The following is a 72,089-nucleotide window of genomic DNA, read 5'->3' on the forward strand; positions in this document are numbered from 1 at the left end:
TTTATTTTTACTGTTTGGGGCTTGCTTTACTGCATTAATGCAGATGTGCAACTGTAAGGCCATAAGCGAAAAATACCAGCCAGCACATTCTAGCCAGATGTAACAAAACATCCTCACACAAAGGTAGATCACAGAGCAAAACTAGACCAAGGATTTCATCACCTTGTTGGGCCTCAATTGCCAAAAATATCAAGCTGTCCCAGCTCCCTTCCCGGAAGCTACAGAAGGAGCAGGTTTTAGCCCTAAATAAGTTGTCTTCCCCACTGCACTTTGCGGGCTTCAGTACCAGAAGGTTTTCTGAGCATAGTGAGCTCAGACCAGGTACATCTTGGTTTCTTTCCCCTTCACTTTTTTATTGAAGAGCTGGTTTTCCTCCCAAAAGAGAGTCATATTGTGAAGTGGAAAAAATGTCAGGTTTAATAACACATTGACCCTGTAGGCCTATTAATGTTGTCTGAACAGCCTTAATTTTTGTGGCCCTACTACTCTAAAGAAATAGCTCCCAAAACTACAGGACACATATGTTATAGCCTGAGAAACAAGAGGATGGTGGGAACCTTCACTGTGTTTCTTGCCCAGGATGTAAAGGATGGATATTAAAGTTTTGGGAGAGACCGTGAGACAGGGCTAACCTTAGGGTGATATGAACACGGCAACTGGGAGCAACTGGGAGAGAGCAGCAAAGCTCATGGCCCAGAAAAGAGCACAGACAACAGGTGTCACACCAGGGCAGCCCACAGGAGGAGGAGCAGAAACACCACTGTATCAGGTCACATTAAATCAAGCCTTTCTATGCAGCAATACTTAAAATTGTAGGCATTGACCTGGCTGACAGCTAAAAGTTTCTGCAGATGGGGGAAGACCACCAGCTGGCCTGTCCCATGGAGGAAAGAGTGTAAATGGCTGTTAAGATAACACCGTAGTACTTGCTGTCACCCTGTTTATCATTCAATCAGATTAAAGTTTCCCATCCAGTAATGAAAATGTTGGTTGTTAAGATATTTGGCCTGTATTTGCAAGTGAATACAGTTAGTTCACTCATCACCAGAGTGTCAGTGCAATCTTCCCACACTTCTGGTGAGCACTGAGATTATATTTTGTGGTGAACCTGTCCTGGTTTCAGCTGGGATAGAGTTAAATTTCTTCATAGTAGCTAGGATGGGACTATGTTTTGGACTTTTGCTGAAAACAGTGGTGATAATGTGGAGATGTTTTAGTTGTTGCTAAGTAGTGCTTACACTGGTCAAGGACTTTTTCAGCTCCCCGTGTCTGCTGGGTGCACAAGGAGCTGGGAGGGGGCACAGCCGGGACAGCTGACCCCAAATGACCCAAGGGATGTCCCACACCATATGACATGATGCTCAGTATATAAAGCTGGGGAAGAAGAAGGAAGGGGGGACATTGGGGGTGATGGCGTTTGTCTTCCCAAGTAACCATTACACGTGATGGAGCCCTGCTTTCCTGGAGGTGGCTGAGCACCTCCCTGCCCATGGGAAGCAGTGAATGAATTCCTTGTTTTGCTTTGCTTCTGCGCACAGCTTTTGCTTTACCTATTAAACTGTCTTTATCTCAATCCATGAGTTGCCTCATTTTTGCTCTTCCGATTCTCTCCCCCATCCCACCAGGGGGTGTGAGCGAGCGGCTGCGTGGTGCCTGGTTGCTGCCTGGGGCAAAACCGTGACAGAACCCCTTCAGCTTAAATTAATCCGTTGTTGCTCCCAAGCAAGCCCTGAGGAAAAGCTTGCACATGCATGCTGTCTCCTCTGTCAGGGTGTCAGGCAGGGCACTAGTAACTCCCAGCCAGAATGCAGGGTTTCCGGGCCAGCAGGCTGATAAAAATGTACATCCCTTCTGTATTGGCAGACAGATGGCTGGCAGGTCAAAGAACATATGTATGTTCTCTGGAGAGACACTAATTACAAAAAGCTAGCTCTTCTTGACCAGCAGCCAACAGTGGTCAATGAGGGAAATTTGTCACACCGTAGAGAGAACATGGAAGAGCCAGGGGCTGGAGGTGGGGAATGGGGAGGACCACAGGGCAGGCTGGCATATTATAGGATGAATGAGAAATGACAGGGGAAACTACAGCAATTGTACCAGAAGATGTTACAAGAAGCATTGGATCAACTGTGAGGAGAACCCTCATTGACAGATCTAGATGTGTGATGGTGAAGGCTGCTTAAGACATGGCAGCATTGAAAGTGTAGGCTACATTGATGGAACAAGAAGTAAGGAGGCGGAAAAACACTGAGGGGCAAAGAGTACCCTGAGAGGGAACACAGGAACTGAGGGTATTTCCACAGGCAGATGGAGGGTAAGAGGAAAGTGCACTGCAGTACATTCCTTTGTATCCATTTTCATTTGAAACCCAAACCCCTTTTTGATTAAGTTGCAACTTAATCAGTAAAACATAAACAGTGGTCTCAATTAAAAGTAAGCCATGTTACTGGTCCTTGTGACATTCTTCACACTATAGATAAGGTTTCCAAACTAGTAAGTTCTTTCAAAAGAGAAGCTGTTTGTTTATGCCTGCAGCATTGGCTGCTTTTGCAAAGCAAGGAAAGAAATGCCTAATTAATTATGTTTGTTACCTATCCCCTGGAAAAGGAAATGGATAGAGGAGAAATTGTGCTTACCTTGAATGATCACCTTCTGCGTTTGCTCAGCAAGAAAGACTTGTTTGCGCTTAACCAGATCAATCTTCAGTTTGTAAAATGAGTGGCATGTATATTGCAGTAGCTGTTATTATGTTGCCCTGTAGCTGTGCAGGCTAAGCAAGGATCTTGTGTTAGACTACAGGTTCACTCAATTCTCCATTGTGCAGGGGGTGGGGGAAGAAGGTCTAGCCTAAAACCAACCTGCAAAGCACATCTCTCACAAGTAAGAAGGAGTTCACCAAAAGTTGCAATCCAAAGTTTACCATGTAAGGGACATACCACTGGCAATCCAGAAAAGAAGCCCTTAAAATGAAAAAAGCTTTGTTTCTGGTGCTGTTTAATACCAAATTAATATACAAATGCCACTATAAAATTAATGACAGGGGACTGAACTGAAATCCTAGTCAAATCTGACCAGAATTTGAAATTTGGTGTCAGAAATTATCCTTGCTACAGCTTCCAAAAGGCAGCAGCTAAGCAAGATAGTGACATATCTAAATGAAAAAAATAAGGCTTTTATAGTGATAGGCTGGCTAATTATCACAGCCCTTTTCTCACTTTCTCTCTGATTGTTTTTTTTTTTGTTTCAAAGGAAGCTGGTGAACTTTCTGTAATGCATTTTTTTTAATCAGTCCTAAAGTAAAAATAATATTCACATTATATTAGGCAACACAACATTTCCCCTTAATAATTTGAAGCAAAATTTTGTTGCCATTGTATTTACAAAAAAAACCCCACAATATAAATAGGTTCATTTAACAATCAGAGACAAGCTGAAATCCCTTGTGAAACAGATACATCTAAATTTGTGCTTTCCTCTGCAGTGTCCCTCCACGATAAACTATTCAGTAAACCTCAAATTGAAGAAACAAAAAAGAAGGTGTAGTTTAGCTCTGGGGTAACAGAAAGGTACTCAACAGTTGCAAGTCTACAGAATTTAGTTAAAACCTTGCAAAAAGAGGAATGTAACACTGCATCTAAATAAAAATATTTGGATGTTTATTAACAGCCCATATAGACTTCTCTGATACACATTCAGATTATAAAGCCTCAGAGAATAGGGGTTGCTGTGAAATAACTAGTCCTTCATGCTTCCAATTCAGAGTGTCATGGTAATAAGCAGTGATCTGGTTATATTTCTTCAGTGCCCTCTACTGGAAAAAAAATCAGCATCCTGCATCATGTCTTTCCCATGGGCAGCTTACTAATTCTCTACTGACATTGTATAAGGTGTGCAATTGTTTTTACTTAACAATTAAAAGAAAACTTTAAGAGTTTTGCTTTCCTATTGGTAAAATCATAATCAAGAAATAGCCTTGGCATCATATAACTTAGTCCAAATGGAAAAGTCAAAACATTCTTTTTCTTTTTCTTTTTCTTTTTCTTTTCCTTTTTCTTTTCCTTTTTGTTTTTTTCCTTTTTCTTTTTTTCCTTTTTCTTTTTTTTTTCTTTCCCATTGTAGTGCAAATAATGCAGAGTGTTTCACTTCTACAGAGAAGATTAACAGGTTGAGTCTGCAATGATTCTTCTTTTAATTATTAAAACCAAAGCAAAAAATTTACTGGTGCCAAAGAGTTAAGACTGGAGATAGTAGTAATGAAGAGAAGGGCAAGTAGTTAATAACAGACTGTTAAACACTGTCTCCTGAGAAGATAATTGAACAAACTGCTTTTCAGTTTAAAAAAACATGGGAGGGTAGGCATCTGAAGGTAACTTCAACCTCTTCCCTAGTCTCAAAGTACAAACAGAGTAGAGGCGATTTACTATGAGTTGTCGATCTTCTGTATAAAATTGTTTTTTAAAGACTAAACAATACTGCAAATGACACGGTACTTCTTTCTACTTAGCATGTTTAAGTCTTAGATGATTTAGTCATATTTGCATCCCCTAAGTACAGTGGTTTTGGAGCCAGCAAAAGGATGCAGTGAAGGGAAGCCCTGCCTCCAGCATTTGATCTCACCCTCCTGGCAGTCTGGTGTGGCAGAGCTTGGTTTTTTTCATTCAAATTTCTTAGACTTCTTAGTCATGACTGCAGATTTTAGGTGTCATTGTTCGTTCCCTGGCCAGCTTCCTGTCTACAGTACCATTATTGCTAGGTATAAAGCAAAGTGGTGCCATGGTGACAGTCAAATTGTAAATTATTAAAGAAAATAAGTGGATTGGACAAAAAAATAACTATAAATGCTATTTGGCACTAGTGGAACTAATATAATTACCTTTGTAATAATTTTGGAGACATTGAAGCTCACTTCTGCTTTGCTTGTTTGGGAAAATAATCTATTATTACTAATGAAACAGTCCAGAAACATTTTAAGAAACATTTTGTATTGAATAACAGCCTTTAACGACCATGTAGAGGAGGAAAATAATTACAGAACAATCCTGGCTGTCAAAAGCCCAGAAGTACTAATGGCCTGAGAAGGTGTGACATGCTAGTTGAGTCAGTATCAGTAGACCTGCAACATTTTCAAGGTCTCAGTGGATAAAGCTGGAAAAAACCATCCAAGACAAAGATGTAAAATACTGCTGCTGAACATCTATATTTCTTTCCCTGAAATCTTCCAGTTTTCTGACTTCCCCAAACGTTCCTGAAACAAGCCCCGCAAAAAAAGAAAAGGTACAAAAACTGAAACTCCATATAGAATTCAGTGAAACCCTTTCTGTTTTCCTGTTTCCTTTCTGTTATGGATTTAGCCATAGTCCCAGTAACCTGCATTTCTCCCTGGGTCCACTTGCGGCACTCCCAGCACGGAGTGTGCACAGATCATCTCCATCCTGCTCTCTTTCCATTTACCTGCCCTCAGTACCTGCATGCTGCTAGTTTTATTCCCCCAGCTCCTGCTCAAGGCCAGGGGACACCCCAGAACCTGTGGGCTCTGCAGCTGCTCTGAAGGGGGCACAAGCAGTGCTAAAGCGCAAGTGGGATAGCCTCTACCAACTCCTCTCTGTCCATCATTGAGCATTTGCCAGCTCCTAATAACTCAGCTACCAGCTAAAGAAAGTACTGGGCAGAACATCAGCTCCACCTTTTCTGGGGGAGAGCTAGTGTAAATGGCTAATTTTGGGAGAGGAGCTGGGGACACAAACTCCAAGCAGCGGAGCATCACCTTGCAGTCACTAGTGACAATCACAGGAACACGGGGTTAAAACAAAGCCTGTCCTATTCCTCACAGGTGTGACAACCTGGCTTTTCTAGAGCTTGCTCCATCAGAAAATCAACGAAAAAAAGGGGAAAAACTTTTAATCTTCTGTTTTGAATTTCTAAAAACAAGCTGCTGACGGTGGAATGGCGAGTACTTCATAGCAGGACTGGTGTTTCAGAGTGGCAAAGGATAAGCTTGTGTAAGTGTGACCCTGGAGGCTGTAAGCCTGGGGAAAGGGCTGCCATGTTCACAGGGTGCTGGCACAGTAGGACTTGCTGGGGATGGGCTGCTCTCTGGTGAGGCAGCGGGTGAAATATGGTGGTCATCTGCCAACAAGGCCTCACTGAAATGAGGTGAAAAAATTGAGACACACATTGGTGATCCACGCACGCAGCATCCCTGCAAGGAAATACCATTTTCTCCCCAGAAAGTACAACAAAAGAGGCACTGGAAATGCAAGACCAAAGTCTGTTGAGTGGGAAACAGCTCTGCAAGGCAAAAACCTTACCCCTGCTCACCAAGAGCAACTAAGCTCTTGTCCCTGGGCCTTTCCCACCTTTCCTTTGTGCTTTGAGCATCCATCATTTGCAGGAACTGATATGCCCTGCAAGTAACAGCTCCCTTCCTGAGATGAGGCTGGGAAGACTGTTTATAAAGATTTCCCACAAGAAGAGCCACATCCAGAGGGAGAGGTATGCTTACAGCTGTGTATGAACTGTACAGTGATGAGGAAAGGATGTTGAAAATACAGACTGAAACAGTTATTGTTTCAGTTTTCCCAGCTTAGACCGAACTCTTTAATATTTCAATGTGATTTTTTAGTGTTTGAATAAATACTGCTTTAATAAAAGGAGTAATATGTCTGTAACCATAGATTTTTTTGTGTTTGTTTATACAGCTCCTCTTATGCAATATTTATAAACCGTTCCCATTCCTTTTCTGATAATTTCACTAGCACATTGAAAGACTGCCTGGCAAGTCATAAAATGCAATTGCTGTTTCTGCAGTATATTGTGCACTTCCAAAAGAAACTTCTAGCATCAAATAAATGCTACTCATTGTTTCGTAGCAAATTACAACACGCTGGGAGCACACTGGGAAATCATATGTCAGCCTCCAAAGTATCACTCTTCCATTTAAAGGTCACATTTTGTCTTAATGGGATAACTGGAACGTCTGCTGTGATTACATATCCCTAAAACCTCTCTTCTTTGCTCCTGCAAATGTTGCCTTCTGACAGTCCCTTTCCAGTAATACGTCAAATAAACGCACATAGACACAAATGCACATGGTGGTGCTGGGCAAGTAGATGAGACAGCTTCATTGATTTGCAGAAATCAACTGCTTTTTTCTGTCATTTCATTTTAGGGGGAAAATGGTGCTATAATATAAGGAAGAGGATCTCATCTGTGATAGTTTGGGGCACAATATTGTATTATTGTATTGTACTGTATTGTATTGTATCATGGCCACAGTATAGGTATAAAATCTATATGGACATAGTCTAAACTCAGATCATCTCCCCAGATCTTTATACACATTTCAGCATTTTAAAAATATGGCAAAATCTAATTAGATGAAAATACAGCTGGGCCTTTGCAGAGTATGCAGTGAAAACTGTCATAATTTGTTTTTCTTCTGTTTTAAGACATGGAGTTTCTCCCATCCTGCCCATTTCTGTCCAATCAATATAGTCTATATACTTTTAAATATGATTTAATATTTGGCTATTTGGTTACTGTTTGGGGTTTTTTTTATTAATAATTGTGGTAGCATGCCATTTAGTCTGGCTTTTCAACTGAATTTACAGTGATATAATAAAAGTATTTGTTATTTGTATATAACATTAAAACAAGGAATTCCTAAGGTCTCACTCCTGTACCAGTAAATCACCAGCAGTTTTATTACTAACTTAATGGCAATAGAACATAGCACCAGGTAATCTGTGCATATTGCATAAGAATTTCTGTCCTACTGTCTCTGTACATGGGATCTCTAAAGGCATTGTGAAGTGGGCCATAGCACAGGTCTGCAGCAGAGCTTGGATCCAGCCTCAGGAGATTTTAATTCATGGTAGCACTGTCAATACAATCTGTAATCACAAGAGGAAGGATATATGCTGCTGCACTGGAATCTCGCTAGCTGCTACGGTGTTGTACTTTTACATGTCAAAGTCACCACTAGTTTCAGAGGTAAGTTTGGCATATGGTTACTTCAAGACTGAGGTTTAAATATGGAATATAGATAACAAAAAATTTGTTTTGATTTCAGCAATTAAGTCAGTTGTTGGGCTTTTTCAAAGGAATATTTCTTCAGTTTTCAAGAATTCTCATGGTAAATTGTGGCTTCTCTTCAGTATTTCACCTATGGCCTTGGGCAAAGGTGGGGATGTTGGCTCTGTTGTTCTCTCTGACAACTCTAAACAGGAACACTTTTCAATGGGAAATTACATATTGACAGCAGAAGTCAGGCCAAGGAATGGGAGGTATTCAAGACAGACAGCTCGACAGGTGGATCACAGAGCAACCTTTGTTTAAAACTGGGAGATATCTTCATTATATTCTGGAAACAAAAGAGGTTTGCCTCTGTGTGTGTTTGTGCATGTGCACCTCACAGGAGGTACGTGCCAATGTATGTTATCAAAGCTCTTGCTGAAGAAAGAATAACCAGTGCAGTCTGGTAGATGATCAATCCCAAAAACTCCACCAGGCCATCTTTAGACAACTAAGATGTAACTCTTACACAGAGAATCACCTAAGTGCTGAACTGCTCTTCCCCAAACCAATACTTTCTGAACCTGGAGTTAATCCTTATTTTCATATTTAATGCAATTTAATTGCTGCTTACATTTTCCGAAGTCAGCAGAACACTTGGGAAGCTTCTCCTCTCCACAGCAACCCCAGGGTCCCAATGCCTTCCTGGCTGTGCACATCCCTGTGCCCAACATCAGCAGTAAATAAATAGCCAGCTTGCATCACACCTGAGGCACGTTATAGGTGTCCTTTATCTTTTCTGCAGTTTTCCATTATTGGTGAAGACTAAGAATAAACATGGAGTCTTACAAATTTCGTGCACTTTTAGGGCAGAGGAGGAGCTCCAGTTACCTTTGATATATCTTTCTCAAGTGCCTTACCAAACGCAGGGAGTCCAGTTCTGGAGCCGCTATTACTTACAGAAAACGAAGATAACATTTCTGAAGGTGAGCAGCTAACTTTTTAGAGCCCCACTTCTCTTCTTGACTTTTTCAAACATAGCTCTAGATTAATTACCAGCAACACTAGCCCAGTCCTGCGCTGAGTGGGATGAAGAGAAAAAGCTTATCCATTAGCGCATTGCAGAAACACTTCCAAACTTTTCAGTTTGTTACTGATGCTGTGAGCTGGAAAAATCAATCTCTGAGCTAACATACAGATGAGTACAGCAAGCAATTTATTTTTCTGTAGTGCTTTTGTAATGAGAGACAGAAGATTCATAGGAACAAAATAGTTTTAAACTAGAGAAGACATTAAACAGATCGAGCAAATGATGATCATTCACCAGGTTGTACCTGGGTGACAGGAATAAGTACCCTACACCTGGCCTGGCCATAGCATGCCAACCACAACTACCTAAGGAGGGCTTAATATTTCTTAGCTTGCACCTATTACATTCAAATGTTTCTGGGTGAAGACCAGGATCAAACTGAACATCTCTGGCTTTTGTCTTTAAGCTCCTCACATGGAAAAATTGCTCTTTTTCTTGTTGTAACAGCAGCCTAAGAATCCACAGTCAGAAAATTACTTAATCATGAAAGACAGTGCAGAACAGCCCATAAGGTTTGCTTGATTTCAGCAGCTAAGCGTATTGATTTGCATTCACTCTTTGAACTGGCTGCAATATGAATGGTAATGGGGGAAGACAGAGAAACTCTGTCTCATCACCTCGAAGGACCTCCAGCTCCTCGACTTCTCTGAGCTGGTGACATGACTAACCCAGGAAAGGCAAGGCAGGAGGTGGGGAAGAAGACTGTTCAGAGGCAGCATCAGTCACACAGATGGGACTGTAACTCAGCCTGGGGAGATAAATGAAGAAGCATGAATGATAAATGCTTCTTTTTTAGGATTCTCTTAAAGATCCATTTCTTTGCGAGTGATTCATTGTTTTCCTCCTTGATTCTCAGGTTATCTTAATAAGCATTTGAAAAACTTTTATTCAGTAATAAAGGGAAATAAGGCTTGAAGTCTCATTTCATAAATCATATCTGACATTCAAAATATGCTGAAGTATCAGGGCTTGTTTTTGCAGCAGCTTTTGAAAGAAAGGGTGTCCTGTGGATCATGCAAACTCTGTTTCCATGCTCTTGGAGCTCATCTTAGCAAAACTTCTGAGGGTCTGAGGAGGGAGTGTAATGGTTCTCACAGACCTTATGGCCACTGTCCACACCTTGTCCCCTTCCTTGTCTTCTGCTGCTTAGTGCACATCCCTGCCTTGAAACAGGCAGAGAAGGTAGATTCACTCTTTGGCATTACTTATTTGGTCACAAGTCTCAGTATCACAGACCACAGAGGGATTAAGCATATCTGATCTACCCTCTATGCAAATTAAATTCTAAAGAATTTAAATTTAATTACAAAAATAATTTAAATTCTGTAAAATTTAACTCCCTTTTCATTAAACCTAGATCAGAGCTACAACATGGCTCCACACAGGCAAATGAAGAGGGAGCTACTCTGATCTATGCAAGTTCCAGCCCAGCCCAGTATATCCGCTCCTTTTACAGTACACACTTTCAAAAAAAATCGATACAGCCTGACAAAATAGCATAAGTAGGTACAGCTTCTACAAAGCTCACTCTTGTTGCCCAGCTGAGCTTCAGAAGCTCTAAGAGAAAAGTAAAGTATGTTGGTAGCTGTTGTTTTCCCAGTCAGCCCAGTCACCCCACAACACCAGCAGTAACTTCAGAGACTCACTTGCTTTGACGAAAGTTCCCGAGGCAGAAAAGAAATTTTTAAGGACTAAAAAGACAGTTCTTATTAGTAATCTACGTGAATATTACTTGTTTGCTGTGTGAAATACCTACACAGAAGCTACTATTTATGCCAAAGGTTATGAGAACATTTCCAGCTGTGAAGGATCTCACACAGCCTCCACTTGCCCAAAACATTTCATACCTCAGAAAACGAAAGTGTAATACATTTTCATTGGAAATAATGCAGGTAAGGCCTAGCAGGTGTTTCGGCTCTTCCACCCACATCCCATGTCCTTCCTTAGCCACTTTGGTATCTTGAGGCATTCCTGCTCCAACTTATCCTCATGGCACTACATAGTCACCATAATCCAAGATCAAGCCTATGAACACAAAAATGTTCAGTGGTAAGACAGGTAAGTATGGATGTTTGATAAGGGCATATTTTCTGATTAATTCAGTTACCCAGATGGAGTTGCCACAGCCATAACCAAGGTCAGGGTTTCTTGTAGGTATTTTCTGCCAGTGGCTTCTGGTGTTTGTTCGTTTGTTGGGTTTTTTTAATTAGTTAGCAGGTATTTAGAAAGGGAAGAAGTTGCTAATGAAATGAGAATTTATAAATGTTGTCTCTCTTGAAATGAAAACCCAGTTATATGGAGAAGACAGTGTTTTCCTTTTTTCCCCTCAAGAGTCAGAGTTTGAATGATAATGTGGCAATTTTTGTCCTGTCAACACCAAAATAAATGATTAGCAATATCATCTCAGTTATATGAAAAGGTCCAAACACAGTGAGCTATGCAGTCCCAAGAAATCTTAGGGATTACATTTCCACTGTGATAACCTAGCAGTGATGCTAAGCTCAGGGACCAACAGAGAGAGTAAAGCCTTGAGGTTTTAAGCACCAAACGGGCAGCTACTGAGGGTGGCAATACTAATGACAATGCAATGGCAGCAGGTCCATGATCAGTCCAGCAACCACACTTGCTCCTCTCAGTTACAATGGCAGGGTTAAAAAAAATGGCAATTCAGCTTCTGCGCAGCAAAACACTGCTTATTCATAGCATCTGCAGGCAAGGACCCATCTTCTGCACAGGGACTGGGGCACACACAGACCTGTGCACCTCCCATTTCCCCCTCTCTACTGTAGGCCAGTCCAGCCATTTTGCATAGTTTTAGGTATTATAACTCTCAGTTTTGGACCAGGTAAAATTAATCTGAACTGGAATTTGTTACCTATGTTCTTTCAAAGTGGAGCTATTCATTAAGCAATAAAAACTGCATTTTAAATCCATTTCCTTGAGAGTACAGCCATACCAATCCTATGAAAATATATATAGCAATTATAAAGCTAATTCAACAACGTCTTCATGTTCTGTCATTCCACAGATGCTTCTACCTCAATGGGTAAAATTCAGGAAATGTTTTGGTGTTGGTAATCAGAGGTGCAAAAATAACCCACAGAAAATATGATGTTTCAGATGTCTTAAACTATTTGGAGCATACAACTGTACATATTTCTTCTGAGATTCTAACTGGCTGTGTTTTCCTCAGAAAAACATGTGGATGCCTCCATCCTTTTTTAAAACTTTCTGAAAACATCCAGACCCAGAAAAACCTTTGTAAATATATGTTTTGAGATAAAGGTCCAGCTAAACACCAAGGTGGAACAAACTCTGCAAATTCTGTAGAAACTGTCCCATCACTAGAAAAATCTTTCAAAATCAGACTGATTTATCACACCAAAAACCTGAGCAGCCTTAAAAATATGCATTGATGCTTGGTTGTGCAGTGACATTTTTTTTAAATGTTAGCTGATTTCAGACTACTATGAACATAGAATATTAAACACCAAAATTCCCTGTGATGCTGCTTACTCTTTAAAAAGTAGAGGGTTGAAATTTATTTATTTTAGAAGAAGAAGAATTGCATGGGCTTTTGTTTTTTAATAAATATCTGAAATGATTACCTACCACAAGAACTATAAATAATTTTCTTTATGGATTTGTGGTAGAAATTTAAAACGCATCCTGTACTGCAGGAGCCAGAAAAACGACTATGAAGCCATAGATAGGAGTAACTCTTCACCAGCAAAGACAACATCCACAATGACTTTGAGAATCCATAGGACCTGATCTTCTTTCCATTAGGTCATACTTGCATCACATTAATGCTATTGATGAAACTCAAGGAAAATACAGTCTTTAATAGCTTGTTAATACAGTGTGGTGGTGAGTTGTATTCTCTTTCTCCTGTTCCTAATAGATCTGCTCTCAGACATCTGAAATGCAGACCACATCCTGAGAGAAATGCCAGGCTTCTCTCACCACAGACTCAGGATGAACAAGACTGAGCTCTTAATTTTGAGGTATTTTTATTTAAGATCAAAAAACATAACAAGGAATATAGTTAGATGATCTTGTTATTTCTCAAAGTTGGCCCATAGCTGCTCAGGACAAAATTAATTGGGACAGAACAAAAGAGCGGCAGAGCAGGGCCAGGTTGGAGGAGGGGGCTCAGCGCACTTTGGGGGTAAGACAGGTAGAGGACAGAGATCTCACTCCTCTCATCAGATGAAAACCTCATCTTGGGTACAGACTCCTTTTTCCTAGCAGAAGCCTTTGCGTCCTTAGCCCTCAAGTCTCCTTCATGAGCAAGATTGTTTCTACAAGGTTCCAGCCCCAGCAAAGTCAGTGGCAGGATGCTTCCTTTCCTTCACCTTCACCATTTTACTACCACTTACGGTCTGTTACCACAGATGGATGCCTCTCTGACTATGCTTAAATTGGTCCCACTATTTTTATTTACTGTGTATATTGGGAGTGTCAAACAACAGAGTGGTAATGGATGGCCAAGGAATAAAAGAGAAAATAACAATACTGTAGTGTTAGCATGAATAAGAAGGAAAAATAGTTCAGCATATTTTTATCTGTGTCTGTGAAAAGAAAATCCAGCCCCAAAGGTATGCACCTGTGTGTGAGTATAAGCCAAGTTCAGCAACTAGTAGTTTTCTAATTAGGAATTAATTTCTCTGAAGTAATCACAGTGAATGAAAATGGAGCACTTATTTGCCGGCTGCCAGGTAGTACAGTGACTACAGAGGGAGCGGCAGACTTGAACCAGCCTGGTTTCAGCAATGCGGAGCTCTGCAGGAGTCAGTTCACACTCCCAAGAAGGAGGTGACCATGGTGACACATGCCCTGCCACCATCTGCCTGCTTCACATATTTAGGTCCCTCAGGGCAAGCTATGCAGGCTAACTCCACACCAGTCTGCAGACAGCTGCAGCAGCATACATGGGGACCACTCATAGTAAAAGAGGTAGTTGCCTCCCTATCAACACCAGTAGTCTAACAGCAAAAGCACTTAAGCTGTGGGAAATTCAGCTTCCACCCTCTGATCCACCTAGTTCATAGCAAATACTGGGGTACCGCTCTGCCACTTCCCAGAGCAGTTCTGTGCAGGTTTCGGCTGGGATAGAGTTAATTTTCTTCGTGGTAGCTAATATGAGACTATGTTTTGGACTTTTGCTGAAAACAGTGGTGATAATGTGGAGATGTTTTAGTTGTTGCTAAGTAGCGCTTACACTGGTCAAGGACTCTTTCAGCTCCCCGTGTCTGCCGGGTGCACAAGGAGCTGGGAGGGGGCACAGCCGGGACAGCTGACCCCAAATGACCCAAGGGATATCCCACACCATATGACATCATGCTCAGTATATAAAGCTGGGGAAGAAGAAGGAAGGAGGGACGTTTGGAGTGATGGCGTTTGTCTTCCCAAGTAACCATTACACGTGATGGAGCCCTGCTTTCCTGGAGATGGCTGAACCCCTGCCTGCCCATGGGAAGCAGTGAATGAATTCTTTGTTTTGCTTTGCTTGTGTGCACGGCTTATGCTTTGCCTGTTAAACTGTCTTTATTTCAACCCACGAGTTTTCTCACTTTTATTCTTCTGATTCTCACCCCCATCCCACCGGTGGGAAGTGAGCAAGCAGCTGGGTGGTGCTTAGTTGCTGACTGGGGCTTAACCACAACTGGGTCTTACCCACTTCTCTTCCCCCCCCGTACTATTGTCTATAAAGTGATGTATAATATGTGTATAAGCACTAATTTGAGTAGGCATGAGGACCCCTGTGTAGTCTCAGCTTAGATCTCACAATCAAGTTAAGAGTTTTGGCCTCACCTCTGCCTAGCCATAATAAAACTGGCATTTTGTTTGTTCACCCTAGCAGGAGATACAGAAGGAAACTTGCACTGGACAAGAGCAGGTCAATAATGACATAAGCTGTTCCTCATCTCTGTGATACATGTTTTTACCTACCCCTTTTTCTCTTTATTCCATCCAAGCAGAAAGGCGTACGATGCAGGGTTGGTTTTCCCATTCTGCTTTCCATCCGGCTTCTGGATTTACCTCTCAGCAGGGGTGAATACACATCCTTTTTCAAATCTAGAGTCAACTGGACAAAACCAGCCAGGCAACATCCACCAGAGAGCTTGCAACACAGAGTGACAAGTGATGTGAACAGGTCTCTGTGCTGTGCTAAAGTAACAGCTGGCAGACCTTGCCCCCTTTTCGGTGAAATAAGAGTCATAAACATGAAATAGCTATTGCTTGAAAAGCTGTAGAAAAAGCTAAGTTCATCTGTGGGCTGTGTCCAAAATCCCAGGACACAAAATGGCAATGTCAGTGCATAAAATCTGCAGAGTAAAAGTGAGGTCTGTCTGTCTCTAGCTGAAACAAGCTCTGTCTGAAGCCAGCCAAGCCCAAGCGCTTGCTAGCCCTTTCAAATAGGTCAGACCTCTTGGGTGCTGCTTCTGGGATCAGTCTTATGGGCATCTGAACTCCAAACACCAGCTGGGTTGTCACTGCTAGCCTGGCTATTTTCTGTTAACACAGTAGTGCCAAGTAAGTTGGTTGTACGGTTTGGAGCTGAGTGAGTTCTCAGTCACACAAATACTCTCTCTGTTGCTGTGATTTACCTCAGTTTTCAGACCAAAACCCATTCACATAGGTCATATTCAGCCTCCTCCCATTCTATTATGCCATGAGACTTACTAGTGAGCTCTGTTTGCTGAACAAAGCTGACTGACATTTCTGAAAACCTTTCTTAATGGACCAGCCTCATCATCATAACCTCAGCAGCTGGATGCACAAAGCTAAGAGGGATTTGGGAGCAGTGATCAGCCACTCATTTTCTTCTGCAGAAATCCTTGCAGCTTTCTCATTCCCAGAAGGTCAACAACCCTTCTGCTACTGCATTAAGCAACACACTGGTTGGTGTTTGCTCACCCTCACTCCAGGCAGAAGGCAAAACTGTATGCCTAATACAATAATTAGCTGTGCATGTAGGGCACATAATGGACATTACATGAGGACATGGAAAAAGCTAGCAAAGGAGCTGCCCCATCCACAGACACTAATGTGCTGAAAGAACTGTGTTCCCAACCATGTTTCATCTTTTATATTGACACAGTTTTTCTGATCAGCTCAAGTCCAAACTTCTGAGGGGCATTTTAAAAATAAGGCCCAAGATTTTGTCTAAGATTCAGCGTATGGAAGAAGTCACAGTGAAGATATTGGACCTCCCCACAACGTTTGTGCTAAGCCAGTATGTTTGTTAGAAGACTACAGAAAGAGGCCTTGGGTCTGCAGTCTGCAGGAATAGGAACATTATTCTATTGTCGAGTTGTGGTTCAAATCTGGCTTCGCAAATGGGACAGATGCAAGTCCAATTCAGATTAGGATGACGCACTGAGGGTATATTTCAGGCACTATCCAGCCTTACTGTAACTCCTTCCAGTTCCACCCTAGCAGATAAATAATACATGTTTTTCTTGGTCTGATAACTCTATGGTATAGCCATTTATGTTCCTCCAAGGCCTGAATCTATAGACATGGATGCACATCAGCACCAGGCACTTGAGACTATTGTCACCACATTGACAGTTACCCCGAAGCCCTGATTACTGAAATATCTAGGAGTTTCACCATTGTATTTAATGGGGAGGTTTTAGATCCTGTCACACAGAAAATTCTTACCAGAACCAATATAAGGAGGTCATTTACAAACCTCAGCAGACAAAAATCAAGTGAGGCCAATAAATGATCGTTAGGAGAAGTACGAAATACAGATCTGTTATTAAGAGAAAATAGTTGTAAATTAATTTTTACTAGATATATTTTTAATTAATCATTCATTATATGAAAGCCCAAGAATCAAATAGCATGCTTGCTAAACTGCTTCACCATTGATTTTTAAACAGCCTCAGTTCATGGCCTTCTTCCTTTCTTGAATCATCTATTGAAATAATTGATGTGCCAACTATGTGGACTTACCAGTCCAGACACAGAATTTTGCCTCTCTTAGCATTTAAATGATTTATCTTTCTGTTTCTGAGGTGCTTGATTTTACTTTATGTTTTGCTTTGGACAGATGCTACTGAATTTACCTAGAGGGGCTCTATTCAAAGAAGTGAAAGATAGCACTGCACAGAGGTATCTCTTTACTACCATGGTTCTGAAAAATATAAAAAACTTAAGCACATGATTGAGTCAACACCAGTGGGAAATGAACTACAGAGCCCTGCTGACTTATGTTTGATTGCACTTAATACTTCAGGGGTGACTCTGCCAGAGACAACAGTCTGCATGTTGCTGTGTCAGCTTCTGTTCCTACAGAACTGAGCCAGCCTCAGATCAGGGCTGTAGAGCAGAAAAACCTCTTTTCCCAAGGTCTGTCCCCAAGGCCTTCAGTCTTCTGTTGTCCATCAGCCTCAGAGCCAACCGATGGCACTTGGGGAGCACTTAGCTATTCTGGTGCCAAATGCTCACTTCTTCCTAGCTGAGGAGCAACGTAATTAGACAAGCAGAGTGCCAGAGGTGGAGAGAAGGAAAAGAGAATTGATGTCAAGGATTAAGAGTGACTCTGCTCTTCTTCTGCAAAAAGAGCTCCCAGAAAGCCCCAGGCAATTTGGAAGTTTTAAACACTCTGCAGAGGAAAAGGGAAGCCGAGCTGAAGTTACAGGTGATTCTTTTCTTATCAGGGAGTTTTGCTGTGCATATGTCACAGGTGCGGAAAAACTTTCACATTTATTTACTGTCCAGTGCAAGGCTGCAGGACCCCATTCAGCAACTACAGTGTGAGCTTCAAGGGAAGGAAGAATAATCCAGAAAATTTTCTGCTAATTCTCTCTGATTCTCAAATCTCTTATTCTTCCATTTTTTGAACACTGTTTGTGATATCCAACCTAACGGTTCAAACTGAAGCCTGGGAGAAAGAGTTTGTACATCCCATACAGAGATAGTTCTGTCACCAGCTACCAGCTGACTCTGTAAGTGAAAGCACTTTGTTTCTAGTTTTGTCAGCTTCTGATTTTATCTAACGTTCGGAGTCAGAAGAATTAACACCAAAGAAGGTTTGCTTGCACTTATCCAGTAAGTCAGCAACTCACCTTCTGGTCTGGAATATTCACCATATTTTACTAAAGCTATGAAAAAGCACCTATTTTGTTAGGAATACACAGGTCACAATTGAGGTTCACAGATAATATTATTTATTTCAGGACAGAGGATAGCAAGGCAGGCAGCTGCCATCTGATGCTGTACCTCTGAAAGATTTATGTACCAAATAAAACTTCTGCACGTTTACTACAGCTATGTACATACAAAAGAATTTAGCTATGTTTCCAAAGAGTATCCTGTGCTCCATGTTTTAGATAATAAACATTCCTTTCCATCTATTAGCAGCCCTTTATTCCAAGAAGAAAAAATTCTAAGGCTGTTTTGAATGATTCACTGTGAATAAATCTGACACATTTAGCCACCATCCTCTTTACAAACAAACCTGTCATGTATGAAAGTGTCAGTTATTCCCGAGAATAAGAGGAGAAATTTCATAAAGAAACGTCCATTTCAGGTAATCCATAAATAGGTAGCTGAACTCTGTTTGGCATGTTAATGGCTACATTTCACATGATACTGTTTCTTCTTCCCAGACAGATCTTTTTAGAGATTCAAACATAACGAAGTGGACAAATAGCAACCATCTAAAACCAGCCAGCATTGTTGTTCCTCTGCAGCTACGGCTTTTTTGACATGAATATAAGTATTCAGACATAGAAAAGATATTGTTTTGCAAACACCCTTTCACTGAAATGCTTAGTAAAGAAATACTTTGTATGAGCAACCATTCAAAATTCTAAGAGATGTTTACAACATTTTTCCTATACTTCTAGTATTGAGCATTTTAAATTGCTATCATATTAGCCTGTGTATTTGAATCTCTGCTCCTGTGTAATAAGGTAGGGAAGGGTGTCAGATATCTTTTCAGTCTGGTCTATTACAGGTTAGTAAACTGCTAGTGCTGAGAAGTGACAAGGGTGCAGCTATGTGCAGTGTCCGAGGAAAGTGCTGCACTCCCCACAAATCCCCACACTCTCTCCCTGATGAACCATGAAGGAAGCTAATACCTATAGGAACACATACTTAAGATACACAAAACACATTTGGAGCTTTCTTTGCTAAGCCTTCTCAGTGCGTCCAGGTTTCGAAACACTACGGAGAACACACCTTGACTTCAAGAATTTAAGGCACAATTTAGCTCTTCCAGTGCATTTTTTTCTAGGCTCAAACACGGTCTTCTAAAAATTTTGGATGTTTAATTTAGGGTGCTATGAAAAACGTGCTGAACTGAATACTATCAGCCATGTAAGGGTTTGAGTAATGTTGAATGGCCTTTATTATGTCCTGTTGTCCTTTACATTCAAGCACCATCTTCTTTTATAGCCCTCTTATTACTCTATAAAGCGGGGGAAGACAACATGTTTTCAGAACTTTTTCAGAACACATGAGAGTCAGGTGCCTCTAACACACTTGTACTTTTTTTAAAACTACTGATTTTAGAAAAGGATGAGCAATTCTCCATTTTCTTTCTAGGGTGATTGACGTGTTCATTTTCACTCACATGCATATGAACTTTGATGAGCATTATGATATAAGAATACTTGCCCACATTACAGCGGCACTTTCACGTGGGAATAAAAGCAGTACCTTGCCTAAAATACCAATAATTACAATGTAGCTAAAAGGTAAGCAGCATTAGTACCTGATACAGCATTGCTGCTGCATGTTATTGAACAGCCACTTAACCACTGTTCTGTTTGACAACTGTAGACTGTAATTATATGTTACTTTAAAATGTTTCTTTTGCAAAGTGCCACTACAATTTTTTTTATTCTAAAAAGACTAAAACACCTTAAAAAAATGCCCTGCTGAGCTGAATGCTTCATTGCAATCAAAAGTAAACCTGTCACTAATCGAATGAATATACAGGGATTGAACTTGGAGAGGAGATTTGATGTCCAGTTTTCACCATTGTCCAAGTGGGTGTGGTGGGACAAAGAAAATGGGAAACGAAGAGGGAGGCAGCACACTCTGCAGGGCTAAGCTCAGGGCTGAAGGCAGAAGAGACAGGTTGTAATTCAAACCCTCCCACTGGCTCCCCACATGCCTTTGGAGAAAGTGTAACCTCACTGCTCCAGTTTCACCAGTTCTGGAACGGAAATAAAAGTTTCTTCAGAAGGGTGTTTGGAAGGAGGAAGAGCTGGCTAATCCTGTGCTTGCGCAAACACCCGCTTTTCCCAGCTGCAGCCCCAAATGGTAATTTGTGAATCTTTTGAGGCAGGACTGCCTACAGACTCCAGCCACAGCTTTGAGCACTGGCCTGTTTGCATGACCTTTTGCCCAGGGCCAGGTTTGCTCTGCCTCCCTTCCCCATAACAGTGATACAGGCCAGCTGTGCCCAAAGGCCCTGGGGTCTCCTTCCTCTTAGCCTGAGCACAGCACCCTAAAGACAGAGCTTATTGGCATTCAGCATTTGCCAATGGTGAACATGAACAAAGATAAAGGAGAATTTTTGGATGCAATGTAAACCCTCTGGTAAAGGTCAGAAAAACAAGGTCTAAATATGGCTATTGTGAAGTTCTTTGACCTCTCACTCCAGACGACTTGCTGCAGGGTTATTTGCAGTTTTTTTCTTCACCATCTGGTACCATCCGCTGTGTCCGCTGGTTTCCAGAGTCTCAGCCTCCCGCTGATGCTGAGCCCAGCCAGTGCTTGTGACAAAATGTTGGACTAAATTCCTCCTGGTCTGATCCAGAAAGAGACTTCTTGTGACCCCTCCCACAAGTAAAATTACGGCAATATCTAAAGTCTTAAGCCAAAGCACTGAATTACCACCTTGCTTACAGACACATGTAGCCTGGAGCCCATGAATTAGACTACCCATGAACAAAGACTACCAAAGTCTCATGTTTATTTGATTGGAAAGCCCTCGCCAAGATTTCAAGACAATAAACTTCAGGTCTTAGAAATCAGGTTGTTATGTGACAGCACCCCCTTTTATTGTATGTGCTAATTGAATATAACATCGCACTACAACTCTATACAGAAAGACAATGACAAATTTTATTTTGCTACAGAATACTCAGAAACATATCTGCAAGATCACTACTAGATTATCCTCTTGACAGCAGTGATAAATGATTGTCATTTTCATCCTTTAAAGAACTTTTAAATTAATAAACTATTGCTCCAGTAAATAAGTGCACATTTTGTTAGCCCTCTGTCAAAGCAAAAAAAATGGCCACACTGTGATTGCCTTTACCAGAGACACAGCCAAGCAGGAAACACATCTGCACTGGTTGCCACTTCACCTTCCTTGACAGGACACTTCTAGCCTAGGAAATTTAATTAGTTATGTTTTCTGGACACCCTGGCACTGAGGCCAACTGGTACAGAATGCCTCATTACCATGATATAAAATTCTCTTTCCCTTATAAACAAAGTGGCACCATCCAAACTGCTTATTGGGAATGGGGTAGGCTAATTCCCAAGTGATGCCTGGGGATGGTTCAGGATAATGACACTTGCCTCAGGCAGAACTCATTCAAAGGACCATTCTGACACTTTAAGAACATAGACAATCACAAAACCATAGAAATACTGTTTGAAGACCACTTAGTCCAACATCCTCCTTGAAACCAGACCATCACCATCACTAGTTCAGGTCTGCCACGTCTTCGTCCAGCCACGTCTTGAAAAGATCCAGGGTTGGAGATCTGACAGCCCCTGTGAACCACTTCACTATGCTTCTGGTGAAGGAAGTTTTCTTACAGTCCAACCTGAACCTCCGAATCACAGTCTATGGCTATTACCCCTTGTCGCACTGTCTGGAAATACTGAGAAGATTTTATTGGCAACTGAACACAATTTCATTTACCAATCTATTTATTGTAAGACCTGAGCTCTGTGTCTGGGCTCCAGAAGATGGATGGGGAAGAGATGGAGCCATGGCAGAAATAAACTGCACAAATTGGAGAGGCAGATGCCTTGAAAAGGAGCCCAAAATACCTCACCTTCAAAAACCTCCCTCTGAAAAAACCACCTAGAGTGATTGCAGCCACAAGAGATTTGAACAGAGATGCCTCTCAGCCTATGCTATGGTCTTCTCACAGCACACCTCCCAGCCCATTAACATATTCCTCACCATTCTCCCTTCTTTGGTGCAGGAGGTCTTATGTCAAGTGAGAAAAGTTTGGGAAAAGGTTTGTCAGCATCAGAGCCAGCAACTACTACAACTCCAGAACAAATTACAAGCCACTGTTTAGAATGGCAAATCTGTGCATTTGATGTTGTCCAGCAGGTTTGATTGACAGATTACGGAGCATTGACAGATTAGGGAGTATGACTGAGACTGCCACGCAAATCACTGGAGGTGGCAGTTAGGCACAAAGTCAGGAAGACACTGACCCCTGTCAAGAACAACATCAATAGCCACAGGGAGACAGAAGTCAAGATGCACAGGTTTGCCAGGTTCAAGGCGTAGATGATGGTCACAGTTACTCCGTCAGTCACAGGCTTTGTCATTAACCCTCTTAGCTCAGGGCTTTTCTCATGCACATGAACAATTGCATCAAATTGACGGGATGAAGAGAAGAGAGGTAGGACAGTGCACCCAGTGAGCAGCTGCTGGTACACACTGCTGCACAGTGTGCCAGCTTTGCTGGGAGGAAGGAATAAATCACTGTGCTGTCTGGCACAGCAGCTGCTGTGGTAGAATGGCTCCTTCCCCACTGCGCCGAGAGGTGAGTACTAAGAGCTGAGACACATGGTCAGTTCCAGATCTTCACATTCAGCGTTTTGACTTGAAGCCATTACAGACTCTGTGTCTTCAGGCCTAGGAGTCTCACATCCACCTGCATCCCTCCTCCTCCTGCTGCACAGGGAGTCCTCAAGGCCTGCTGGCACCAGGTGTGCCACCACCTCTCCTCTCTGCAGCTACATCAAGTAAACCCAATACACCTCAACCTGCACTAGTCCCTTCTGCACCTATCCACCGGCCATCACCTCAAAGATTTTGACATCTTAAAACAGAGGAGGGGGAGAAAGGGGCAGGGGGGAAACTTGTAGAAAACAAGGGGTCAGCAAATCAATTTTTTTCAAGATCACTGGTGAAATGTACTGTTGCCGGTCTTCTCTGTGGGGTGTTTACACTACAAAGTATCAGTCACTTCTGTCAGGCCTTAGGTAAACATGTTGAATTTCCCTGTAAATATATACACTCACTATATGAATGCACTTTACCTTTAGGCAAGTCCCTCTGAATTTAGCTTAACCTGGATATTTCAAAGAATATATAAAAGAAAAACTAAAGTCTAAGTTCACATCAGCCTAAACTGTGGAAAAAACACAAAACAAAACAAAAAAACCAAGCCACCCGTATTTGCAGTTTGCCATTGGTGCTTTTGCTGCAAGTTAATTCTACACGTCAGTCAGATGGGCATCAGAAATAATGCCATGTGGTTTGCAGAATTAAACACAATAGTACATTTCATTTTGACAATAGCTTATAAGCACTCTTCAAATATTTCAGACCCAGTAGAGATTCATAAATAATCCTTGACAAATACAGTGGAAAGGTTCATAGGGGCTTTTTTCACAGCCCTTTGGGAATATGAGGAAGAAGCAGACATCAGCTGTTAACCTGAAATCATTTACCCCCATTCTGCCTGGCCACATCAATGAAGTGCTTGATTTTAACCTACTACTAGAATGAATGATACGAGCCTCAAATCTTGAAATAATCATATTCACCCAAAGAAAGCTGAGCTCAGATGACAAAATACTCACAGCCATGCCTTAATCCAATATAACTAAAAAAAAAATAAAGAAGCTATTAGTTTGGTTTCCTACCCTATTTCTGAGAAATCTGTCCATCAAATTTCAGTTGCTGCTCAGTGTTGTCTTCACTATGAGACGAACAGCACAACATGGGAGCTGTCATTTGTCTTTCATTTCTAGACTGTATTACAGATGTTATGTGATTACAGGAGATCAAGTGTGTGAAATCCTGTTTCATTTCCCTGGAGGCCGCAGATCATCCTTATATAAGTTGTCACGGTTTCTAAGTGCATCTCCTGCTGCTGGCTTTCATCCTGTGCTGTGAATGGACCTTCCTTGTCCCCAGGATGAGGGTGTCCACCAGTCTCCCATGCAAGGTCTCTGTGCTGGCATGTGTCCCCAGAGCCTGAAGGTGGCAGGGGGAAAAATTCATGTTTTGTTCTCTGGGTTTGGATTTAGACATCTTGCACAGTGCTTTCAGCGCTGCACGAATTCAGTGAGATTCTGGCAGGTTGTCAGCAAGTCTTTATTAGGCCTATTCAAAAAAACACCTGTGAGCATAACAAATCTAAGCCAAACAAAAGCCAAACAGAAAAACTGTTTCTGCCTTCATAAACTCTTGTGGGGAGGACCAGTTTCAGGTGTTCATAAAGTCCTCCCACCAGGAAGACAGAGAAAACCAAGCTTTGGAAACTGCTCCAGCTCATCACCTGGAATCTAGATATGTCCAGTGCCCGTGGCTGCCTGCCCGGCTCCTGGCCCCACTCCCCAGCTCACTTTCTTCTTCCAGTTGTGTTGTGCAAGCCAACAAGCAACGTAAATTGGGGTGAATGCAGATAACAGACTGAGTCTTCCCACAACATGCTAACACATGACTGCCACCTGGTAAAATTAACCAGTCCACAGCAACCAGCAGTGATGTGGCCCTACTTTTGGGGCAGTTGTACCTGCACTGAGCCCAAACAGCCTTCGCAGCAGGTCACTGGGACACTTTGGGTCACTCCAGCTGGGTGTAAGTCACAGCCACCTAATGACATCTGCCCAGCTTAAACTAACTGAGGACAATTACAGCCATGCAAAAACAGAACCAAGGAAAGAAATAACAGCCTTTCCATAAAACAGTAAATTTGAACTTGATCAAAGAGCCATGAGTATGAAACCCATCCACTTCATTTTTCATTTCACAAATTTCACTTCCATTTCCACTGGACTTATCTGAAATCAGGTCTGAAAAGACAGTAGGAGCAGCCTCCCAGACACACATTTATAAAGGATGACTTCCTCATTTTTATATACATATATAAATATGTATATTTAATAACTAGTGTAGCACTACCAAAGCAGTCTCAAATGGAAAGCTTAACTAATTTCTTAAGATTTTTTCAAATCCTTTCTGAGGAATATGAAGGAAACTAGGAGGATGAGGAAACAAAGAATATGGGCCCTTCATATTCCTTCTCTACCAACATCAGTTACAGCATAATCCTGCCCATTCCCTATAGTGTCTGTTCACAGACTCGTAGCCATATTCCTTTTTGCCTAGCCCCTTTTTGAAGCTGCTGATACCTCTTGCTTCCATTAACTCTCATGGCAACGGGTTCAAGGTCACTATCCACTACATAAAGACATAATTTCTCTTAGGAGCTTTAAACTAGTTTCTCACCAGTTTCAGTGACTTCCCCAACTTCTTGTGTTGAAGGAGAGTAACGTTGCTGCATTCACCTTAACCACTGTCTCCATGATTTTGTAAACCTCAGCCATATGCCCCAAAGCCTCCCCAAACTGAAGTCTCAGCTAGTCTGCAGGTCCTTCATCCCTTAATCATTTTGGTTACCTTCTCTGTACATTTTAAAAGTCCACTCTGTCCTTTTTGAGCTGCAAACATGAAAACTGCCTACACTATTCAAGCTGTGAGTACTCTAAGATTCTGTATAGCTGCAAAATGATGTTTTTCATTTTGTAGTCAATACCTGATGATATCCAGTGCTTTAGTGTAAGATGGGAAGGATCCTTATCCTGTCTTCAGACCTAAAACAGAAAGCTTGAAGACAGCTCTGTCAGTCTTAATTACTCATTCTACACTATTATTTAGTGTGTTTCATGATCTGGAAGCATGTAGGGCACAGCGTCTTTTAGTGGTATTGGTTTGTTGCCACTTTACAGGAATCTATCCTGTCTACGAGTTTCTGATGAGTTTCTGAGCCTCCACGGTCTTGAATCAAACAGCAAGCTGAAGTTTGGAAATAAAGCCTGTCTTCTCATCCACTTTGCCATGCTTGTGGCTGTTTAGGCTAATATGCTTGACTTTGCAAATTAAATGAGCTAAGAGACGTGGCTCAGCAGACAGGTGGTAGCTCAGCATGCCTCAATAGCCCAGTCCCTCTGGCTCCAAACCTGGCCAATTTTGGAGATCTTGTCAATGACAGAGAAAAGAATTACCCCCTTTCTGCGCTTTACACACAGCCCATTGCTCACAGAAGCAATCACCTTTTGTATTTTTGGCTCTAAAAAGTTCCGATTTGTTTGAGCTAAACCTGAGACCTACTGAATAAGTATTTCTAGCTGATGCCTTCATAATTGTTGCACAGGAACTAAAATTCAAGAAGAAACATAAATTTTGTATACACAAATTCAAGGGGGTGCAAAACTTGGAAAATTAGGATTTTAAGACCCTGGTTTTCTTGGCAGCAGAAATATGGTTTTTTATGGGTCTTAAAGGACACATGTCATTGAAAGTCACAGTAGTAATAGGAAGCCTAGGACCAACAAAGGATCAGCCTTGAAGGAAAATAAAATTATTCTCAAGCAAAGGAAACACTCTAAGCTAGCATTTGATGTACAAAATCTTTGAAGGTTTTTTTTTTTCAGATTTCACCATAATTAGAGAACCAGGCATTAGAATCCACAGTACACATTTCTATTCCTACCTAATTTTTCGATAAGTTAGTTAAGCAATGATGGCTTTTCACTTGAGACTGCTTCTGTACTGCTACACTAATTATTAAATATATGTAGGCATTGGGCATTCCCTCCCATCAATATTGATGTTGAATTTGGGTTAAAAAAAATTGCCAGTTTGTGCCTCGTGTTTCATAAGCAAATGCACCAACACTTCCTCCAGGATTCTTGTTTTGCACTCTGTGGCTGAAGGCCAGGTATAAATAAATTAATCGGGTTATTAACTTGGCCCATGCTAAGATTTTCAGTTCTGCACACGGCAAGCAGAACATCTGAAACTTGCCCTTCTGACCTGCAGAACAGCTAGAGGATTGGCACAGAAACTCAGAGGCACGGGTACACTTTCCAAGAGCTTTGAAAGTCAGCCAGCACAGCAGTGCAGAGCACATGCCTGAATCCCATCAAGCCGAAATATTTTATCAGAAGCCCATCAGCAGAGGCCTTCGCTCCCTCCTCTGACCTTTATCCCTTAGATGGGAATTGTCTCTAATCACTGATCCCTCCAATCTGTAAGCAGAAATACAACTGATCGTGACTGTTGCCATATAAATAATGAAAGTATGACCTGGTGTGTCAGATGCTTTTCATGAAGGTGAAGTTAAGGGGGGATATTTGGGGCAGTTATGCACTGTCAAATGTTATGGTTTAACCCAGCAGGCAGCTAAACACCATACAGTTGCTCGCTCCCCGCCTCCCCACCCCAGTGAGATGGGGAGAGAATCAGAAGGGCAAAAGAGGGAAAACTCATGGGTGGAGATAACAATAGGGTGGTGGTTGTTGTTGTTGTAATTGTAATGAAAAGGAAAATGAGTGAGAGAGAGAAACAAACCCAGGGAAGAACAAGTGATGCAACCACTCACCACCCACCACTGATGCCCAGCCAGTCCCTGAGCAGCGATTGCTGCCCCCCAGCCAATTGCCCACAGTTTATATACTGAGCATGACATCATACAGTATGGAATATCCCCTTGGCAAGTCTGGGTCAGCTCTCCTGGCTGTGCTCCCTCCCAGCTTCTTGTGCACCTGACGGAGCACAGGAAGCTGAAGAGCCCTTGGCTAGTGTAAGCACTATTTTGCAACAACTAAAACATCAGTGTGTTATCAACATTATTCTGGTACTAAATCCAAAACACAGCACTATACCAGCTACTAGGAAGAAAATTAACTCTATCCCAGCTGAAATCAGGACATCAAAGCATAATGAACACGTTTGAAAAGCAGAGCTGAAAATAAGCCACTCAAAACAAGCCTGCCAAAAGAGTTTAGTGTGAATTAATCACTTTCGACGTTCCAGCAGCAAGACCAGTACATGGATTCAATCAGTCTGTTGCTGTGGGCTTGGTAGTAGCGCCCTACCAAAAACTGGAAAAGGACGGAGTGTGGAGCTGGGAGTGACCCCTCTGTCATCAGTAGAGAAAATGCAACAAGTGGGCTGAATAATACACCAAAATGGTGGTGATAAAGCACCACCCATTCATCAGGTGGAGAAGACGTAATACGGAGAGTAACTGGGGGACATGTGGAGAGTGGTTCTTCTCAGCGCTTTGTCGCTGGCCAACACACAAGGGGGCTTACCCACAGGGTCTTCTGCACCCCTCTCCTCCTTCCTTGCTGCAGGGTGAGTGCTGGGAAGCAGTCATGGCACAGCAGGGGCTCAAAGCATAGCTCGCCACTCCTTTGCCAGTGGAAAGGGAAGTTACAGTTTGGTCCACAATGTGGAAGTATTTGCAAAGGGGCAGGAACTAAAGCCAGAGTCTAGAAGCATCTTATGGAGTCCAGAAGGTATTGAAGTGTGAGGGAAGACAAAAGCGCTGTGAAGGATAACGGAACATTATTACAGAACATTTCTGCTTATTTTTGCTTTTCTTTCTGTGGGCAAGTTCTGAAGGACTTCACATTCTATGCTAGTCAAAATCAGAGGACCTTGAAAGTCTGATTTACTACAGAGCCAAAACACAAGTTCAGAGTTTTAAAAGATAACTTTCAATTAGTTTGAAACTGAAGAGGTTAGACCCCAGCTTTAAATATGTTGTCATATAGAAGCAGATATAGAAGTGATTTACTGTGTATTGCTTTTATGGTATAGTGCAATAGTTGTTGCATAGCACTTTGATATATTAAGTGAACAGTTCCTGTCTTATAATTTAATTTTGTAAAAAGAAATATGTGTGTATAGAAATAAATACATGTATGCATATACTTTTAAACACATAGATTCTAGTGCTGAAGCACAGAAGTAATGAAGTTGTTCCCCACCTGCTTAAGACAGCTGTCAGCTTTGGCTGGCCTGAAAAAGTCAAGAATGCTGAAAAAATTGGAGGCAAATTGATGATAAACTGAAATCTGCATTGGGGGAAGCAAATATGCCTGCTGAAAAAAATAGTTTCTGAATTCTTGTGAATGAGTTGCTAAACACAACCTTAGTCAATTAACAAGCCATTCTTCAGTTGCACAACAGAAAGCTTAGCACGGACACAGCTTGCCTTGGCCCTCATATTACAGCACAGTCTGTTTCCCAGTGCACGCGCAAACACACACACGTTCTACCTGCTGCCTTCACTAAACGAATACAAATAGACAAAGACACTGAAAAGGTTGGGGGAACCTGATCGGAAATTAATAGCTTAGGTCAGGTTACCTTCAAGCTTTCCTTCAACATGCAATACAGGAAATTTATGTATCCCCTCATGGAAGAAAATTGCCTCTGATGGGTGAAATACACCGTGTGTTCTGATTTAGCATCCATTACCATGTTCTGCAGGCTTGGCTGACTACTTCCTAGCTGGCCTTTTATTAAGGTGCTGTGAAGAACATCCCAGTCCTGGGTTCCTCCTACAAGTCCCTTTGCACCAGAAGTGTGTGGTGGGCTGTTTACCCCATTAGCATGCCTTGCAAACTCCCTGGCACCTTCTCTGACACCACGAAATGGGCAGACCTCCAATCAGGATGTCATCTGGGATGGGAACATCTGCAGTAGTTCATGTCCTCCTTCTAACTGATGAGCAAACTTCACACCACTCACCCAGGCCAGTCCTTTGGGGGGCAACTCAGACCCTTGCTCTGGATCGCAATATCCCTTGTCCCATGATGTGACTGTGACTCCATCCTGGTATGTTTCCAAGGGATCAGCTTCCCAAGCCAACTGCAAAGGCAGGGGAGAGCAACTCTTCTCTTGAGAGTCTTCTCACAGTTTTCAGGGCTTTGGCCAGAGGTAGGAATCTCTGCTGTTCACAAGCTGGTAGAGCAGAGGAGAGATCAAAATAAAGCAGATTTGCCCTTGACCAACTGTCAGACTTTTCAACATCTCCAAGCTATGCAGCAGTTGAACAGAAGCTTTCAGAAAACTCTAATGATGATGAACACTTCTGAGCATTTCAGCTCTCTCTCCTTAGATCACTTTCTTATCTCAGAGAGGTACAGGCTAGGTTTCACAATAAACAAACTGATGTCTAGTAGGAACATTTCTTTTAAAATTAAGAACTCATGGGAGAAGAAGGACATGTCATAAATAATTTGCTAGTAACAAAGGAGGAAAAAGAATAAAAATTAAAAACTCTGTTCAAGATTCTTCTTATCCTTCTTCAGACCTCTACAAATATAAGCAACAAGCAACTTGAGTCAAAATTAATTCCAGACCTATGGATAGCCAGCACCTGGGCAGTCCTTGGAAAGTGCCACTTAGAGGAAAACATAACTTTGAGGAAGATTTAGGCTTCTCAAAGGAAGACTTCTTCTCTCATCTAGCCTACCATTAATTGGAATTCTCTAACAAGGCCATGCCCAACAGTCCATAACCTTCCATCTTCAATATAGTTTAAACACTCATTTGTATTTCAGTTCTGGAGTGCCACAGAAACTTCTCTTTTAACCCAAACTTGCAAACACTGATACAGTATAATAGTACGCAAATGTTGTTCAGAACATGCTGGTAATACTTTTAAAACAAAATATGGAGTGCGTACAGTTTTGACATCCATAATATGTGGCTGTGCAAGGAGCAATATATAAGTTCCAAACTTCTGTCTACTGGATTTTGAAGAGATATGGAGAGGGAAAAAGTGGAGGAAGGAGATGAAAGCAAACAGATAAGTATTTTAGCTTTTAAAAGGTCTCAAATACGTAGACACATCATGGAGGAGTTCTGCATTGCAGAATGGAAAACAAATGTAAGTTCTGTAGATTCTTTTAATGTAATTTAAAAGTAAATATAATTTTAGAGACTAGAGGACTCCTCTGTCCTTTGGATACCTAATTACAAAAACGTTTGATTAATCCATTGTCTTGCACTTTTCTACTCAGCTGCATAATGATTCCTATGCTTAGCAGTACAAAAAGAGTATTTGTACTGCTTGTAACAGCACAAGCAGCAGGCTCAGAACCATACAGGACTGATCTGGACTTCCACAGCTCTGTCATTATTTAAGAAAAAGATGCAGGAGAGATTCTGCACACTGAGCTTACTGCTTTGACATCATTTCTTATTCAGCAACTCTTGGAAGGTACATGAAATTAGATCCAGTAACTCACTCCTCTCTGATTCCTGAGTTTTTCAAACCAGTCTTTTCAACAGGTTTTTCTCAGCAGCAAATCTGGATTTAGGCTTAGAAAATTAATTCAGTACCTGAATTATGAATTACAAGGCCAAGGATCACTGCATTAGCATTACCTATGGAGAAAGCATGTTGGCATAAAGGGGGGGAGGGAAATAGGCACAGTTCCTAACCTAACAGCTTCCCACTGAGGTGGGAAGGAAACTACTCTTTGGCTTAGTAATTTTGATCCATTTATTTCAATGTTGTTCATCATCTCTTTTGCCACCCAGGAAAAACTGGAATTCCAAAGAAATCAAACTTCATTAATTAAGCCAGAATATTTTTTCAGTACTATTACTGGAGTGTACACAATAGGAATTGCAAATCATGTTACATGTCAGCAGAGCTTGCCAAACTATTTTCAAAAATAATCATTTCATGGTGTCTGATTAAGTAACAGAGTTTGAACACCCCTTTCCAAACACATGCTGTGCCTTTTTAGATAATTTTTTTTAACCAGCTAACTGTTTCTCTCTCACAAGCTCCTCCGCTCTTCTAAGAAACTCCTCTACATAAAATTATCCAACCTTTCTTCACTGGTCACTTGTGCTTATCGGGCACATATTAACTCTACCAATATATCTGCATGACACAATGCAGTGCCGCACAGAGAAACGCAAACCAGTTCCAAAGAAACCAGAGAGGTACCTGGACCTGCCTTAGCTTGTTTACTCAAAACTAAGGCATCCAACCTTGCAAGTGTCCTCATCATTCTGCACTAAGGCTGCCACTCTGGCTTTTGTTCTCGAAGTAGATGATTCATTAAATCGTGATGGATACATACCCTCTCCCCCTAGATTTCAAAGTATGTTTTTTCTTGTATGGAGACAAAATAGGTGGGAGCTACCAGAATCTGAAAAAAAATACTAGGCCAGTATTCATTTAGAGAAAGAGGTGAGTATGAGATAACAAATCCCATGTAAACATCTTCCAGTCAAATGTGGCATCTGGTGGCTCTATGCCCTAGGCTTCTTCCTTTTCCATGTTTAGAGGATCGATGAGGGAGCCAGGCAGTGACATGAGACTTGGAACTATGCTGCAAGAAGGAAATGTGACAGTGAAGCATAAATTAACACTAGAGTGAATAACATTAAATTATATTGAGAAACACTAACTTTAGCAGGCTGAAAGTTTAAGGCTGACACTTAGTCTAAGCTAGGAAGCCCCCTCTTCCATGGGGTCAGTTGGGTTCCTTAGAGCCTAATACTCATCCCAAAGTTAAGTTTATAAAGCAAATGGAATGAATAACTGCCTGTCTCTACATCAGCTAGAGAAAGAGCCTGGAAACTACTGAAGCTGGCAGCAGATGTCTTGGGGGCTGGAGTTACACAAGATGGGCATATAGAGGGAGGCAGGCTCCATAGATCAACTATTCCCTTATTCGTCCCTGGTAAGGGCTGCCACATCTTTCAGATCCCTCTCACATGGGTTTTCCTCTAAGACCCAAGGCAGAAGAAAGTCTGCCTACTGGTTCCCTTCCACATTGGGAAGCATCACACCCATACAAAGCCACTTCTTATTCAAAAGCCTTTCACTGAAGCCTCCTTCAGTCTTCTCTCAAAATGTGGACTGAACAAAGATTAATTTTTCTATTTCCATTTCCTTCCACCTGATTTCTATTCCCCTCTGGTAAAATTTTACTACAAGGCCATTAATCAAATCTAAATTTAAATAAAGATCCTATTGCTTTTTTTTTTTTTATTGTTGGTACTATTGCTCTCATAATGCTGAATAATGTTAATTATGTGTTTGTGTGTGACCAAAGGATAAATTAAAAAACATCTCATGAGTGGAACGTCTTGTTTCACATTGAGCCTAGGACAGATTTTGCTGGATTAGGTATGGTATAGTTTATTTCATTGCAAAAGAATTCAATTTTTCTTTTTTTAATTTGCTAGAAAGGCTATTGATAAACAATTATTTTATGCAGAATACCAAACAACTATAGCCATATACATGTCTATATAACCCAGTTAACACATTCATGAGGCAGGTAGAACACTTATGCATATCAATCCTTTTGCAAGTAATTTATACATTTTGAACAGGGGTGTTGCATTTTTCAAAGCAAGGTTTAATTCTAAGGACTGCCATCCCTTTGTATCAGTGCAGTCAGCATTTTGCCAGTCTGGTCCTTTCACCTCTTTGCTTTGATCCACTTCTACATGCCTTTAATCTTTCTGTTTGATCCTATTAGCACTGAGATCAATCACAAAATTCCTGCAGGGAGCAGAAGGGGATGCTATCTTTGTGATGTCTAAATCCAATATTTGCCACCATTCTTCTCTACACACCAGCTGCAAACAGGTGTCTGCTCTTCTAACTTGTCACTTTCAGATCTTTCCCTGTCTAGGTCTTTTCACCATTTAAAACAAAGAATATAAGAACATAGACATGAAAAACTTTTCATACAATGTTGCCTTTTACTAATATGCTAGAATTTTTGCACAGTTTCTTTTCTAGTCCCAATTCATACATACACAGTTGCACTATTGGTTTAGTTACACAAGCCCCACAGGACAGAAGGTCAGTTTCTCATGGTTTTCACAAGAGCTGAGCAAGCAAAGTTCATGTTCACTGGATGTGTGTGGGTTTTCAGAGTGCATAAAATACTCCCACTTATAAAAATGCACCAGTATGGCTATAAAAAGATACCTGACTTCAGCCCTCTCAGATAAGGAAAAACAACTTGAAGATTTGCAGATTGCAAACAGGTCTATCTTGAAACTTTCTTTTTGCCAAACAGCTTCTTTTTCACAATGCTGTGACAATTCCTCTTGAAAAATGGCCTTCTCATAGTCTTCACACTGGGCAGATAAAATTACTTTTTTTTCCCTTTAATACCAGCTCATTAGTAAAAGGAAAGTAGTTAACAATTATGTTTATTCTTATAAAATTTTTACTGTCGAAGAAGTCATGGTACACATACGATCGCTCATGTCACTAAAAATATTTGGAAAATCACTTTAATAATGAATACTTGCCACTGGATATTGTTTTTAATCCAGTTAAGATTGATGGTGGATGAAAGAGCAGCAAGATAAATACCATTTTAATCAAAACAACTGTTACAACTGACCTCTGGTATTTCACTACTGCCATCCCCTTCGCTGATATGGAAAATGAAAACTATTTCTCTGCTATTCTCACACCTAAATTTCAAGCGCATCACTTCTATAAAACAAAACAAAAATCATTTCATTTGCTGTTTTTCGAATCAACATCAACTCTTGTAAAACAGATGCCATGGGAAACACAAAATTTTAAGCTGCCTTTTCTGTTGGACTGGTAAATTAGCTCAGCACACAATTCACTGAAGTTTTAACTTCCCATGCTACTACAGAGTTTAAGATACATCTGAACATGGCAGTCCAGTTGTGTGTGTACAAACAGCTCCATCTTCCAGGTACACAATCTTGTTTTTCCAGAGTTAAACCCAAGATTTCTACAGATTTCATTAGGTTTATTTAGACCAGGACTGTTGCCTCCAAACAAATGCTAGAGAACCAGCCATGAAGCTGGTCTATGGATATGAATTTGATATAATTTGGATCACTGGAGGACTTTCCAGAAGATTGGAAAATCAATAACTGTACACCATTATCCCAAAGGGTAACCAGAAATACAGGAATAATGTGATGCTCAGCAAAAAGATGGGATTATTTAGGAAGGTATTAAACAATTTAAAACCAGAAGCAGAAGTAACGCACATCAAGGTGGCTTTATGGAAAACAGCTCATTATCAAAACCAGTTTTACTTCACTAATGAGTTACACAATTAGTAGATAAAAGTAGTTATATAGACATAATATATTTACATTTTATTTTTGTCTGTGATTTAATACTATCTTCAGAGGGGAAAAAACCCGAGATTCAGAGGGTCACGCACAGCTCATTCACAAAGTCCAAGAGCAGAAAATAAAGAAAGAGCAAAGTGAAAAAATATTTTAACACATCTTTTAGTCTATCCCCTGCCCAAATGCTTCACTGTCCCAAAGTCTTTCCTGAAAGGGGTTTGTCGAACTTGTTCTTAAAACCTTTCATGATGGAGATTCCTTCAGATCTTTCATGTAATTTCTATCCAAGTTTTCTCAGTCTTTTCTACAAGAGCAGATATCCCCACTCTTTGCCTCAGGAATCTTTTCAGTCTGTACATATGTTTTTTTCTTGAATCTGGAGCTTCAGCAATGTGAAACGAAACCACAGGGTTACACCAGATATAGTGAGCTTCCCTAGGAGGAATAGACGAATGAAGGGGTTAAAATGAAGACCATAATCCACAGGGAGCGTGTGGCTCTACGTAGCACTGCCCAATAAACATCAGCTTTACCAATTACAAAAGTTTAAAGACAATGAGGCAGACAAAGAACTTTTTTTTTTTAAAGTTGTTTTAGAATTTGGGCTTTAAAAAAAGTAAATGCTGGCTTATATTTGCTTACATTCTAATTTGTCTTTGGAGTAAATCTGAGTCATGACTTTGAGTTTTTCACTGCAACCACTAAAACTAATAACTGTTTGTGGGGTTTTTTTTCTTTCTAAAATAAGGGAATCATCTCCTGTAATACCTTGTTTCCAGGAGCGAAGGCTTTGACTGAAAAACAAACCACTGCATAATGTGAAAACTTGTTCCTCATAAGAGAGCTGGCAATTTTCAAATGCAGTGCAGCTTCCCAGAAATAAGTCGGAAGCTGGAACTACACAGACATTTTATCAGATTAAATGAAAGAAAACAAAAAAACTCACACTCCTTAGCAGCACAGAGGAGAACAGGCATCACTTGGCAGCTGAGGGACTGAAATGGCTTCCTGCATTTCAGGGCTGTCCGGCATCCGGAGCTGCACAGTTTTTCACCAGCAGTACTGGACCTGAGGATTTTCTAATATATCCTGGCCCTCAGAGATTTGGGAACAAAGATGTGGACAGAGAAAGTGAGTATCTCAGAAACAAGTGTGTATATTAAGCCCTCATCTCTATGCCTAGGGATCTCAGAAATTATTAAAAATGAATGGAGAAACCTCAGGAGCTCCTGCTGAGACAAACAAAATTTCAAAGTTTATAAAAAGAAGACATTTAGTTGGCTTTGTACATCACTAGCTGCATGTTCATATCCCTTCAAAAAAAAAAAAAAGTCAAAACCTAACCTAATGGTCTTTTTAGCATGCATAGTTTCTGACAAGTTTTACTGCTGCCTTTCTTCTAAAACCTAAATGGAAAACAGGTTTTAATCAAAACTACTTAATGTGGAGTACTACACAAGGGTGGGGGCACTGTACAGTTGTCACCTCCCAGCAGCTCTATAACACAGAGTTTCATACAACGTCACCACCTGGGATGACTAGGAAGAGGGCAGTCACTGAGCTATTACCTTGTGTCTGTGCATGGTAGAGTTTAATTCAGTTTGACTGCTGCATCAAAATGCAGCTCGTGCAAGATACTAATGACAGAATTCTGCAACAACAATTTATTAGCTTGGATAGAATCTAGTAGGACACAGGCATTTTATATATAGAATATATTGAGATATATATGAAGATATATTGAGATATATGTGAGGATATATTGAAATAAAGGAGAAATACCATAAAATGCAACAGCGCTGTTTTTTATGACCAATCTGTGGGGGCTTCCACCTATTTAAAATTTTAATACTTTTTTAGAGCTCTCAGAATTGCTAGTGACTAAAACATTGGAAAATGGCTCCTAGGACATAAAAGGGGCAAGGTGACAAAACAGGAAGACAACAATTGAGAGCTGTCACTCCTCCACACATAGTAGCACTTATTCCCATCATGGAATGCAGTTTGCAGACACAAGGCTACTACTCATCCTCCTTATCCACTACAGTTTACATCAGGACTTGTTCCTGCTCTATAATCAAATCATATTTAAAGAGAAACATACTGGATATACATACAAAGCACTGCATGGCAATGGTTCTTGCTAGATAGTTACAGGCTCCAAGAGATCCCCAGTACCAACAGGAGATGGTGCTGGCTCTAGGAAGCCTACACAAAGGGTGTTTACAAAATGGTTTTGGTATTAAAAACTTTCATGCTCCCCTAGATCTGAGCCGTTTTCAGGTGGAAAGGCTTGGGTATTTCACAGGAGTGAGCTTTCCACACCCCAGGCAGCTTTTTATCCCTGGAGCAGGAGGAGATCTGATCCCTGAGCATGCACAGCTTGCTCCATCTGAAGATCCCAAAACCCTCCCAGCAGACAGAGGAGATCTGGGCCATCCTCGCACACATCTACCTGGCAGCCACATGGCTCACTCCCATGCAGCAGACACTCAAACTAGGGCAGATGGCACAGCAAGGATGGCTTCAGCATCATTCAGGTGCTGAACAAATACAGCATAAGAAGAAAATCCAACATCAGCTAAACCAGGAGGCTGGAGACTGCATAGGGCAACTCGTTCATGAACAATGAGACAGCACAGTGGCAATTGCTGGGGAAAAGGTGGAGCAGACAAGAATGGGCAGTCACCTCCTCAGCCTCCCCTACATCATTGTTTGCTGTTTACAAGTCAGGTCCCATCGTGGGTCTTATAAAACTATCCATCTCAATGAAATCCAAGTAAAAGGAATTGTCTCTTTCTTTAAGCTTTTGAAAGCTTCTGTTATATAAAAGAACTAGATGATCCCTGAGGTCCCTTCCAACCTGGGATTCTGTTTATACTGAAAAGAAAGTCATATATGAAATTGTCTAAGTGGAGATACAATTTTTTCTCGCATGATACATGAGCTGAACACTAATGACGCCTCAAGAGTCTTAATTCCAGTCAAACCAAAATCATAATTAATTACTTCAGGAGGCTGCTAAATGCCCACAGCACTGGACAGTCTGCAGGAACTACTGCAGTGCTTCTGTGTCATAAGATATAAGTACAAAATCTTAAACATGTAAATGATTAACCAGGTGTCGTCAGCTCTCCTTGGACTGCGAGGCTTCTCCCACATTTTCCTATGGAGCCCCACTCTCCCAGCATGCAAATACACACACACATACTGTTAGCATAATGCGGTTGCCACAGAATTTACTTTAAAAAGAAATATGCAACACAGCCCATTAGAAAATAAGAAACTGTGGTGGAAAAAAATCAACCCCAGTTCAAGCCACTAATGATAGTAAGTTCTTGATGCAACACATTTGCTGAAACCATCCACAATTACCAAGACAGAAATAGGAGTATGGAAAGCAACTGGCTTTAAATAGCAGGCTGTTTATGCATTTAAAACTGTTCCTTATTTTTCTTTCTATGGGACAGACCTCTTCAGCTGGTTTATATACAATTAACCCCTTATTTCCTATGGGGTCCTGGGTGTTTCTTTAAGAACAGTATTGATCACTTTCACACTGCGGCAGAGTCCCGGTTAAATAAAGGGCCTTTAAGATAAAGAAGTGTTGATGTGAAATATGACTAGTATCTCCCCTTCAAGGAAAAGCTTGTTTAACTGAAAACTGCTAGTGAAAGCAACGAGATGCACACAGACAATGCCAGATTGCCCAGGCACTAACTCATGTTTGCTACAGTTCAAGCCTCAGGTAAAAGTCCTTAGGATTTAGGAGTGTTGTCGAGTTTTTTGGAAATGCCATGTTAGCATTTCCTACGAGCTTGTCTCCCCACATTTCACTTTCTACAGAGAAAGCAGGAGAAACTGTGTGAGAGCAGATCTACACTGACCCTTTGCGGTGCTCCCTGCTGCCCAGGTCTGCCACGTTTCAGCCACTCACGAGAGCGCTGCCTTGGGACCTTTTGCACTGAACACTGCACAAACCAGACTGACACAACGCGTTTTTCTTTCCATCACACGGCTTCAGTCATGCATCAGTTGAAACCAGCACACCAAACAAAGACCAACTATTAGGCAAAAGAAAGAAAAGACAATGTAAGGCTTAAATTAGAAACTGTGAACAATTACAAAGAAATCAGACTGACTACACAGGATGAATAATCTTAGAAGTATCATGCCTGTGTTCACTTCTTTGAGTTACGTCTTGCTGTAATAACCAGAAAACCAAAATATGAAATAGATACTGGCAAATTAACAAGTAATTTAGTATTAAATTAATAACAATTACTTAATACAATAACTGCTTGTTTTCAGACACTACTCTTTATAAGCATTATTTTTAAAAATTTTCAGAATATATATTTTCAACCGCAAATAGCTCTCTTTCATCATTTAACAGAAAGGCAAAGTGCCTTGGAGCACACAAGCAGGAAGCCAGCACTACAGAATTTTCTCTCAGAAGACATTTAAATTTTATGTAATAAGCAAGGCCTATGACAAAAATACGTGTAATGTAATGTAATTGTATCATTTCTCAAAGTTTTACATAATGACTTTCTGTTTCTAAATAGTACTTCATTATTGGGAGTAGGAGAATGTAATTGTTCTCTGGGTGCTGCTGATAGCTCCTAAGGGCACAATCAATCCTGCCGAGACATATAATTCATGCACTGTTTGCTTCTGATACAGCTACATTTGCGAAAGCAATGCAGTGATTAGATTCCTCCAGAATAAATGTGTCTATAAATCCCTGTGTTGCAAATATTGCTAACAGCTATATCCAGTAAAGGGCTTGTGCCACTGGTATGAGGCTGAGGCAGGACTAACCAACCTCCAATCAAATCATCATTTAAATTAAAAAAAAAAAAAATCCCCTCCCAACTATTGCTTAACCCTGGACGTATTTACAATCGTGAGCCACCTTGCTATCTAACTCTAGTCCATTCAGTGCCTGAGGCACTGCTCCAGCTCCTCTCAGCAGGAACTGTCCGAGCTTCTCAAACCCTTTTCCACATGAGAGAAACCGGAGTCACGACATTAAGCTTTCTTCTGCCACGTTTTTTGGAAAGATTGACTCTGATAGGCATTTAACACAGCATGAGTAGTATTAGATGCCTTTACAAAAAGCAACCGAGGACACTCATAAAAAACAGGCTATTTTTGCAGTCAGCAGGTGCTCATGAAGGGGCATCGCTTTCTGCAGCACCTCAAGCCAGAGGAGAAGAGTGTGCTCAGCTACTTCAGGCTAAACGTGATCCTAAGAAATAATCCAGGTACACACAGAAATTACACAAACTGAACAAAAGGTAAGATTCATCTCCCTAAATTAAGACATCTGCATTGGAGCTAGCTGAAGAAAGATGAGTCTTTTTAGGGGATAATTCATCTCATTTAAGGAATATACCTAAAACTCATGATGTGCATCACTCCTTGGGATTGTTTTCCCACACTGACTATAAAGAGAGCCCTAAAAATCTACATCAGATATAAATGTATGCACTGTAGACTGCTAAAGTTAGCTGAAATCAGTCTCGCACTAAGCGTTTATTAATAATTTAACTAACCAGAAACATGGACAAAAGTGAGTCAGTGCATTGTTTTAATATTATTTATGTTACTATTGGACTATGCAGAGTGCAGAAAGATGAAGCAGAGACTGAAAAGACATAAATCTTTTCTAACCCTGGAGAAAAGTCATATTTATGTATGTCCTTGTACACAATAATAACATATTGATTTCCATCAATTCCACATAGGCCATTAATATATGGAAACTAAATTCTAAAGGCAGTAATTTAAAAAAAAAAAAAGAAAAAGAGAGTGGGAGCCTTAATAATCCTATAGGACTCCTATAGCAGTCCAAAGAGATTTTCACACGCAACTTTGCAACCATGACAATTTTAATTGGGTTTCAAGGACACTGTCAGGGAATCTTCCCAGAACACGAGTACAATGAGCTTGCTTCAGTACGTTACTAAGTCAGTCTTGAAGAAGACTGATATTATTTACCTTACAGAAAGGCTGAGTCTCAGAGCTTTCTTCCCATTTGCACAGTGTGTAGTGCTTGTAATTTAAGGAAAGACCACCTATATGAAGGCACATTCCCAGTGTTCATGCAACATCTAATAGCACAGAACTTCAATGCAGACCTGACTGAGACTTCACGGGCAATATTACATTAAAAAAATTTTAATCATACCTTCTCTTGGCCTGACATTATAGATATAGGTCATCTATGTGAAGACCAGCTGAAGCCAATGTAATTTTGCCTGGTGCCGTGATCACATTTCCACATTAGCTTTACCACATTTGCAGGATTGAAACCTGAGTTTCCTGTAGGATGACATAGGAATTTGTATACTCTAAAAGCAAATGAGGACAACACACCTACTTCATAAAAACAATATCATTGTCCCATGCATCACCTCTTTTTGACACTAGTCTCTAATATGATATATGTCCTCACCCTCCCCCCATGAATCTCACCAGTATATCTTTTGGTTTCTTTGGGACATAGTCTGCCTTCCAGAAGAGCATCACTGATTGTCTTCTGAGTGTTCAATTAGCTGATACCTCAGACAGGCACACATTGTAATTTTCCTGCAAATGACCCACTTAAGGAGAGCCAAAGATGATAACTATCTCAATGTCATAAAGAAAAAATACAAGAGAAACAACAAAAATCAAGGGAAACGGTCGGTAAATCCCCAACTGGGTTTTGCAGTCCTCATTAGAGGAAACAAAGATAAGAAGTAATCCTTAATTGAAAGAAAGCAGGACTCAGAGACCAGTACTCACAGGTCATCTGTTTCACCTCTGCTTTCTCCCTGAGCACAAGCCAGCTGCAGCATAACAAATGTTGGCTGTGTTGGCTAGGGTCATCTTTCATGGTCTAATTGTTGCCTATGGTCTTTTTTAATTACTCATATTTTAATTTTCCTCTTTCATTAGCTATTTTCCCATATTAATCACAGCTTGATACTTATATTTTTTTACTTTCATCTGCTGTCTCCTCTTTAATTTCATTTTGTTAGTGTTTTCTTTTTCCTGCTTCAGCTAAGCACCACCTCATTTAGGTGGGAGCTCTTACGCATGCCCTCATTCCAAGTGGTCTCTCCTGCATGGGCAGAATTTGGTTTCACAGCAGAGGCAGAGCAGATTTGCCAAGGGTGGATGAAGCAGAGACATCAGTAACGAGGATCAGCCTGCAGGCTTCAGGTGAGAGCTTGACACTCCCCAAAAAGCAGGAGCAGATATCTGTCTGAGCAGGAGGTGGGGATAAACTAAGAGAGCAGGCATCTCACCTGTCCACCATCAAAGATCTTCTGTTTCTGTTTGCTCTCCCTCTGCCTTTCCAGCCCCCTGAGCATGCACCTCCAGCTGAATCTCTTCAGCAGGGTCCACAAGGACAGTACTCACTCCCTCATCACAGCCATCCAGTGCCACACTGAGCTCTGCTCTGTTTCCCATGCTCACAGCTGCATAGGGCACCACCCTGGGACCCAAACCAGCCCATCCCTGGGGGAGGTAGGGTGTAGGAGGAAGTATATAGTCAGTCCTCTTGCCACCTTGGGACTAACTAGGCATAAGGCATCTGGGAAGCCAGCACTGCCAGCTCAGCTGGCCATTGTGAAGGAGGGTGGGATGCTCCTGTGCAACCTTCAATGCTATTATGGCCCTGAGGAACATCAAGACTTCTCCCCCTTCTCTTTTTGATATCTCACAGTCACTTTAGCTCTAAATTAAACTCCTCCACACCCAGCCATAAACGTCTCCTAGCTCCAAACATTGTCAGTGGTACATTCTCAAAAAATTACACAGGGAGGAGGAGGAGGGCTTAATATATTTGATTACCCATTTGACAGATTGGGCCCGCTCAAAGCTCTGAGCAGTCTGCAGTAGTTATGTTGACAGTAACCACCCAGGAGCATAAATATAAACAAACACACTCACATGGCACTCAGTAATCAAATGGAGGTAATAATTTACCTCACCCAGCAGACAATAAAAATAAGAAACCTCAGGGGAAGACTTGTGATCCTTCAAGACACATTCAGTGGCGTGCGTACCCTCAACCTTCTAGCAAATGCAAGAACAGAAAGGCTAATTGCGCTGTGCTTGTCCAGATTAATGTGTGGCAACCCAAAGTAGCACTCTGAAGATTTAGCCTCTCAGCTGTCAAGCACTAATTTTCAGTCCCCTAAATGAAAGGGAAAATAATGCTAGTCTCTGCAATCCTTCCACTATCAGCAATACAGCAGCTCCAGTATCATGCCAGATCCAGCCGGGGTCTTTAATATAAATAGGAACCACAGAGAGACATAAAACTTTGCAGGTTACTGTTTCCCCACAGAAACTCAATCAGTCAAGCATTTTGCTAATTATTTTCAATTATTAAAGACAGACATCCTTAATACCAATGGCTGCAAATTGCTCCCAAATATGGCAAGCTGTGTTGAGTGTGTTTGGGAGTGGCAGAAAATGGGGGCAGGGGGAGGGTATCTGAGCGTGCAAGCATAGAGATGTAGCTGGAGAAAGCTTTCTTGTTGATTATTATTATTTGTTATTTATATATATGTATTGGGTTTGTGTGGCAAGGTTTTGATAGCAGGGGTGACTACAGGGGTGGCTTCCCCTATGTTAGTAGCTTCCGCTGTGTCTGACAGAGCCAATGCCAGCTGGCTCCAAGACAGACCCACTGCTGGCCAAGGCCAAGTCCATCAGTGACAGTGGTAGCACCTCTGGGATAACATATTTAAGATGAGGAAAAAACTGTGCAACAACCTGCAAGCAGAAAGAGGAGTGAGAATATGTGAGAGAAACAACCCTGCAGACACCAAGGTCAGTGACAAAGGAGGGGGAGGAGGTGCTCCAGGCACAGGAGCAGAGATTCCCCTGCAGCCCATGGGGAAGACCATGGTGAGGCAGGCTGTCCCCCTGCAGCCCATGGAGGTCCACAGTGGAGCAGATATCCACCGGCAGCCCAGGGAGGACCCCACGCCAGAGCAGGTGGATGCCCAAAGGAGGCTGTGACCCCGTGGGAAGCCTGTGCTGGAACAGGCCCCTGGCAGGCCCTGTGGACCCATAGAGAGAGGAGCCCAGGCTGGAGCAGGTTTGCTGGCAGGACTTGTGACCCTGTGGGGACCCACGCTGGAGCAATCTGCTCCTGAAGGACTGCACCCCGTGGGAGGGACCCAGCTGGAGCAGTTGGTGAAGAACTGCAGCCTGTGGGAAGGACCCATATTGGAGAAGTTCATGGATGACTGTCTCCCATGGGTGTGACCACACGCTGGAGCAGAAGAAGAGTGTGAGGAAGGGTCAACCCCCTTGCAAACCCAACAACAGAGAGACTAATTGCGCTGTGCTTGTCCAGGTTAATGTGTGGCAACCCAAAGTAGCACTCTGAAGATTTAGACTCTGAGCTGTCAAGCACTAATTGTCAGTGCTTGAGGAGGAAGGAGCAGCAGAGACAACGTGTGATGAACTGACCACCTATTCCCTGACCACCTGTGCTGCTGGTGGGGAAGAGGTAGAGAAAATCAGGAGTGAAGTTAAGCCCAGGAAGAAGGGAAGGGAGGGGAAGAAGGTGTTTTAAGATTTAGTTTTCATTTCTCCTTATCCTACTCTAATTTGATTGGTAATAAATTAAAACAATTTCCCCACATTGAGTCTGTTTTGCCCACAACAGTAGTTGGTGAATGATCTCTCCCTGTCCTTATCTCGACTCACAGGCCTTTCATTATATTTTTTCTCCCTTGTCCATCTCAGTACGGGGAGTGATAGAGTGGTTTTGGTGGGCCACCTGGCATCCAGCCATGGTCAGTCCACCTCAGTGTATTACCCCAGGACCTAGAAACCCAACATTTACTAAGTTCCTGCTGTGTGAAGTAGTAACCGATTGGAAACGCTATCCTAGCCACGCATGACCTTAGTGGGACATTGGACTGTTAAAGGCAGATAAGAACCCATCAGATGGCATTGACTGGCATGACAGACAACAGCACCCACACACCAACAGCCGCATCATTGCCATGTTCTGGCAGAAATTACAGGCTCAGAGAGCTATTTTAAGGGAAGATCCAAGGGGGGACAATAGAGCTGTTTTGCACATGTTTACGGAAGCTGCTCTGCAGTGCATTGGGCAGCATGAGTTTTATTGGTGTACCCCTGAAAACTGGTGAGCCGGTAATCTTGATTTTCTAGGGGGACTTGGGCCAGGAACCAACAACTTTAGTATAAATTAAGGATGCCAGGCTGGCTAATATGACTGATTAACTCTGTTGTCTGATGTTAGCCACTGTGGGTACCTTGTATTACTGCTTTAACATGCCACTTCACCTTAGAGGTTTTAAGAAGGTAGTTATTTTAGAATAGATGTAGTATCATTCTCCTTTGCTCATATTATTTCTATTCAGAGCTTGCTCAAATTTTTCTGTGCAGCACTGGAGAGCTTTAGGTACCTGCTGCAAATTGGGGACAGTAATTGCCTTTTTTCTGTCTCACCTGTTTGACGGCAAGCTCTGGGAGGCAGGTGTTGCCTTTAAATATCCATTTGTGCAACATCTCTACAACAGATCTGGACAAGGGCCCCTAGAAACTCCTTCAGTACAAGTAGTAAAACCAATAATAATAAGGTGATTCTACCTCTCAAAATATCTTCACAGAGTAGACACGGGCCATAATATTATAAGTCATCTCAGGAAGAGCCTGATGGATGTTTACCAACCAGAACCTGATCTCCCTCACTATTGGCAGCCAGAGGCACCTAATGGCATGTTAGAGGCAGCATACCAAGAGAAATCAATGTGACACAAAAGGAAAAACACCAACCCAGTGGTGTGTGGAGAAAGCACAGGGGAAGCAGCTGCTTTGTCATCTGTAAGGCTCTGTAAAATACCACAATCTGAAGAGAATAAAAGAATTTTTAAAATAGCACTCCGTTTTCCCTTCTTTAAGGATTTGTCACCCCCATCATTTTCTCTTCTACAGTTCTCCTCATCATCAAAGCCTTTTAACTTTAATATTAAAGTGACATCACTTTTTTCCTCTTTCCTTTTATTTGGGGGGGGGGGAGTAGGGGAGGATTTGAGTGTTTTCCTTTATTGTTGGATTTATTTTCTTCAATCTAAAACTGGTTTTGAAATTCTAAGCAGGTTTACAGTCTCTGGTAGAAATTCAATAGTCTTCTGTTCATTTAATAATTTTAAAAGATCTGTAATTTAAATCTCTCTCATACTGTGCAAGGGCATTAACATACTCTGCACAGCTGTTTCATTGAAAGACTTTCTGCAGGTAAAGCAGGACTAGGCACAAGAGGAATCTCACCTTCCAAGATGTTGGGTCTGGTTGTCTCCCAGACACCTTCCCTCAGCACAGACTGGCATCTTCAGTTTGGTAGTACAATATAGTCTTTCTCCATCCAGTTGTCACTTTGAATCTAGGTGAGTTTAGCAGCTGATAGTAACCATTGCCTCTTAAACAGCTACTGGAAAAACATTGAAGGCCTGGTTGTGGTTGGTATGAGCCATTTTGTAGCCCTTCTACCAGGACCTGAGTGGAAACAGTAATAGGTGGGTTCACATTTAAGGGTAAATCACCGCTAGAGCACAATTCAAATCCTCACCTGGAAACCAGGGAAAATTATCCTGATGCAATGAGGAGTGCAAATAACTCAGTGGGAAAACTGTCCCCACTGGCAAATAGGAAACAAATGGCTTAACAAGGAATATTTTTATTAAAGACAGAAAAATAAAATGCATCTAACAGGCAGATAAACAGGGTAACAGTAAGTCATTCTCAAAGCATAACTGTAATTTATAGTCTTTTCTTCCAGGGAGAGACCAGCTATGCCAGCTGGATGCCTTTCCCTTTCTCTGCCAGTGTTCACCAATGGCGTAAGATTTTACAGCCTTTCAACGCCCCGTCTCAGCTGAGCAGGCTTGTTGTGGGTGGCCCTTGGCTTTACCTCAGCTGCTCCATCATCCACCACCTCCCATCAGTCCTTTCTCCTCCATGGCCATGTATGTGTGTTACCTACACAGCATCAGGACGTCTCTCTTCCCTCCTTTCTGGGTGGTGCAAAGGGCTCAGCTGGAAGATGCCAGTTCTGCCTGATGCCTTTTGACCAGACCATGAAAGAAAGCAGACGTCACCCACCTCTGAGAGCAAAGGCAGGCAGTAAACGGCCCTCAGAGCAGCAGGATGTGCTGATGGCTTTCCTATACCTCAAGAAAAGTGACTTCTGGGAGGGAGGCGAAGAGGAAGCAGGCGGGGTGAAGGGAGGAACAGCACGTGGGAGTCGGGTCCCCTGGCAGGAGTGAGAACACACAATCACATCCAGATGCCCAAGCACAGTCACGATGCTGAAACTTGAAAGGAAACAAGAAAACTCAATTAGTGTCATACTTTTTCTTTTTTGCAGGTCTGGGAGCTCCCAGGGATGAAAATGTAGCCTACACAAAGCCTAGACAATATTGTGTTTTATCAAGGGGGGAATAAAAAAGAATTTAAGGATTCCTTGTTTCCAATGGGAAAATAATCCCTGTCTTGTACTACAAGTACATCTTGACAAAGAATGCTGCTACTGATAAAAGCTCACACAAAATTTTGAAGGAATGATCCCCAAGACCCTTAAATATTAACTTTATAGGACTCAGTTAATGTCTTTGCTGCAGAGAAATGTAAGGCTGATGGAGACTGGACTGGCAAGTTCTGAACCAGCTCTTGTAACAGTAAAGAGTTCTCTACAGCAAATAGCATCATTATCAATAAAAATTACATTTCATTTACTGCAGTTTTTGTAAGAATGCCTATTCTGTTCACAGAAATCTGCTGTTGATTGGGAAAGCCAGCAGGTTTCAAAGCAGTGACAGAAATCACCTGCTCTTTTCTGTATCTAGCATTTACTTTCCCCCCTTCATTTAGCCACCTTGATAGCAAAACTGATTTACCTAAATTACTGCAGCCTGCTCAGGCAGACATAGTTATATCAATATAAAGGTGTTAATACATTTCTAGGAGGTATTAGCTAATACATCACAACATAATGGTTATACAGATTTAAATACATTTATACTTCTCCCACAATCACTAATAGAGGCAAGCCTTCTGAATAAACAATAGCTATAGTATGCATGCATAATAGTTGCTAAACTTTTATATCAGCTTGATTTGATTGCGACAGTTGAGATGAAAAATGTCCTCCAGGCTACTAAAAGCCAGAAAAGTTTTTAAGGTAAAAAAATGGTATTTTGCTGGTGGATTTTTATTTATTTTAACTCCAGAGCCAGACACATTTCAGACAGTGCACGCTGACAAAATGACACATTCGGTGGTTCCGCTTTGACTGCGACCATTACAATATTGCTTGATCCTGTCCCTCCTCTTCTAGAGATAATTTCTCTTTTCTTTTTCCAAGCAGAACAAAAAAAGAGTGTCATTGCCTTTGGGTTGGATCACAGTGATGTGAAATAACTAATAAATAGATGAATATATTACACCAGAGCTGGCAATTATCAGTTAATAATGAAACTGTTGAGGGTTATCTAAGAGGGAAACATGTCTGGCCATGCAGAGTCCCAAGTAATCCATAACCTTTTAATACCTTGTCACCAAATACTTTACCTTGTTAAAGCATTCTTCAAAAAATCGGTATTGAAATTTTTACAACATCTTGATAAATTATGCAGTTAAGTTGGTCGTATTTTCTTAAAACTGACAGCAGAAGCTCTGAGCACGCAGTAACCATTCTGATCAAGATGAAAGGAGGAGCGGAGAGCACAACTCACCCATTTCAGAGGGTGCTCTTCCTAATTGCAAAGACATCTAAGACTTCTTTGTAGAGCAGGTGAGAAATTTTTCCAATTAATGGTTCCCGCCTACCCAGTGGCATATCTTGACTCACTAAAAATTTTTGTAGAAAAGACTTAGCCCTGACAGATTTCTTCATATTAAAATAAAAAAAAAAAAAAAGGAAATGCAAGTTTTCAAATCGTTGTATGGTTTTAGTTGAGGAAAAAATTACAATTGGTGTATTCAAAGTATTTTATTTTGAAATTTAAGCAAAAACACCACATACATCCACCTGAGCTGTGTGCTCTAAAGATTTTTAATCACACTTTCAAGATTTTAATTTTGCATTGTAACCAAAAGGAACATTTTTGAAACTTAAAAATTCTCACACTTGCCTCTCTCTTTCCCCCCCTTTAACAATTAAGTTTTAAATAGTTTGGTTCAGTGGATATAGGGGTCTCAGGTGGAGACAACAGTCAATAGGATGTTTCGACATGGTCTCATCTTTCTTCAAAATGAGTTTACAGCAAAATAAATAAAATTTCAAAAGACAATGAACCTATTCCATCTCATTTTTCTTATCAGCTTTAACCATGTTATTTACCTTTTCTTTCACTAACATACTGCCTGTTTCCTATCTCTATTTTGACCTCTTCAGGTTTGCTAAAAAAGCTTGGCTACAAAAACACTACGTGAAAGAAGTCAAATATCTGAGTGAAAGATAAACTCAGCTCAGTAGTAAGTTGCTGTGCAGGAGGAGTCACCACGCTCCTCTTGCTGAATCAGTTCCATGGGCAATGTATTGCAAACTTACCATTAATATCTCGAGACATTCAAATCTGTAGCATTTTAAAGCCACAAAACTTTATGAAAATTATAGATATTAAATGTTATTGGTCCTACTAAATCTGAGATCATGCAGGATGAAACTTTGTCCAGTAAGCACCAGAGAGTTGTGTCCCCATAACTCTGATATAGTACAGCTTTACTGCCATCTTTTTCCAAAGCACAAGTTAGGGACCTTATTAAAGGAAGCACGTAAATTCACAGCTTACTTCACTTACTTATAAAGGAATAAAATAAGTCTTACTCTTTAACATGTTCTGCCATTTGGAAGGACACTGACAGCCACCAGATTTTAATCTGGGTTTTACAGAAAGAAGATATCTACTTGATCTCTTTTGATACAGCTCTCAGTAGAAATAGACATTATGTCAACAAAATCACTTTTATCTTCGAATGAAATCTTGAAAAAGATGTGATGTTAAAGGTTTATTTCTTAGCTGGGAGAGGAAAAAAATGAAAAAGAATGGGAGTATTATTCCACAGTGATTCTGAGTCTATCTAATCATTACCTTCCTCTCTGGGTTATGACTTTCAGTTCTACCACCAATAAATTTCAGGTTTATTGTGGTTACAGTTGGGAACCTCAGCCCTGTTATGGCTGGTTACCTCAGTCTCCCAATCTATTTGGTACAACCCAATCTGTTAGTAGCTATTTTCCCACTTAGGACCACAGCTATTATTTCCCCTCTGATACATGAACAGAAATAAGAATAGACAGCAAAGAAACTTCAGGTGACAGACTTTACATATTAGAGGTCATAGTCAGAAGTCTTCTAAAATAATAAGCAGCATCAACAAAACCTAAATTAATCATAACTGACAGTGCAACACAATAAATAAATAAATAAAAGGTTCAGGCACAACAATGATATACTGGGAGGAAAGAAGAACAGTTCAGCGTTTCTCTCAGGAGAGAGAAATTAAACGCCCAGCTCTATGAGCAGCAGAGATAATGAAACTTGGTTTCCTGCAGATCTGTGTCTCAGGACTGTGGTCTCTGGACTCTCTGATGTCTAAGCAACATGAGTCCACAGCAGCTTCTCCCCTGATGGGGCATGAACCTTCTGCCTCCTCTACCTGACACAACTATTTCACAAATACTATTTTTCTTATATCTTTAAGTTTTTCTGACAAGTTTGGATGAAATCAGATCACATGTCTAAAAGTTTGAGGCCAGTGTTGGCAGGACTGTGGACAACTGATCAACAGCTAAACAGACAAATGCAGCACGTTTTCATAATTCTCATTTGACCAGAAAAAAACAGGCTAAAATAAAAACATGTCCTTGAACCAAACGTTGGACACACCTGATATTTGCAGGGTTAAATTGAGGGGTGGGGGAGAAGAGAGACAAACAATGAAGTGGGACTACACATGAAATTATTAATAAGGGACTCAGAGATAGATAGATAGATAGATAGATAGATAGATAGATAGATAGATAGATAGATAGATAGATAGATAGATAGATAGATAGAGATATGGAAAAAGGGAAGTGAATTCTGAGAAGACAAACGTTGCAGTGGGAGAGGGAGAGGGCGATGGGGAAGATGAGCTGGCTGATGAGATAAGGAGTTCAGGACCCTGTGGGGCCATCATTGTCACAGCCTCTGTCACCTCGCCTTTCTTCTGATTTGACTACAAAGAGGCTGCAAATCTGTTAACATCCAGAAAACGCAGCTCACAGATGTCACTACATGGAACCCAATGTGGGTCAGAAAATTGTCCAAGGACAGAACTAAGCTCAAAATCAATGAGATTTGGGAGGGGTTGTAGGGAAATGACTTACATGTCATAAAAAGAGGTGAGAGGAGGAAGTAATCCACTTTCCTAAAAATTACAGAGCAGAATTAGCACGCTCGTGGAGGTAGAGAGTCGGAGAGGTGCCTAGCTGCCATGTCATGACATGCCATAGGAGGATATTGAGAGGGGACAGCCAGAAAACAGCAAAGGAACCTCTTGCTCCACATCTGAGAGTTGGAAAAGAGGAAAAGCCCTACATCTAATGGAAAAAACCCATTGCCATGAGAAAACCATTACCTTGGAAATGACATCGGGAGTCTGTTTTCGAACAGTCTGAAAGCAAAACTCTGCCACATCCACCCCAGAAATGGTCTGAATCACATTTGCTGAGAGCAAAGAAAGGAGTTGCAGCACAATAGATGTTGCTTATCCCTGAGCTCTTCTGTGACTTATCTGTCGGTACAATTTTTGTCTGAAAGATTCTCAGAAAAATTTTGAAGCTCACTAAGCAAAAAAAAAAAATCTCATGGAGCTGGGTGTTTGAATAACACCCATATAAATCAGAGTACCACCCTAGTTAGAAATGGGCCAAACTGTGCCAAATTCCACATTAAGTTTTCAGCAGGCTGAATTTCAAGGCACAAATCCAGACTGGCCTCATCGATACTTTGCAGCAGGTGAGTAAATTCTCTTCCGCAGTGAGTCTTGGTAAGCCACGTGTTAACGTCGGAGCCCTGTTTCCACTCCAACAGAAATGTTGAATTTAGCCTCTCCTCCCACGGAGGAGGAGTGTAAGAAAAGGCCCCCACTTTCACTGTGTGATTGCTGTGGTGACAAAGTGGTGTCCATAAATCCTTTCTTCAGCAGCCTGAGCAGACATAGGTGAAGGTAAAAAAGGATAGACATGAGCCCACACGGATCTCCTGCCTTTGCCCACAGAAAGGAATGAATGCGGTACTTACATCTTTGTCCTCAGTGATCGGTAGGCAGGTGCCTTGAACCGGACTCAGTAGAAGCAATGTAGATATTTACCTTTGAGATTCTAATCCCTAAAGCTGTACAGATGATACCCTGTAAATGAGATAAAAACACAAACCCTGTTTAAAACAAACAAACAAACCCCTACCTGTTCCATCCATCTCTAACTAAAATTTACTACCTTGACCTTAAAGTCAAGGCTTTAACAAGGATTTGAAGATTGAACTAAATTAACTTTTCTTCCTGAGATCTAATCCAGTAAGAACAGTGTCATTTGGTTCTGTGCAGCATACATGTACTCTGAAAGGGTTTTTTACAGGGCTGAGAAATCAGGTGTAGCAACACAGTGTTTCCCCTCTTAAAGTAATTCAAAAGCTTTACCCTGGATCTAGGCTTGGTGAGCTGCTGCAGGACTTGCACCTCCTCCATCATCTCTTTGCCAGAACCAGCAGCACCGACCTCCTCAGGTCCCTCCCCCGACAGCAGCCTGCCCCACATAATCCTGAAAAACATTCCCAGGGCATGCTAAAGCAGGGAGATGATATTGCACAGCCATGTCTCATTTACACACAACAGCTCTCCAGAAAACATGAGGCAACTTGTGGAAGAGTGAGCCCTTGTGTGGTTGAGTGTATGGTAAATCTCTCAAGCTTTGATTTCATCCTGGTCCCAGTGCTGTGAATTTCATCAGAAAAGATGCCTATTAATGATTCAGCTCTGGGAACTCCAACTGATTTAAAGGAGAAAATGTACCCTTTGAAAAACATCTGATGGAAATCTCTTTCAAATCTCTCCTCAAGACCTGTTTCTGCTGTGATATACATCAGCCAAATAATGATCCTTATGTGTTAACAGCAGTCAGGGACAACCCGGATTCCCTATTAAAGGTGTCTTCTAATGATTCAGAAATACCATGCTGGGCCCACAGATAATTTATATCATCTTGTGATATTATCTTCACCTTCCCTCCTTTCTTACTTTCTTCCTCTTTAAACTTATTTGCTGTATTTCTTACAAGACCCTGTCCTCCCCTGGTATTGGGGCAGCACGAGATGCTAGTCAGATGGCACTAATCCTGCAGCTGAAGTTCTGCACTGATTCTATGTGGGTGTCTATGTATACATATTTATATGCATGTATAGATGCTCACATACACACAGCTGTGTATACACATATTCGTATATGTACACACACACCTCCACGCACACCCTCTGCATTCTCAGAAAAATTACCTGGAACTTCCTACAGCAGAGCTTCCAAACATGAACTGATTCACACTTTATTTACATTTAAGAATCTTAAAAGTCAAAAGTAAACAAGCCAAAATTCTCTTAAGTAAAATTTTAGTATCTGATGGAAAGAATATTTGGTTTTTAAGGGATATGAATTAGTTCCCTTAAATATATATAATTACATTACTTGATAAATGAAATACACTTACCAGGATCAAATAAGAGATCACATCTGTCAGAAGAACTCTTTTTAAGGAAAATGTTCAAACACAAAACTTTTAATACTTTTTTCCCTTGGAAGCCATACAAGATAAAACCAAATGTGTCATCATTCTAAGTGAATTTTAAGAGTTATAGAATAACTGCTAGTTTTACTACCTCTATATACATTGTAGAATTGCTTACAATATGAAAGATGTTTGCCAATAAAGTGGTAAATAAAGCATGACAAGCTAAGCTGAAAATGGTTTTAGGCTATTAGTGCTAGGGACAGGGGCTGTTTATTGGTATGGATGACAGCCAGACCTTGAAATCAGTTAGAGCTTTGCCACCGTGACTTCATCCAGGCCACTGTGTTGAGACACAGACCAGGGTCTCAGTTTGATTATCTGGCTCGAGTACTTCAACCAGTAATACTGGTGCATGGAAAAATTAAACATGAGCAGTAATGAAATATCAGCTCATTATCGCATTTGGGACAGAAATCTCTCACTATCCTGGCAAGTTTGCAAGAGTGGGTATGGATGGATTGTGACCCCATTTATACAGGTGACTCCACTAAAGTCACTGGTGTATCTGAGAGCAGCTTTACTGGTTATGCAGCAAGCTCCCAGTTCCCTCAGAAGTGCAGTATGCAGTTTCATGGACTGCTCCCTAGAGAAAGCCTATTGCAGTTGAGATTACAGACTTCATTCGGATGCCCAACTTCATATGCTTCTTTAAAAGGCTGTCAGTGACTTTTCCCCAGTGCTGAGTAACATCAGCTGAGATGCGTGCTTTGGCCATGAACATAAAGCACAGAGCAGCACAGCCCCAGTCCCATTAAGACTTCAGGTACGTGCTTGATAGACTCCTGGTCCCAGCCTTGAACGCAGAACTGCTTTCCCTCCCCACCTGAAAGCTCTTTAAAGGTTTCACATCCAGCTGAATGCTACATAGGTGGCAGATTATTTCATAAAAGCAGCAGAGTGGTGCTGGAAAGAGTTCAGTCTGGGGGTTACAACAGAGATTTGGAAAGTCTTTGGAACAGCCTGCTCACAACCCTGCACACGTTAGAGCAGCCTTACAGCTCACCACTTCCAAAGCCATCCTAGCACCCAGAGACTTTGCCACCATTAGGGCTTCCAACAACATACCAGCAACCAGGAGGGAGGTAAAAGATGATGCAGTGGTTTGAAACTACACGGAAGTTTCCTCAACAAGGCTGAATTCCTGAATGCCTGAAAAAATCCAAAAGTGAGTTTCACGGTGTCCGCACAGCATGAAGCTGTGTCCTAGAGCAGGGACCTCTGTTCTGTGCTGCCCTTCAGATTCCCAAATGGTGTTTCCTCTTATCAGCTAACAAGGGGCATTCTCAAAATTCACCATTATCACAGTCCGTATGAGAGAATATCAAGGTCAGAGACAGCCAATTTGTAAAGCTGAGTTATGCTAAACAGAACACTATACTATAAATTAGAACATTATGCTAAAATCTTTGCTGCTGGAAAGCCTCCAGACATCTCACTATGTCTCAGAACCGATCTGAAGGTGAGGATTACTCATCACCTTCTGTAGATCAAGCTAACAAATCAGGTGTATGCAGTAAAATGGTTTTTTTATTAGAAGCCCTCAGTTGTCATGTAGATTGAGCAGCTGCTCAGAGGATAGTAGTTGCTGCTGTGGCTGGGACACTGTCATTCTCAGCTCCTGTTTCAAGCCATTTGTGGTAAAGTACATGGCAGAAATCATTGCAATATACCCAAAGATAAATAAAAACTGGAACAGCCGCACCAAGTTGATGATTTAAAATATATAAAAGCTATAGAAATCAGGTGTTAGTGAGTTAAAGTAGTCTGTAGAGAAGCTTGCAAAAGCTGCAAGGAGAAAGGTCAAAGCTCACCCCTTTTTATCTGCCTTTATTCTAGTCATCTACTTGCTTCTTGGACCATACAGTGTGTTTGCAGCCGAATCTCCTGACTATGCTATGGATTTTCTCTAAAGAGTCTCTCATCTCCCTGGGCAAAATCTGAGCTGGCACCTTGGACTTCCTGAGCCATAAGCCATCCAAACACCCGTTTCTGTCTCTAGTGACACAGAAAAAAGATGTTATCCAGTAAACTACTTACCGCTGTTGCTGAACTGCAGACCAACTCCAAGTTTTCACACACACGCTGAATATTTTGCATAATAGAAGAGTTCAAATACTCTGTTACAATACAGTAGAAAAGCTCCTGACCAGAATTTAAACAAGCTTATTAAACCAGACTTGACATGCCTCGAGAACAACATAAACCAAATGATATTCCAAAATATGTCCTGAAAAATCACTATGGCAAACAGAAATTACTTCAAAACTACATTATCTGTGCACTTAGGTTGTAACTCAGACTGAATTATGTCCCATTGAATATAATGGCATAGACTCACCACCTTCATCCTTTATTTGCTATCTCCTAGCGTTTGGGTACTTATTTTTTTTTATAATCTACAGAATGGGGCAGATGTTAGTGACCTTGTAATTAGCAGGCTTTCCATAGATCCTTATGCCCATAATTCAACTTCAGCACCTTTTTAAGCATTGCTTTTACTGTCAAAAATCCTAAATAAACTGCCCCTGTTCTAAGAACAAATTCATGTGAGGGTGTGCCAGCTTCCACCTCTTTACACCATCAGAAGGAGGAAGAACCATCTCCTGGTCACTCAAAGGGAAAGCAAACCCCATAGATTCTCCTTCGTTAGAGGCGGATTGGAGCGGTGTTAGGCATTCACGAGTCACACAGACTCCCACAAAATCCTCTACTACCTTGCACTAAAGTCTAAGTCCCCAGAGTGCATCTGCCTGCCAAAGAAGCAAGCCATAGGAAAAGGATTTATTTTATCCCCATTTAAATACTCATGTACAATTAAATAAATATGTGCCATGCTCTGCTGCAGTCAAGTACATGGGAAGAGAAGCACAGTGCTCCCTGGGCACATATTGTCACAGAGGTGGTGAATGGCAAGGCAGGTCTGGGTTCACCAAAGTCCCTTAAACTTCCCAGAGAGGTTGTGGAGGCCCCATCCCTAGAAACATTCAAGGTCAGGTTGGACGGGGCTCTGAGCAACCTGATCTACTTAAAGATGTCCTTGCTTACTGCAGAGGAGTTGGACTAGATGAAGCTAAAAGTCCCTCCCAACCCAAACCGTTATGTGATTCTATGACTCTAAGATTCTATGAAACTGGGACAGGAATGAACCCAAAGTGTCCTAAGCAATTCCCTGGGGTTCACCAGTCACCACTCTGGCTATCCTTTGTGTAGCTGATTTTATAAGGTACTCGTTTGAGGGGGGGAAAAATCTATCAACTTGCAAAAAGTTATTAAAGAAATCTAAAGGAAACTAAAGTATCCATGTGTCTCTCAACTCTTGTAGCCTCCCTGAGAAAAAAAGAAGTGTAATAAATACCTACCATTTGGTGCAATGCAGTGTATTCCAAGGGTGAGAACTTTTGTTCTTCAGAATTATTTTTATAATGTCACCTCTGTCAGGAATGATTTAAGAGCTTCCAGATAAAGGAATGAATTTCATCAGAGACAGAGAGATCACCTCAAGTCTCCCTTTAGCTTCCTGATGAATAAAACACCCTCCCCAGCCCCTCCAGCATCTTGTTGCTACACACGGAAGTGGGACTTTAAAGCAAAGAATATTATTTGTGTCTCAGTCTAAAAGATGTCTTTAAAAAATTAAGAGAGTAAACATAAGTCATTGAGTGGAGGTGAGCTTGTTGACTAAGCTTTAGACAGCTTTAAAAGTGAAACTATCTTAAACCAAGCATATCCAATCAAATCCTCTGAACAGCTCTTACTACATAGCACCAGTGTGCCTGCTGCAAGAGAGAAAAAATAGTACATCACATTTTCAGACAGTGAAGGCTGTCATAGCATTTCAGGTGTCTTGCATGTAGGAATTGCGACTTGCCGTTGTCAATGGCTAATTGTCATTCCTACCTGCATGTAGGAATCTGCTCTTTAAAACTAACTTATGCTTCCAGTGCTAGACACAGCAAAGTATCATCTAAAAACTTAAATAAAGCAAATTGCAAAGGGATTTCAGTACAAATCTCCCTCTCTGAATCGGGGACATTCCTGCTGAGTCTTGCCCACCAGGCACTTCCTTCTCCAGTATCTATTAATTCTTCTTAGTAAACTCAAGTAAATAGACAAAGAAGAACTGGAGCCTGGAAATCATTTGCAATTTACTCCTTCAGCCAACAATAACAGCTGCTAAAAGAGTATTTGAACTGGAGCTTCCCTCATTGTAATCCTCCTGCATAGCTCCAGTAAGGAAAAGGAATATTGCACTCTCCCAGCCATGAGTTACCCAAAAAAGCACTGTGCCAGATGGACAGGGGCTGGGTTCACAGAATTCCCTTGGACAGGAACAAGGATGAACCTGAAGTGTCCTACACAAGTCCCTGGGGTTAATCAGGCATCACTCTAGCTATTCTCCACATAGCTTTTTTTTGAATATTGAGATATTCTTTTCTATTCTACCAGGATCTTTTTACCCAGAGATGCTGAATCTGGAAGCACCTTTTGTACAAGTATCCATAATGTCCATAGTCTCCATAATCATCCTACTTCCTATATAGAGAGCAGAGGAGCAGCATTGTTGGGTTAACCTCTGATAAGGAAGGCCTCAGCTCACATAGCACCTACAAGTCCTAACAACTTACGTTAAAGAAAGAGGAACTCAGACTGGCATGTGTTCAGGGAGTACCAGTTAGAGGACTGGAGAAATGAAGATTCATCTTATAAGGGGATATTATTACAAAATTACTTATCCAGCTTAAAAAAAGCAAAGACACCACATCCTGAGACAGAGCATGATTGTGCTACAAATACTTCAGGGAGAAAACACAAGAGAAAAAATTTCCAAGCTCACAGACAGTGCTGGCATGTGAAGAAAATGGTTACTAAGAAATGAGATTTCCAGCCAGCTGGAGACTGAAGCTCTGGAACAGATTTCCAGAAAAAAAAACCACCAGGAACAAAACAAAAATCCCCAATCAATTTCCAGTATAGGGCTGGATGTGTCTACAAAAGGGGATTATTTGGCATGGTTTCTCACAAGGAAATCTACCTCAGTACTGTATCTGCTGCTCCCAAGCCAGGAATAACCTATAAACATTTCTAGGGAATCAGAGCACCCAAAGGCTATTCAAGTAAACCATTGGTCACGTCAGCCTCCTGTGAGGTATAATAAAGCATTATATGCAAACAGTGCAACGTACTTAGGAAAAAATGTATCTGAAATATTTAAGCATGAGGAATCAGACAAAATGAAAGCTTTAAATGTTCATTTAGGGAAAAGAGCTATCTACAGTGCACAGTGTATTGAAGGGCAAGGAATGCAATTAGTGCTTGCTGCTGTATTTCAGGAGTCCTTGGTCATTTCTTCTTAGTGTGTAATTTACATATTAATACTGGAAATGCCATTTGTTTGTCCGTTGCATTACCACTCTGCGATAAGCATGTGTCATTAATGCATATGAATAAGGAGCTTCCACCTGTCTGCTAGGAAACACAGCCAGAAGTTATTTACGAGGAGTTGTATTCAGTCTGCTTCATACTGTAATGAATTACCTGCCATTAGTGGACACCTTTCTTTCCTCCACACCAAGCTGGCAGAGAAAAATCCTGCCAGCAGAGCTCATGCTGCTTACTGCATGCTGGGTAATAACACAACAAGACGTTTTGTTATGAGACCAACACACAGATGTGCTGGAATTATACCCATGTGCCTCCTCAAGGCAACACTTCGTACTTAAGCTCCTTAAAAAGAATGGAAGTTAAAACCCAGCTTTTAAGATGAATCAAGGTTAGGGCGGCAAAAAGAAAGTCCAGGACAATGGCAGAAGCAGAAATGCTGGTGAAACCTGAAAGCAGGTCTGGCTGACAGCTCAACCGAGCAACAATCTCCTACTAGCAGAAGACCTGAGTCACAGCAGCCACCTGAGCCCTCTGACACAGGCCAGTCTTTGGTCACTCAGTCAATAGTGAAGAACACGGTTAACTCCATGTAACCGACAGAATGGATATCTGCATAAATATTTTAAGACACTTTGATCCATCTAAAGGTCCATTTGTTCCTGTAGCCAGTCTCTGGCAGTGACCACCAGCAGATGCTACTGCCAGGAAACACGGCACACAGAGAGCTCTGCTGACCACAGCTGGTACTCCCAGCAAGCAAGCGTTGGAGGCTGCTCTGCGCCAAAGTTTGTTCTTGATGGCCTTTATTCTCCAAATCCATCCAGTTCGCTCAACACATTTCTACTTTTACATCTGACATATCATATGGCAATGAGTTCCTGATCTGTACTACAGGCTGTGTGGAAAAGTACTTCCTCTGCTTGTTTTAAGCCAGATGCCTAATAGCACAATTACACTGCCCATACTGCACAGGCTGTGAGGGACAGGGAATGATCATCCCCAGTTGAACTGCACCATATACATTGCAGTAGTCTCTTTCCCAGGCTAAAAGCCATAACTCATTTAATCTGTCCATGTGCAGAAACCATTTCATATTTCTTGTTACCTTTATTGTCCTTCTCTATACCTTTTCTAGCTCTACTATATCTTTTTGAGATTAAGGGATCAGAAACGAGCTCCCTATTCAACACCCTGTATATTTAACGGTGACAAAGCGATATTTTATCCTCCATTCCTTTCCTTATAATGTCTAACATTCCATTTCCCTTTCAATTTTCGTTGATCATTGTAACAATTTTCTACTAAAATTATGTATAATAACTTCAAATTGTTTTCACTAATAGGAAAATTATCATTTTGTACTTATACTTGGGATTGGTTTTCCCAGGTGCATTGCTTAAAGTATATGGGCTCCAGCCTTCATCTTCCATTTTTATTTTAGAGTCAATTAATATCAAGAAATCCTTCTAATGTTGGTCTGAGTTTTGGCTCTTCTGAAATATTTTGTCTGATCAAGCAGCAGTTTTCACCACATCACTCACCCCATTCCTCAGATCATTTATGAATACACTGTGAAATACAGATAATTTACTCCTACCATGTGGCTTCTCTCATTTAACCAATTATTAATCTGTGACATCTTAATTTCATCAAAAGCCTTTGGTAAAAAGCATTGTTGAAAGTTTTTTTGAAATTTGTTACTAATTGCATCACCCTTACTCAAATACTCTTCAAAGAACTAGAATAGATTTGTGAGAAATAACTTCAGTCTATGAAATCTGTTTTGACTCTTCTCCCTTATGTTGCTGCATTTCACCTCTCTACTATTTTCTGCCATTTGTTACAGCTTCTGCTGATTTGTCCAGCACAAAAGTCCAACATACTGTTGTGTGGTTCCTCAAATTCTCTCTGTAGCCCTTTGATAAAAAATGGTGTTATATTTGCTACTTCCCAACCATCCAACAGAAAGAAAGAAAAAAAAAAAACCAAACAACATTTTAAACAATAGGATGGAAGCTACAATTAGTTTTTCAGCAAATTCAGCCCTGAGTTCAATGGGTACATATGGGGCTCATGCTACCTGATGTCATCAGTTTGAGTCTTCTCTTTCTACTGACTTTTCTAAACCCTCTTTTGGTGGCATTTCTTATTGAGAGAGTTCCTCAGACTCACCTCCTATAGAGGCCGGTTTTTCAGTAGAACACCTTCCCCAATGAATGTCAATGAAATGAATTCATTTTAAGCTTAGTTCCCTACTTTCACTGGGCTCCCTGTAATTCCCTTCTACTGAGTTTGAGATGTTGTCAGCATCTCCATTTAAAATCAGCTACTCTGGTTCATACCCCTTCATATTTAGACTTTTATTGCTGGTAGAGAAGTACTCAAATGCACATGAGTTTTTCCAGTACCTATGAACTTGATCAAGCTGCCTGTTTCTGTGTCTCATGCTTAAATAGATTTTACGTTTTTTAAGAATGAGCAGTGAAAACAAGGACCTTGTTTGCCCATACATGATCAGTTACACAGCTTCATATTTTATAGCATCCTATATCTAAGTATAGGAAATACTCCATCCCAGATGATCTAGCAACCTCAACGATGAAAGATTACAGCACAAAGAATAAATTCAAGACAGCTAGTACTCTTCCTCTTCTGTAAATTAGTTGCTCACCCCCCCCAAATGAAATTATATTTAAATTAGAAGGCTAGACTATATTATGTAGGCACAGTCTTAAGTGCAGTAGGAAGATTCATGTTTCTGCTCAGGGTTTATCATGGGTCTCTGAACACAGAGTAAATGCTCAATGTCATATTTATACTGCCACATGCTGTGATTTTTCCTGCCTCAGAGACTCCAGGGAATATGCCCTCTGCCCATCTGCAGTTGTGAAAGTATTTAAGCTGCCATTTGCAAAGCAAACCAGTAGAAGGGAATGAAAGCATTAAACCATCCTTCTAAAACCGCATAAAATACCCTGGCTGAAATGAACACCACCGTTTCAGTGCTCACTTACAAAAATGAAACACAGTGTCTTCTCTCTCTCCAATGATACTTTTTCTTTCACAAGATATCAACATCAGATATTTGATAATGAAGCTAACAAATTATTCCTCTTCATAAGTCAACGTCCCCAAATATTTTTCAGCAGCATTTGCTTCTTGTTACTCCTAAGTAAATATTTTCTATCAGCATTATGTCTAGACCAATTAACTCTAACAGAAATCTTATCCCCGCCTTCTAAAAAACTATGATGGCGAGCTTTTCAGACATAATTATGAGTATCTATCGAGAAACTTCTGGCTCTAAACAGGCCTACATTGATTTTTTATTGGATATATTGTCATATAATGCAAAGCATTTTTAATTGGGGGTCCCCCTCAATAAGTCCACATGGGGTTGTGTTGATTCTGAGCTGCCTGGCTGCTCCTTGCCTCAGGCACACAGCCACCAAGCTGCTTAACCACCTGGGCCACCACCCAGGTATCAACAAATCAAAACTACTGTTCTGCTCAAACCTGCACACACCCAAATATTTGATGATAGTAGTGAAAGAAAGTGTATAAACAGACATACATACATCACTCTTACAACTCAACAACTAACATGCTGCTTGCAGGTTTAGCCTGAGCCGAAGCCCTGAAGCAGATTTTCTTCATTATTACAGAGAAAAAGGTGTCTCGAAAGCAAGCACAGTCTGTTCACCACGGGTAACTAGTGTGGGCCTGCACATTTCTCAGGCAGCTCATAGGAAAACCACAAAACAGCAGCACTACACCAATGTTAATATCAGCAAATGTATACAGAAAGAATACATGCACTTGGCATCATGGAGACACAGGTTCAAGTGCCCACTTTGCCTGCTGTGAGTCAGAGACTTATCACAGGCTGTATGCCTACTAAGAGGGTACCTCTGTTGCCCAGCTGCTGGTATTTGGGAAGGGGTATCTCATTTTCTTTACGAAGAACATTGGCATAACTGTATGACTGAGATACACCTCCATGAGAAAGGCCACAGGTGGGGGAGGAGAAGGGCACCCATTCTCAGGATCTCATCCCTCAACAGCAACGGCAGACAATGACTGAGCTTACAAAGGTCTGAGAGGCCACAGAGCTATCATGTTGACCAGCACTGGGGAAGGAGCTGTACTGATATGTCACACCTAAGTAAATGCTCCTGCAGATGTGAGCACCTTTTTGTGACTTACCTCAGTACAAAAGTCCCTAGCTGCCAAAATCTATGTTCCTTTCTCACTACTAACCTCTGTGGGAGTACTTACACAATTAAAGACTAATTGCATGAGAAGGGATTGCTTGATGAGGTACTTAGACTTGCATGTTGCTGGTCAAGTCATCAACTGATGTAAATTAGCACAGCTTCAAAGAAATTAGTTAAGTGATACTGAAGGTCTGGCTCCTACCATTTGTGTGTTTTAGAGGGAAGGCAATAGAAACAAGGATATTTTGTATGAGAAAATTGTGTCTCTGCTAACATATTATAATTCTTGTCTGCAGACTAATAGGTAAAGTAGGGTGGTAAGGTATAATTTATTTGGATTTTCATAAAGTTCCTTTTAAGGCTATTAAGGAAACTAATTAGACATGGGTTAAATGTCAAACCTCTATCCTGGGATTTTAAACTGATTAAAATATACAAAGGTAGAGGATTTAGGTATGCAAATGGTGAGAATTTAAAAGTAGCTGTAGAAGGGCAGTATTATTTAGTATATTTAAGTTATTAGTAAATAGTCAGGAGATTATTTGCTGGGAGTCTATTTGGATGACACAAAAATGTTGAGGTGTATCAAGTCTGAGGAAGGTTTGAGGAATTAAAAAGGATCTAAGTACATAAGTAGATAGTCACCATTTCTAAGGCAAAGGGACACTGGAACATCCTGCTCTTAATAAAAGCAAGCACTATCAACAGCTGTTCTGTCCTTAATATACCCAAAGAGCACCCTGAGCAATTTAAAATGAGCCTCAGCTGAAAAGTGGGAGAAGCCCATCTCCTTTCACAGAAAACATGTTTGTGTGATCGTTGCTAAAGCACAAGTCAACACCAGAACACATCACCTAAGAAAAAAGACTGAGTGAGTTGGGGTTGTTTAGCCTGGGGAAGATAAGGCTCCGGGGAGACCTTATTACAGCCCTTCAATACTTAGAGAGGACTTAAAAGAAAGGCAAAGAAATATTTTTTTACCAGGGCCTGTAGCAATAGGACAAGGGGCAGTTGTTTTAGACTGAAAGAGGGCAGATTAGACTGGGCATAAGGAAGAAATTCTCCACTCTGAGGGTGGTGAGGCACTGGAACAGGTTGCCCAGAGAAGTAGTGTATTCCCCAGCCCTGGAAGTGTTCAAGGCCAGGGTGGATGGGGCTTTGTGCAACCTGGTCTAGTAGGAGGTGTCCCTTACCATGGCAGGGAGGACTCTTCCAACCCAAACTGTTCTGTGATGCTATGAACACTGTCATCTTGGCTTGGTTTGCTTTTTAATACACAACTGCTACCCAGGTATTTATTCTGACAGGCTGTGCCTCTGCAGCAGTACCCTGCCAGCAAGTAGCACATGGACAAGTTCTCAGGGAAGCATCTGAGCTGTGGAATCAGGAATGGGTCCTGTGACACACTGATTGCAGAGCATCGTGATGCCTCCTCACAAGCTGATTTCCACACAGGGGAAACCCAGGTGCACGGGTCAGAAGGAAGTCATAGTACCCTCTAGCCAGGGCCTCAGAATGAAGATACAGGAGGCCCTAAAGGATGTCCAAAAGTAACAGTGCAAGAGGCAGTACTGGACATTTCATGGATAAGCAGTTGTGGAAGAAGCTGCAGAACTTAAGTTATATGTGAGTTTAAGTACAAACCTCAAGTGCCTCCTTTATTTATAATTGTGCTGTAGGTGGGGATCAGGCTGTGCCTGTATGCTCACCCAGTTCTGCCCGGCTGTATGCATTTAAGTCATTAACTCCCTATGTGGTCCATGAATTCCCCAGCTAGTCATCCCCATAGATGAGATACTGGACTGGCATTAGACAAGGGACCAACTTGAAACTTGGTGAACTCCCAGCACCCTCACAACTAAGTGTTCAACTGACTGCTGCAGGACCCCTCCAGATGGGGCTTTTGGATGCTTCTGGAAGCAGAACTGCAAGTCCCAGGCAGTTCCCTGTCCAATTTGTGTACTTAAAAATGTTGCTTAATCTCCTGGATGGGGTGACCCCACAACTACCAGGCAGTTCCTGCTGCAGAGGGGATTGCACTGTCCACATGGTAAGTAATTAGTAAAATCCGCTTCTGCAGATGCAGAAATGGTCACAAAGGACAGTCTTCTGTACATTGTTAAGATAACAGTGATGGATCATGCATGTGCTGGAGTGATCATGTAGGACCATGGGCCAGCTGGGTTAGAAGAACTGAGTAAAACTGCAGTCCAGAGAGTCTCATCCCATCCACCTGAAGGCACTGCTGCAAAGACCATTGCAATGGAGATGCCTATCACAACTGGGCAGCAACCCCTGTTTGAGCAACATCATTCTCCATTACATTACCCTAATGCAAGATCCCAATAAAGTAGGGATTTTTTTAACAAACTCTTGTGAGTGTCTGTGCCACACAACAATATTTCTTGTCATGATGACACCTGTTTTGCAGCTATTCATACACCAAATATAACCTTGCTTGAATACAATTCAGAGGTGACAACTCAACCAAATGGATTGGCCACTGAAAGTTTCAGATTATTATATTTATGCTGGGCCACACTGTAACAGTATTTTCAACTCCCCTCATTTTCCCTTCTTCCATAAACTGGCATCTCCCTCTCTTATGAGAGATAGAATACTCCAGGAAAAGTTGGTTTAGTTTGGCTCCAAAAACACAAATATAATAAAATTGACTGCCGCATCCCAAATACAACATTAGAGCTAATGCAAGCTCACCACCAGGACACCCACAACTCTTATCTGTGACTATCGTTAAGTCTTGCGAGTGTTCTCCAGAAGAAGACTCTCAGCATTGCTTCCAAGCTCTTCATGTAGCCTGAGCTAGAGGAGAGAAGTAAAGCTCTAAGCCAAGGTTTGTTTCAAATCAGTCCTTGTGTAGAAGCTGCCACTTGTGTAGGAGCTGCCAGAAGGGGAAATGGGTCACATCACATGACAGTGCTGAAGTGCAGCAGAGAGAGCATTTCTTCTTGCACACTTATCAGCACGCGAGGTCACTTGAGATTTTTTTTCCTTCCTCCCTCCCTTCCTTCCTCCCTTCCTCCCTTCCTCCCTTCCTTCCTTCCTTCCTTCCTTCCTTCCTTCCTTCCTTCCTTCCTTCCTTCCTTCCTTCCTCCCTCCCTTTCTTCTCTTCCTTCCCTTCCTTCCCTTCCTTCCTTTCCTTCCTTCCTTTCCTTCCTTCCTTTCCTTCCTTCCTTTCCTTCCTTCCTTTCCTTCCTTCCCTTCTTCCTTTCCTTCCTTCCCTTCCTTCCTTTCCTTCCTTCCCTTCCTTCCTTCCTTTCCTTCCCTCTGCTATAACATCTCCTCGGGCTGGATCACAACCATTGTGCATCTGTTCAGAGAAACCCTTTGCAGCTGCAAGCGTTGATGTGGGAGAAGCAGCTGAGTGTAAAGGCAAACAATAGCTCTTTCTGCAAATTTTCTCATTGCTATTTCACACTTCTACAGGCACAGCAGCTTCCGAAAGTGAAGGAGTTTTGCATACCAGCATTTATACAAAAAAAAACTTTGTTCCCCACTGACCTTGAGTCTTGTATATCTCTAGGAGACATATGGTATATAATAGCAGCAGTGCTGGGGGAAGTTCAGTTCAGCCAGTCACAGCTTACACACAGGTAAATGCATTTTATTAACTGCAAGCTTTCATTCTTTCTCGTGGGTTCACAGGAGCCCCAAACAACATTTTTTCTAAGGAGAAAACTGAACTGAACAATCTTTCAAGAAAAGAACCCCATAAAGCTCACAATTAATTCAACTCTATGACATGCAGAACACAGGTCTGAAAGCCAGTTTAAAATCTTCAGCATAAGATCAAAAACTACTACAAATGTATATAAGTATTTTTAAACAGGAACGTTCTCTTCAGGAGTCAAACTACTTCTCAAGTTGACAACTTTTTGTGTTCACACCCAGTAGCTTCCCTTTGAAGCAACTTTTATCATTGAGATCTGACAGAATCACTCCACATTACAAGCCAAGAAAGCACTATTAATTATGCTTATTATTTTGAAAGTTACAAAAATGCAGTCACAGATAAAGATCTCAAGATGTGCACAGCCTAAAAAAAATGTCTAGGCCCTGCCTGCCAGAGATTAGAGCTGATATATAAGAAAGCAAGTGGACAAAAATTCACAGGAAAGCAATGCAATAAGAAGGAAAAAAAAACCTCCATTAATTAGCATCTCATTTCATAGGGTTATATATCAAGAAATAGCAGGTCAACCCAGCATCTGTAGAAGTTCCCCCCTAAGCCGAAGCATTGTTACATTTGTGCTGGGGCATTTGAAATAGGATGCATGTGCTGTCAGCACCTGCCAAATGCAGTCTCATCATCTGAAAAGAGAAGGAAGTAAAATTCCTAACTTAATCCATGTTGCCTATGAAACAAAAAGCGGCAGTAAGTAGATCAGTCAGATAACTGAACCATGAGAGTATAAGCATGCAGTCAGACAGTGAGGGATATCAGCAGAAGAAAATTCCTGGCTTTTTAACATTACTGTGATATTGCATGCAGTAGGTATATTAACTTAGCTAAACTTAAAATTGCAAACACATAGCAAACCTAAAGCTCAAGTTCTCCTTAAAATCAGAGAAGTGGTGTTTAGACTTCTCATTAGGCTGCTACACAGAAATTAATTTCATACCAAATTTATATCATATCCAGATATCCATTTCTCTTGCGTGTTTGTACCCACTGCAGAGCACACTGTGAATGACAGAGCTTTCCAAGCACATGGGTGCTTTGAAGCTAGCTCACAAAATACATTCCTAATTTTGTGCGGAATCTGTGGTCAAAACATGGCATTATTTCTTAGGCATCAGTTAACAGCTCTCTGGAGCAAAATACATGCTTGGGGTTGCTTGTGATATGTTCTATCATTTTATACCACTAAGCCCCAATCTCTGGGTATGTCAAAGGCAAGAAGCCATCAAGAGACCCATAGCAGCTATTTAAATGTTAAATAAGAAAATTTTCATACTCATCAGTTAAAAACATAAAGATAAAACTGTAGAGTCTTTTTTTTTTTAATAGAAAAAATTGCAAACAATTGTTGTAAACTTTTGTCTCTAGCACCTCTTTCTTTAGTTCAGTGTTAGGCTTGCAAAATTCTTTTTTTAAAGAGTGCTTCTCTTTTCACTTCTATGAAAAGAACCTATCTGGGGCTATTTCCACGACTCCTGTGGTGGTTGGAACTTACCTTATGGGATTTGCTGCCCTGACATGACATTGGAAATATCAGTCCTGCAAAAGAGAGTATACCTTTATTCAGGTCCAATGGCATGATAGATTCGCTCCTTGGAAGGAAGGATCTGTTCAGTGACACTATTGCAGTCTGATTATGTGATACTGCGTGGTACCAGGAATAAACAGAAATCAAAGACAGCACCATGAATAGAAGAACAGCAAAAATCTATTCTTCTGAAAGGAGAGACACTCTGAAAAAAGGGGGAGAAAGGATATAGAAGAGACCTAAACAGCATATATCTCCAAGTAATGTGTGCCAGAAAAATGGAAGGTTTAATTCTGGCAAGCTTTAGCTGTGAAGTTGCAGACGTTTCACAGGTTTTCGGTTAATTTGGGCAGATAAAACTTCAGTGTGAAGGAACTCTGCCTTCCATGCAAACTTGACACTCCTGGCTGGCTGGCCCCAGGCTGGACACCCCAGGGGTGGGCAAGCTGTTTTGCTCCTTCCCAGGACCCCTGTCCTACAGAAATATCTTAATGATTAAGTCAGTCCCATTCAATTTTAGGCAACCTTTAAAAGAGATGTAAATAGCAGCCTTTTTCCTTCTGCCCCTCTTCCTTCTGTTCCCCTTCATGTGTGCCAGAGCATCTATGTCTTGCCGTCTGGGACACTCACCTAGGTGGTGGGAGGTGGTTTGAATCCTTTCAGAGGTAGAAGGGAATGGAATTGCATCCCACAATATAATCCCAAGATTATATGTAAAGAACTACTACCTTCTCTGGTTACGTCTTACAGGAGATGACCGCTGCTCCACTTCTGAAGAAAATTTCTGGGGCAAACAACTTACTCCAGCCTGTCTGGAGGGAAGCACCTTCCTGGAGTCAGATGACTATAAGTCCAGGCAAGGATGAGGACGTGAGACGGAAACTTATTCCCAGTTGCTCCTCATAGTGATTCAAGACAACTTTCCCCTCCAAGTGCTGACTGTGAATCCCTTGTGAGGTATCTACCCCTTGTGGGGCAGAGGACAGGCACTGTAAGGCCCTCTGCTGTGGATTCCTGTATGGCAGTGGGAACCTTAAAGCTAGACTGTACCCAGAGACACTCAGCTCTCCAGCACCCAAATCTGTCGGTGGGCCTGGGCTCATGTCACTGCATTGTGCCTCCTGGAGAACCGCTCAGGTTGGCATTGACACATAATGAGTAGAGCATGCAGAAACCTACATTACTGCTGCTGGTGCCACATGGGGATTGAAAGGATTTCTGTCACCACTGGGGCCAAGCAGTTTAATATTCTTTGTGAGCGCTGTGTTTTCTTTCTTAAAAAATATTAGGATACTGACATTTAATGCTCCCTGATTTGCATATAACTAAATTATATTGTGTGCTAATTTTTGCTTTGTTCTATTACATACTATTTCTATTGTTGCCATAGTCTTTTGAGATTTGCCATCTGTGCCGTGAGCATTAAGGAACTCACTGGGATGCCACTTATCTTAATCTTTTTTTGACATTTTTCATATACAAAGTTCCCTGCGTAGTGACAGGTTCAGTATTGTTAAAAAACAGCAGGAGAAAAACCCAATTAAACTTGCAATTTTCCACGGAGCAAGGCACATACACAATACGCCTGCCAGATGACTCGCTCTGTCCTTGCCTTGATACAGGACATATCTACAAGAAGATTTTCCCCTATGGGCACAGTATGTCCCATTTCCTAAAATTCTGCTACCTTTCTGCAGAAAAGAAATATAAATAAAACATGTCCATAATGGCTTTCTTAACCTCAAATATATATACTGAATTTACATGAAGGGCTAACATTTCAGAAGACTCTCCAGATCTCTGATAGCCATCTCTGCTTTCAGTTGCAGCTTCCTTGTAGACACACGAGTTACTGCTTACTGTGTTGTTCAGGCTATTTTTTGTGTGTAACTCCTCCATACACATGTAATCATTTAATTTTCACACATTCAGGAGGAAGACTGGGCAGACATTTATATTCACAGATCTGGGCACCTCCTTTGAGATCCCATCTGCCCTTCAAAATCAATCATATTAAGGAACTCCCGGTGTGATTCATAGTGATTCACCAAACTCTGATTTATAGCAGACCTAGAGTGCAATTTGTCTCCTGCCACTTCAGCTGTCCGCAAGCTCAACACTTAGGGTAAGCAAATCTTCTCCATTCCCTCCATACCCAAAGGAGTATTTTTTGATATAGGTATCCTTCTGCTCTGTGATTCGTCAGCATCTCCTGTTTCAGCATGGGCTGAGTCACTTTCCAGCTGTCTCTCTCTCTGTCCACTAATTAAGAGCCTAGATCATTTTCTTACTAAACAGCTAACTTCAAAGCAATTAACATTAGGACAGATGAATCTTATCACAAATTAAATCATTGTTCTTCAGTTCAGGTACTGTTTTAATGTCAGGAATGACACGATGACATATATCCCAGGGAACCTGGGTAAAGTAACACTCCTCTGAGAGCCAAGAGTCCATGAATCCTAGGTGTTAATCTCTATTCCAACACTATTTATGCACTTGTTAGAGAGAATGCATGAACAGTGATAGGAGCGACACCTTTCTCCCAAACTGTGGCTCTTACCACTACTCAACAGCGTCAGGTCCCTTCTTCTCTGTGTCCCTGGAAGCTTCCACTCCTGGCTACCCAGTGGTCCAGCTGCAATGGGATGACTGCAGAGAGCATTTGCTTAGAGCGGTTACTGGCCCAGGAGAAAGGCACTTTCCATTTTGCCTGGCTGTCAGCTGAATTATTACAAAAAGGAAAAGCATCTCTATTACTCCCTGGTAAGAACATTAGTTTCCTATCCAAAGGCTCATCACCTGCATCCAAGAAATAGTTTTAGGCTGCAAAGCCCACTCTCACCTAAGCATCAAGAGGTCGGGAAGGCAGCAAGACAGTTCTGTTTCCACAGGCTGTTTCAATGTGTCCCCACGGGCTGTCTATTGCTAACACCAATACTAGATACCTAGGGGTCCCTATTAAATTCAGAAGGAAATTAAGTACTTAGTAAGAGCTTACAAATTCTATTTCTAGACCAGGTGCTTAACATTGGGCCCAGTGTAAAACATGGTACAGAATTTGGGTGCCTGGCCTGTTCCTGAATTGCTGAATATCACTTCCCTAGGCATCTGGAGA

The sequence above is a fragment of the Phalacrocorax aristotelis genome, chromosome 3 (genome assembly GCF_949628215.1).
Source record: "Phalacrocorax aristotelis chromosome 3, bGulAri2.1, whole genome shotgun sequence".
NCBI classification, from domain to species: domain Eukaryota; kingdom Metazoa; phylum Chordata; class Aves; order Suliformes; family Phalacrocoracidae; genus Phalacrocorax; species Phalacrocorax aristotelis.